Here is a 72,089-nt window from a genome sequence, read left to right on the forward strand (position 1 = left end):
TTGGGAGAAACAAATTATTGACAAAAAAAATTATTTTAAGAGAAGTTTTTGTAAATAATACCCTCTGCGTATATTCTAGAAATGCTTACACCGGTTGAGATAAAAAAAAAATAGATATTGAAAAACTTATGGGAAGTTTTGAAGCTAGTTATTATTGAAAACATTGTTTGGGACATGCCAGGAAAATGACATTTTGAAGTTCAATTGAATTTTTTAACTATACAAAACAGTCAATGCTAGTGCAAAGTCATTTTAAAATGCTAACAACTATTCAATTCATTAATTTTAAAAAAAAATTCTTTTAGTATTATAGTATTAGATCTTGGAGCAAGGGACAGTGAATTGTCATATTTCGTGAGAATCACCCATATGCATTACCGACGTCCCAATGCAAATAGAGCTTTTCTGGGAGTTGCTCTAAAATTGCAGCATGAGCACCCAGAATTTTTTCCCCCTTTTCTCAAAACGATATTGAATTAGAGATCTTAAATCATATTACATTTTTTTTATTTTTATGCTATTCTTTAGAGTAAAGAGAACTCATTTAGAAATAAATGTAAATTTAATATACATTTCGATATCTAATTCGCGACTGGGTCTTGCAATCTCTGCGTGGAAATGAAATTAAAATAACATGACATAAATCCGTTCAAGAACTTCTGTAAATTTACAGATAAATTTACAGTAAATTTACATTTAAAAAGGTTTAAGATCTATTTGTAGCTTATGCTTTTAGACATTGTTTCTGTGAATAAGTCAAACGAAAGAAAAAAAGTTATAAGAAAATTATTTCTAGTCTTCGTACGCGTATAATATAATGGATAAGGCTCTACAACAGTTAGTTCAATAACATCTCGCTACACCGTGACATTCTCTATCACGTGTCAGACGTGAATCGCATAATGTAATAAAGTTGAAGAAACGGAGTTACAAACCAGATTTGCTAAAAAAAAAGTAATAATCTAAATAGCTCTGAAATATAGTCATGAAACTATTTATATCTTACTTACTAGTGCCCTTTTTTCTACAATATAATTGTTAATTACTTTCGTGTTTCAAACGGTGTGATAAACTGAGTATGACAAAAATATAATATAGGAGCAAACATAACTGGGGAGCCTAGAATTGTGCTATCTTAACCTAAATACAGCAATTTACCCGGCAAAAATGGGATCAGTACAGATGCTTGGCTAGGGTTTACAACACCTTGAGACAGACTTAGATTTCGCGCTCTCTTGCATTACGTTGTAAGACTCATAAAGAGCTTTTCGTGACCATTTTAAAATGGTTGTGCAAAGCCCACTCCACTTTGCATTGATTCGTTAAATTTTACATAGAATAAATTTTTTAAACTTTAAATGAAACATTTTAAGACAACGTAACTCAATAACATAATTAATTTTCGATTCAGTTTAAAATTTAACAGTGTATGTTACTTATATAATTTCTGTTCCACTTAGATATGTTTTGATAGCGTTTACTGTGTTTTATTTAATAACAAACGCTTATTCTAAGGTTTTTTTTCATTTAATATATTAACAATTGGTTCTAAGTAATTTAAGCAAACCCTCGAATAAAACAAACTACAACTATGATTGGTTATTAAAACGGGCTGCAAGTAGGACATTGCAAAACTTTCAACTTTTACATGCTTTCACCATTAGTGCATGGATAGTCATATGAAGTGGACAAAAGTTAGTTTCCGTCTTGATTTTAATACAGAATAAACATTTTTAAGCGCGAAAACAGTATATTCAAAGAATAAACATTTTATTAGAAGCACGAGTCACGTGATTGACACTTTTACAATATTTTTTCTTCAGTATTGGTAAGGAAGCTTGGAACTCAAAGCTGCATTAAACATAATTCTAAAATAAAGCGAAAATTTTAGAAAATATTTTTGACAGTTAAAGGCGAAAAATATTTTGGAAGAGGAAAATATCATAGTACATTACCATACAACTGAACAGAAGGGGAGAGGGAAGAGGGATCAAGACATGGAACAGATCTTCTCCCCAGATGGCGTTTCTTGAGCGTTGCGATAGCGAATCTCATTCAATTTATAGGTAAATCAAATAAAAATTTGAGAGAGTTATGGTAGTTTCAGTTTTCATATGAAATTAAGGCATACAAAAAAGCAAAAAGGTTTATTCTGGATTTTTTTTTCAGTTATTTTTCATACATTTTGCACCCGGGAACAAATAACAAAAGGTTCCCTATTCTAGCTACGCCACTCAATCTGGATATAAGTTTCTTCATTATTTTTAAAAATCAAATAGAATGATGAATTGAACCTTTGAACCTGGTACGCAAAAAATTTTAATCAGCGTATTCTACTATAGATGGTATTTTCGATATAAATGTAAACAATAACAATCTCGAGCTCTATACCTGCTCTAGTTCCGGTTGGAAAGTTTGCAACTACTTACGACAGTTTATCCTGTGAGGCGATATTTTCAAACGGAAAATTTTGTTTTCAATAAAAGAAGTAAATTAGATAATATCTGAGTTCTAATCTGCCGTATTTCATAAGATTGTGGGGACAGTCACATCGACCACGCCAACCTTCATCTAGGAAAAGTAGATTGGAGTTAAATCTTTGTAGTGGTAGATACACTATGGTAATCCCCCACCAGAATTATATTTTTGATAGAATTCGATGACCGAATACCACTAGTTGATTCATTGCTGTTTTGTGCGAAGCCGGGAGAATTGCATTAAGATCACCGTACTTTTTGGGTGCTGACAGCAAGAGCTGTATTAAGTTCACTGTCATAGTAGCTCCTCTGTTGCTGTTAGCAGTCGAATGTATACGTCGTGTGTGATCGAGACTGAGAAGCAACAGCGTGAGGAGGACAATGTCACAGTCACTGTTGAGGAAAAACTGTAACCACACTTATTTGAAGCAGCTTTCTTCTACGTCAGCATGTTAGCAGAATGCTCTGATTGGCCGTTAAGTTTGAGCCCAAGAAGGCTATAAATACAAGTAACTCTGTTTATCAGATGTTCTTCTTCATTTCTCCTGTCCCAGTCTGCGTTCCAACTGTGTAACTCTCTGTGTAATGTTCTAATAAGCATGTCATTCTTGGATCCACTGATCTCTGAATTTTATTACAACAACAGTCACAAGTAGCAAGTCAACAGTTTCACGTGGACCATTCATCCAAGTAGACATGTCCAAGAGCGTATTTGCCAAGGTTATTTTTTCGCATGCAGTTGATAGTCAAGTTTTTTAGGGATAAATATTTTCCACCAATCATGATGTCACCAATTGGGTATAATATGAAAAAAGCTACTAGGAATAACTTACTAGGACCTTACCCACTACTTACCCACTTACTAGGAATAACATTTACCTTTTAGTTTAATTAATAAACTGAGTTTTAAATATGTTTACTAAATTCATAAACTTCGGTAAAGCAACAATATAAATTATTTCCAAAGGAACTAGACTAATACAATTCCAACCTGGCGAGTAGTGACTTATAAACAAGACAGTTCGTTTGATGCTTTTACTTGTTGCTAGAAATCAGGTTCGCAGAAAATGCTGTTTACTAGTTAAATTTAGTAGGAATAACACGATCTGTGACGTAGGCTATAGTATACCCAATTATTTGGTTTTCGTTCGCGTGCGAATTTATATGTGAAAAAAAAAATTGCGTCCCGTGAAATCGATTCCTCAAGCGTCATTTAACAGTACGAATGAGAACCTGATTGGTGAAATATATTTTACCATGGAAACTTTCTAATCTGGTTCTAGTTCGCATCTTCGAATTCGCAAAATCTATTATTTTTACAAGCAGTGAGAACGGCCCTTGAAATTACAATACCTGTTGAAATGTATAGCAAAATGGAAAACAGTTTATAAAGCGACATCTATACAACATTTGAAATGCTGATGAGTTTGAGATCTTGGCAAGTAACTGTAACTTTTATTTCAATCATTTTGATCAAGAGAAAAGGGTTTGTGTGGGGACGGGGGAGTTAAAAACAATAAAAAATTGTCAATAACATCCTATTTGGCGCGGGATGTTTTAAATTGATATTTATTTATTGTTTTTATAATATTTTTAGTAATATGTGATAAGTCTTGTGTGGTAAGTACATCTAAAAGCTTCAGGGTATTTCAGCTAAGCAAAATTGATTGTTTTTAAATTTCCTTACGGGGTTTTCTACGATGTCAACATCTTGCTTCAAAAATTGCAAACTCTTATTTTATTTTATCTTATATCAGCTGATAAGCTATTAAAAATAAAGGAAATTTTGATATCTATTTTTAATTGTTTTGTATTTCTGAAATTTTTCGAATTATTTTGAAAATATATTGTAGGTCAAGCTCTGTATATTTCTAGTACTGTATGAAACGCTCTGATTTAACATCGCTTTATTTGATGAGGTTTAGAAAAATTACAAGTATTTAAAGTTTTTCGATTGTAAGAGGATTTATTAGGATCCTTTACATTTTCATTCATAAATGACATCCCCACCTCCGAAGATTAAAATTGTGATGACATGCCACCAGATCTTCTTCAGGGATGTTTTCCAAACCGCCGCCAACAGGCCATTGTGCAGCTTTAGTGTGTTGTAAATAAAAGTACCTACATATATCTTCAGAAGTTGAACAAGTTTTTCCTAATTCTGTTGTAAAAGCCTGAATAATTACCAGCTAACTCCTGAATTAATTGAAAAACAATACAAGGAGATGTAAACATTACTTTAGGCTATAATGAGTACCTGTAAAAGGTGAAAGATTCAGTTAGAGGTTTATGAATTAAGTCAACAGGGTGCCTAAAAATTATAGCTAGTGTTCAGTAACCTTTAATCAATAAAAAAACCCAAAAATTTGAGGTTATGAAATTTATTTATTTTTTTCTCCTATGCATTGCTTGCATATATGAATTGCATATCTTAATGTATAATTAATTGTTTCTGTACTAAAATTGTGTACAATATTTCATACCTCTTTATTTTTAGATAGTATTAAACTAATTTTTACATTTGCAGTTGGACAAAAATTGACTTTTACAGTTTCATGTTTGTAAAAGATTGTTACCCATCGTTTTGTTCCTTAACATGGCAGTCTTAAAAATACTCATGGCTCTTGGGAATTTTAATATTTTTTAGAGTGAACAGCATGGGTTATTACCAATTTGTGCATGAAAAATGCCCTCAGAACAAATACGTTTATGTTCTGCCTCTGAAAAATGTAAATTTACAATTGTGACCTAAGTTAAATTCTTATCAAAAATATTTAAATTTTTTTCCTACCTAAAATTATTTAATTAAGGCTATGAGTCAAACAAACGTCTGGTTATAACATACATGTTCTTAATTAAATAACATTGAAATATAGTTAAAAAAAATTATAATTATTTGCATTAAATGAATAGATATAGTGAACATAAAGGCTATTGTGCAAGTTGCTAGTTAAATGGTATAAATAAAAATATTACATTCGTATTATTTGTTATTCATTCATTTACTCCACCATTTATGTTATAAATGTGACATTGTTGGCAGTGAAGTATTATTTTTTAGTAGATTGTCCCATGGAGTGATTTCCCTGGCTGAAAAAATTCATATTGTTTTAATTTCATTCCAGGTTGGTTAAAATTCATGTTGTCAATTATATAACATTGAATTATAATTTAAAAAAAACTATGGTTACTTGTACAGTAAAGGGAATAGGAAAACCAAAAAACCGAACGAAATTCTATAAATTTTACCGCCATTTTTTTAAAAAAAATGCTTTTTTCCTCATAAGATTTTAGGATTTTTCTTTGTTTCTTGAAAGATGTTAACCTTACCATCATTTTGGAAATAATCATTAGTGCAGTACTTCATCGTTTTTTCTTTTTAAGATTATTTCCAAATATTTTTTTTTAGTTGGGTTTAACAATTAAAAAAACAGCGATTCAGAAAATCGGAAAAATCAGTTATCCGGAATAGCGACAGTCCCGATCGTTCCGGATAATCAGTTCCCTACAATAATACGTGAAAAGATACAGTGTTACATTAGGAGCAGTTATGCAAGTTGCTAAGCGATTGCTGTAATTAAACATTGTATTACAGTGAAACCCCGATTTTACGTTTCTCAGGGGACTGGGTAAAAAAAACGTAAAATCCGGGAAAACGTAAAATACGGGAAATACTTAGATAGCAAAAAATCATATAATAATAATGGGAAAATAAAACAAACTAAAGGTAGTAAAGATGACTCTTTCAAAAGGTACTATTAAAATCTATATTTTACGAAAAGAATATTAGTATTTAAAGAAAAAAACATACCAGTTCAAGATCACTTTTACAATTTTTGTTAAGAATCATGTAATTTAGGTGCAAAATAGTGCGTAATAGTAGATTGTTTTTTAGACATTGAGTTCAAAGTAAATGCCTCATCTTCCAGGACTGAAATCTTTTGCAAATTTTTTTCCTGGTCTTTGTATGATAGAAAATAGTCTTTCACTATTAGCAAACTTCTCAATGCTGTGTTGAAAGAAGGAACGGGCTGTGCTTCTGTTTCTTCTTGTTCATCTTCATCGGCGGATGAAAAGTCCATAACATCGTCCACGGATGGAGCAGTGGTTCTCTCAGCTTCGCATGTTGCTAAGTTTTCTCGGATGTACTCGTCGAAGTCATAGCTAACTGTTTCATTGTCATTCTCCGAGTCTAGTCTATCTAATCCTGCATCTGTTAACGGTTCATTAGAAGCTACGATTCCGCTTTCTTCAAAACAGTGGGAAATGCACTTTTGTGTAACGCTTCTCCAAGCAGCAGAAATAAAATGCATAGCCTCCAGAACACTTAACTTTAGTTTGCAGGCGTCATTTAGGTTTCCGTTCTCTAGTTCAGCTACAGCTTTCCGGACAAGTTGCTTTCTGTAAAAAACCTTAAATATTGCTTATTAAAACGTTTTTTTATTTTTTCTTTCTACAAAAAAACGTAAAATGCGGGAAATTCCGTAAATTAAAAACTTACAATCCGGGTAAAATTAACATTGGAAGTGTACGGAAAAACTGGGTCCTGATGAAAAAAACGTAAAATGCGGGAAAAACGTAAATTCGGGGGACGTAAAATCGAGGTTTCACTGTATTAAAATATTTGTTATTCATTCATGAACTCCACTATTAATGTTGTTATAAATGGGCAAATAATTGATCACAGTGTATTATTGTATTGTCACATAGGACAATTTTCTATCTGAAACATTTCATATTACAATTCCATTCCAGGCTAATTAACAAAAACACTAGAATGTTAACCAAATTGATTAATATTAAGATTTTACTATAAATCTTTTTTGTATTTTAAATTTTCGTACTTTATTTTAGGGATTCTAACCTTTAGCAAAGCAGCAGAAAAGAAAACTTATGTTTTAATTTGTTGAAAATAAAATGCTTTGTTAAGATATTTTGTGTGGGAGCAGCTATTTGGTGATGTAGCATTGGTGAGTTTATTTAATTTCTTCTTTAAAGTTTTGTTTGAAACTTATAATTGAAGTGTATGTTTAGTATTAATAATTTTCAGAAATAATACATTGATATTTGTAAAGATAGATTGTTTGTCAACCTACTAACACCTTGAATTTGTTATTATGTGTACTTATTGTGTAACTAACTTTTCTTTGAACATAATAGTTATATTTTTAGAATAATTTTTAAAAATTAGTAGCAATAGATAACAAATTTATATTTTTGAGTGTTTAAAAGAAAGGAGCTAATATTTAAAAAAAAATATATATTTATAATATAATTCAGCCAGAAAATGTGGTAAATTTTATGTATTGTTTTATATTGATAATAGTCTTTAAATATTTTATTGAGTTGGCATTGGAATTTTTTATTTCTTTGTTGTACACAGGGTTGGAAAAAACCCGTGTAGGTAATACTGTGTTTTATTGAACTTTTCTGGGTTTTTCAAGTTTTATTGGAGTTTTTTTCAAAAGAGACGGCAGGGATAAGCACTTTATTTTAAAAAAGCTTATTTTAATATTAATAATTAAGTTTAATTTTATGAATTGGCTAAACATATAGTTAATTTAAGTGTAATTAATACAAATAAATTGGTGCAAAAGTCAGAAAGAAGTTTCTTCTTACATTACGATACACAATGTTGTATATACTTACTTACATCACGCGTTTGAAACTTAATTTATCACAGGTTTACTTTTTATTTATATTTTAATCTTAAAAAATATTTGAGGATTTTTTTTTTTTTTTTTAAATCTAGAATGCGAATCAAAGACACTGACTAATCAATGGCCAAATGCAGTCAAATCTTGCCAGCAAGGTGAGTCTCCAGTGTCCAAACACAGTTTTTTCACCAGAGGTTCATTTTTTTTAGACTAGACTACATATATATTTCAATAGGATAGCTCTTTAATATAACAGAGGATAAAAAAAAAATCAATTTTGGAAAAACCCACTTTGGGGTGAGTTTTTTAGAGTCCCAGGTTTTACTGGGTAGGTGGGTTTTTTGCAGTACAGCACCTAAACAGCTTTGAAATACCTAATATTTATATTGTACATTTATTTTAGACATTACTTAAGTATAATGCAGGGTAAATCTTAAGTGTTTTATTTTGAGTTCTGTTTATATAGATTTTAATAGATTTTTTATGCTCCTAATTTTTTTCTAATCTTAAATTGTATTTTGCTGTGACAAGTGCTAAACTTATAGAACTTCCTCTTTTTCTTTGGAAGATTTTAATTGAGTATGAAATGTTATATCTGTTATGTGATCATTTTATCTTATGTCAAATGTTAGTTGACGAAGTTCTAAATTATAAAGATGACTTCAGATTTACTACTATGCATGTAAATATTTTTTCTGTGCTTTTTGCTATGTTGTAATTGTTAAAATTTTTTTTTGTAAATCTTCAAGTGTTTTTCTTCATTTTAAAGTAATTCAGATTTTATGCTAAACTAAGGGGCGTGTTTTGCAGGGAGTGAAATAGCTCAGATATCCAGATGGCAACTAAGTAGTTCATCAAAACTTTAAATCTGTTTCTAGATCACTAATATTATTTTTATTAAGTAAATGCTTGGCTTCAGTGAAATACATTACAAATAGCAAAAATTTATTAATGATAATTTCAGGTCATTTAGATTTTAATACTTTTTAAAATTAAAAATAAAAATCAAGTATATTTTGCTTAAATTTATCCAAAAGATTAATTTCTGTAAATATTTACATGAGAATGAATTTAAAATATAGATATAAATTTTTAAGAATATTTATATTATATTATCTAGATTTACTTTGTTCCTCCTGAAATTGCACTTTTTTTTCTGCCAAAGGCAATTGTTTAATTTAGTTGCATAGCTTCCAACTCTACTGGATATTCCAGTAGACTACTGGATTTTGCCTGTTTCTTCTGGTCTACTGGTTTAAGTAAAATTCTGATTTTTGTGCATTTTAGAAAATTTCCTGACATTTAATAAGTTTCCTAAAAAAATCCCTATTCTAATAGAATTTTGTGCAGATTATTGCCTGCTTGCTTGAATATTTAAATAAGTATTACTAATACATAATGAAGCAAACCTCATTTATAGAAATTAGTTAAAAACTTTTTTTGTTATAAAATATTTATTTTTATTTGGAATTCTCTTTTTAAATTAATTAAAATCTTTTAACTATCTTTGAATTAAATGCCCATTGATATTAAAAATTATAAGTATACATAATTCAAGTATGTTTAATTTCAATCATAACTGGAAAATATTGCATCTTTTCGATTTTGAAGACTGGAAAATTCCCCATGTGTAAAATATTTAGTACATTCTGGAACAATTATCAAGATTTTATAAAATCTTCTGGATTTTTTCCAATCCATGTTTGCAACTATGTAGTTGTTTCAGTTAATTTTGAATCATTATTGCTATGGTCATTCTCTACAAATAGGCTATTTGCTGTTTATTTTAGTTTTATATTCAAGTAATTGTGCAAGAATTATAATTTTAGTTTAAAAAATAATAATTTTAATGAATATATGTCTGATTTAAAAATAGTCATGTGAAACAAATGTATAAGTTTTAACTAATAAAAATATTAAAATCAATCCTTAACTAAAGTGTCATTTTCTCACATTAAAGAAATAAAAAGAAAAATGTAATTTTGTTTCTTTTAAAGTTTATAGTGAAAAATAAAATTAAAAGATTATATATTCTTAAAGTATCCTATTTGAGGAAATTAGAACTCTTTTTAACACTAGAAAGACAGATGGGCCATTTTATTATTCAAAAAATAATTTACTGAAATCATTAAGTGTTTCAAGCGTTTCCTAATTTGATCCAATTGAAGTGATTATTTAATCATGCATTTGTTAGCCTTACAGGAACTTATGTATAGAACCTAATACCTGTACCCCATAACTCCAGGTAGTTGGGATATAAGGTTTCATTAAAAGAAACAAGATTATTTCAATGTCTCTATAATTTATTTTTATTGAGAAAAGTAAAGTCAATTATCTAAGAAACTAATGTACAAGTATAATAAAAAAGTCAGTGGTCAGTTTAATTAAATATTTTCATAGCTATTTCATTTCTAAATACCATAGAATTTTGATGATAGTCCAATGTATTTTAAATTAAATATGATTATATTTTAAGATTTTAGATTTCTAACTAATCAACACACAAACAATCTTTGAAAAGCCTCATTTGCCTTTCAGAATTTTAAGGTATACAGCAATTGTTCAGCCTTTCTAGTATTAAAAGTTTTAATAAATTTAATAATTAAACACATTAAAATAAATTAACTTTATAAATTATTAAGAGTGCCATTCTATCACAATGAAGTAATTAGAAAATAAGCATTATTTGCTTCTGAAAGTTATTCCTATAAATAAAATTATGACAACTGTATATGATTCTTCAACTATCCCATTATAGGAAATTAAAATGTTAATTAATACATTCATACACACAATAAATTTACTTGATAAATTTAAAAGGGAGAAGTAGAATGAAGAACGTCTTGACATTTATTTCGCAGTTTTATCAGATCATGATCTGATAAAACTGCGAAATACCTGAATCTCAAGCATTCTGAATCGCTAGGAAAGAGTGAATAATAAGAATTTTGAGTTTAAAACTTTTCTGATAAGTAAAACACTATTTCCAAAGCCAAAAAAATTAAATTAATGCATGGAAACAACTCTACAAGAGTTAATTTTAATAGATATATGTTGACCAAGAAAAATTTAGACCTTTCAGCTAGAAATTAATGCTTTTTGTATTTGTGGGAGGTAAGAGTTGTGAAATGAATGAGATTTCATAGATATAAAAATAATAAAAATTCATTTCAAATATTACTTCAAACTTATGAGATAATGTAATAAAGACTTTTTTAAACTATACATTAAACAAATATTTTTTTCTATATCATTTTGCTTAAGAAGAAATTGAAATATCTTTAATATATATCATATTAGCCTATTTGCAGAGTATTTCCTCTGTAATAATAAAAAAATTATTTGTTGCTATTTTAGATGGCTCGTGTGGATGTCAAATCTTCAATTGAAACCTTTGTTTCAAATTCACCTGATCTACCTGTATTGAAAAGTCCTTTACCTAAACGAAGTAAACTTTCACTAAGAAGGAATTCTTCGTTTTATAATGGCTCTCGAATGCAAGAAGATGGCCTCACATCACTTAAGGTGCCTAATCTCAATTCTGAGGTGTCAGGTGACATGACACCCAGCAAACCAGACATTGAGATGATTGATTTGACGTGTGATGGTCAAGAGGATGGAAATGCATCGCCAAATTGTAGCACGACCGAATCTAAATCATCCGTGTCTGAAACAGAAATGGAAGATGATAAAATTAAAGTGTGGACTATTGGATTACCCAATTGTGGAAACACATGTTTTGTTAACAGTATTTTGCAAGTTTTGCGATATTCTCCTAATTTTTTAAACTCTCTACATTCATTAGCTGTAAAATGTCAAATATTGAAGGTTAGCTATTTTATAATTAATCATTATTTGCTTTTATTAATTATATATATATATATATATATTTTAAATAAAGTTGAACCTTGATCCATCATTCGTTCCTGCTTGTTTCGTTTTTCCGTACATATCGTATTGTGTCAATTGTTTCATCACAAATGGTGTTCTTATAATGTTAAAATAATACCCATTTAGATAGCTTTTTGGAATTAGCAGATTCCCATGTCTATCGTTCAGGAATTCATTTGACATTTAAGAAAAATATTGAAGTTAATTAGTTTTTAAAATAAAAACTTAACTCCAGATCCTAATTGTTAAGAAAATGTACATTTTTTACAGTTTGGGTAAAATGCCTCAAACAACAGGTTTGATATTTATGCATCAATAGATGAAAATTTTAAAACTTTTGAATGTCATTGTTTGTATTGAGAAAAAAAAAGAGAACCGAATTTTCCAAATATTTTAAGTAAATAAATATATTTATTCATCCTTCTTTTACATTATAAATATTTCTTGCAGGAAGTACATAATATTTTTTCAATTAAAATTTTTCATATTTAATAATTTTCAAGTCATTATTTGATATTTCAAGTTGACCTGCATCTGTTGTTTTTCTGTATCGTTCAATTGTGGTTCTACTGTATTTACTTATACGTATATGTTAAATTTAGTGTTTTCTGCTTTTTTTCCTTTTATTTTTGCCATATTTTGTTATATTTCTGATTGTAGCGAAAAACAGCCACTCTGATTGTTTTCTATCATGCATTTTAAATTTAATAAAACTAATCAAAATGAACTTTGAATCCATTAATTGATGAAAATTGCGGCCAGCTGCTGGAAATTGCATTTTTCAGCCTGCTTTTTTAGGGGATCATTCACTTAATTAATTTAGATAAATTAGATTAAATTGAAGTTCTCATGGTTAGTTTACTGACTTATTTGTATTTATATTAAAGGAATCATCTTGTTAAACTTTTAAAAATCTTGTGTTAAATTATTATTATGGAGTATAAAATTTCCTGCATTGAGTGAAAGATGAATGAAGCAGCATTTAAATAGAAATTTTTTTTAGTTTGTAATTTGCTGGGTGGAGGTTCCTCTTTATAATGCTTTTTTATTCAAATTCTTTTAAGTTGACTTTACGAGGTAGAGTCAATAAATATGTTTTTTGGAGGTTGGCATAACTAATAAAAACACAGAGACTAATAAAAACACAGAGCCGACTGGAATTCATTTCCAAAACAGTTGGTGTTAGCTGCAGATCATTTCTGACAACGCGAAATATGCATTTGTCGGACTTTCAAACGTCGCCTTTAAAGCAGCGTTCAAACAAATTCTGCATTTTGCTCTAGAAATAACCTAAGATGCTCATTTTTCCTATTAATTTCCTAATATGAAGTTACTTTGCTAACATTAAAAAACATAGTTGCCTAACTAATATATCTTATAGTCATATATTTGAATTATTCAATGTTGTGACCAAAACGTTTTTGCAACAACCATACAAGTTGGCATCTTATGTACAAGGTTTGGAAAAGGTTTCACTTTGGTCCATTGGGCTTTTCATACAGTTTAGCCCAATATACCCCATATGGAGTGTAAGAGAAGAATATTTTATTTGTTTTATATATATATTTAAATTCACCTATTTCTTACAAATAAATGGCCAGTTTTTATCTTAAACTAATTTAAGAAGTAATATTTATGTGTGGCATAAAATATCGTAACTGTATATACTTTTGTATTTTTTATAAATTTTTTTTAGAGGAAATTACCTTGTTTTATTGATTCATATATTTTGTTTTAGGATTCATCTGATGATGAAGATGATTCTCATGAAGTAACTTTTTTTAGACATATGCACACTGTATGTATATGAATATAATTTCTGGTTAAATTATGCTAAATTTTTATTTTATGTTTTTGTATTTTGACATCATTAATATGATATTTTGTTTGACTGGAGTTGGTTCAATTTATGTAATTTTGTTTCTTAGAAAAAATCATTGATTTGAATATTTTTATATGGTAGCTCTTCAAGGTCCTGTGCCACAGGTCCAGAGCTCTGTTTTTGGACTAGGCAAGGTTCTGCCAACCTTTCATCTCTTCAGTGGGTCGATAAAATGAGTACCAAGCATGTTTGGTGACTAAACAATTTGGGTTCTGGGTTAGTCTGACCTGTGGTCACGAAAACTGGAATGGCACAGTAGACCTTGACCTTTGACGAGCTGTGTCACCACTGAGTTTAGTTAAGGCTATATATTTTGGATTGTAATTTTTAAGAGTTATATTGATTATTAAATGTACCTTACCTGTTCTTTTTACTGTGTCTCACCACTGAGTTTAGTTAAGGATATGTATTTTGGGTTGTAATCATTAAGAGTTTCATTGTTTATTAAACATACCTTACCCGTTCTTTTTACTGTGCTTTCTTACCCATTTTTTCTCACCCATTTGTGTTGTACTTATCTTACCCATTCTTTTCACGCCGATTTGTGCTGTGATTATCTCACCCATTCTTTTTACAGTGCTTATTAATTGTGCTGGTATATGTTTTTTAGTTCCATACAGAGTGGAGAAAAGTAAGTAATTGAATCAATATTTCAGTGCTGAACAATGCTACAAAATCCTGTGTGTAGCTGAAAGACATATACAAGCACTATTAATAATGCTAAAATAATTTAATTTTTAAAAAAATTTATTTTGTCCTTATTGGCTTTACAATATAAGATGAAGCTTAACCAGGATTCAAAATAAAGATTAACTGTATTCCAAATCATTTGGCATGATGCTGTTGCTAAAGAATAATTCATGATAGACAAAATTTACCACAATAATTTGATTTTCTTCGGTATTTATTCCTTTAGAGGGACTGTAAAAGTTTTTTTCACTGTGTGTAAGCTTCCTAGTATCGAAACAGATATTATATGTTTCAAATGTACTAATATAATACACTGCCTATATTTGTACATTTGGCACCTATTAAAACTGTGCCAATTACTGTAATAACTGTCTATTACTAAAATTAATTAAGCATCAATAGCATCCATAGTAGTTTGATTTTTTACATTTCTCTTAAACGAATTAGGACCTTTTCTCCATTATTTTTGCTTTATAGAATATAAATATTTTTTTAAATTAAATTATTACCTGATAACAAGTTTAAGCGGGCATTATTAGTCTCAATAAGAGTTCGTTTTAAATTATTTAGTTTTATTGATTCATGTTTTACTCACACTGTTCAACTTTTAGTTCTCTGGCTCATGTTTCTGGAGTTACAGGAGAGATGCACAGGCACAAACTTTTCATTTTTTTTATTATGGATAAAAGTTTTTATAAGAAACTAAGGTTTATAAAAACTTATATTGTTGGAAGCGTTAGTAATTGATAATGCTGAAAGTATGCACACTGCACTTACAAAATTAAAAAAAAAAGTTTGAGTGCTTAATAACAAAAATGCATAACAATTTTATGGTGGGAAGAAGTTTTTTTGTGTGGATAATTTTTTAATGCTGTCAAGTCTAGGTGAATTTTCAATTATACTTTTCTTACTTTTTTAAAAAATTAGCAATGCTCTCAAAAATTTATAAATATGAAGTTAGTTCTTTTAAATAAGGAAGAGAGACTTGCTCTTCCAAAAGACATTTAAAGTGATTGAGGCTATAATCTTTGTTAAACTCATATAAATTATCATCTCTGTCAAAAGAATAGCGGTCTGAAGGTTATGCGATTTCCCCACTTCTCTCACTTTCCCTCTCTCTGTTACCATAGTTTCAGTAAATAATTTGTTCAGTAGGTTAAATACATTCGGAATGTTATAGAAAGAATAAAAGAAAATTCAATTACTGTAATTAGTTGTCGAGCCACTTATTGTTGATTTTGTTGAAAATATTTTATAGCTGATATTGAATTGCAATCTAACTTATGCTTTTTTTCCCCTTAGCTGTATACAATTATGAAGAAAAAAGAGCTTTTAATGTCGAAAAATGTAGATAAAGACTACTCTAGTACACTCATTAGGCCTGTAAAACTTGTGATAAATAGCCTAAGGTTAGTATAGAATTTTTTAAGAATTCATTATGATTTTATTCTTGTAACTCTATGTTAAATAACTAAAAGTTGTCTCCTGTTATTAAGATATATACAATCTATGTTCACATTTACTGCTTATATTAGTTTCCAAATTTTGTCTTAATTATGAAGTATTGCTATTGTTGCATTATTTTCAGTCCGAAAAGTGATTAATTTTATTTAATATTATTTTGAAATTTTATTCTAGAACAGTCTTAAAACTATATTTGATAAATTATTTACTTAAAAGTTGCATTTTCTTAGTTCATTGTTTTTTTCCTTCAAAATAAAGCCTAAAAGCATCTTAAATGAATCACCCCATGATCAAACAGTTAATGAAAGACTTGAAATGACCAATATTACATTGCCATGCAGAAATCTGTGTCAAAAGGTAAAATAGATTTTATTTTCTTCGGTACTCAGCTGGCAATAAATTTACCAATAAATTTCTAAATTTGGTGTATAATAAATTTAGCATTCTAACATAGTTTCAGAGTTGCAATTCAGTAGTTTATCTTACATTACTTTTCTTTTTTTTCTTTTTTCCTAAAGGAAATAAAACCTTTATTTGTATTTAATTAAAAATTTTAAATAGTTGAATAGTTTAAAAAAAAATATTTTTTTTCTTTATTTTTTTTACTGTTTTAACTATTATGTTTCGGCTTTTTATTTTCTTATCTCTTTGTTTCTGTTTTGTAAACTTTACATATTTTTAGAATAAGAAATGCATATCAGGTATTACTAATTTATAAAATTAATTGTTTGTATAGGGTATTCACACTTTGAAGAATGGTATAATGAATCTCTATTTTCTACTAAGTTACAGTGGAGCATTGTTTATACGGCGATCACTTATACGACGTTTACATTTATACGACATTTAGTGTAGTCCCAAATCATTCCTATTCATTTTAATGTAAAAATATATCGTTTATACGACGCACCAAATCGGCTATACGTCGGTTTTTAGATTTTGTTCAAGTTTATTTAATTTTTAATTTTTTCTTGTGTATTTTAAAAAAGAGCGGAATTTGCCAACATGAATGATACTGAAAAGGGTGCCAACAAGAATGCTTGGATGACGACCATAGTTTTTACTAGATGACTGAAAAAACTAGACAATGTTATGAAGAGGCGATACTAATTATTTTGGAAAATGTAAAAGCTCTCTTTTTTTCCTGCAAATTGCACAAGTGCGCTTCAGCCATTAGATTTTACCGTGATTAGAAATCTAAAACTGCATCATAGAAAGCAGTAAGTTCAACTCGCTATTCAAAGCATTGTAGAGACTAATAGCNTAAAACCTTTATTTATATTTGATTCAAAATTTTAAATAGTTGAATAGTTAAAAAAAAAATTTTTTTTTTACTGTTTCAACTATTATGTTTCAGCTTTTTATTTTGCTTCTTATCTCTTTGCTTCTGTTTTGTTAACTTTACATATTTTTAGAATAAGAAATGCATATCAGGTATTACTAATTTATAAAATTAATTGTTTGTATAGGGTATTCACACTTTGAAGAATGGTATAATGAATCTCTATTTTCTACTAAGTTATATACACATATCTTGGTTATATATTCTGTTGTTACAAGCAACAAAACTTAGATGTCTTATTTATTTTAGATTTTATAGCCTTCTAAGTATTTAAGTTTTAGCCATCCTTTTTATTTTTAACCATCCTTTTATTTTTAACCATCCTATAAAAAATTCACCCTTATGAAAGACAGTAATTAACTTGATATATTAATAAATAATACTAATTATAACAATAATATTAGGAATTTGATAGTAATAGAAATGCAAAACTCACCCAAAAGGCTGTACATCTATCTTTATCGTATTAATTCCATCTTTGTTTCTCATTTTTAATTAAACTAATTCTTAAATTTATAACTATTTTAGGGAAGTGACCTCTTTATTTGAAGAGGGTGAGCAGCATGATGCCCATGAATTGTTTATCACTATCGTAGCCTCATATGAAAAAGCTTGTGAAATGTTCAAAAAACAATTACCGAGTGAAGATAATGCTGTAAATAAAGAAACAAATTGCCTTCAGAATTTGGAAATTAAACAAGCTGAACCACAAACTGTAGTTTCTCCTGTTGAACAGAGGGTCAAAAGATCTTTGCTGGCAGGGAAACGTCGCCGGACGAAAAGTTTGCCCGCTGACATGGCTTTTATAGAATCTCTAGTCTTAGGAATGGAAGGCAAAATTCGTCATGTTGTGAAATGTTTGGAGTGTGAAAAGCGATTAGAAAGAGAAGAAACTTTTGCTAATTTGGAAGTGACCATACCAGAGGAAGTTTCTAGTGGAGGTAACTTTACATTTTTGTTTTTATCTTTTTCCTTAAATAATTAATTTTCTTTTAATAATTAATAAATAATAATTTTAAGTAATTCTTCATAATTAATTTTCTTTTGTAATTTTACATATGAAACTTTTTTTTTTTAAATTATAATAAATTTTCATTCTTTAATCTAGTTTGATCATTTGAAATTTTTTCATTTTGATTAAAAAAAGTTATTAGCTTGTCTAAGTTTATTGTATGTTGTGTTAGAACTTCTTTCAAACTTTTAAGAATATGTTATGATTACAAAATCCTACTATGGGTCGTTTATAACTTTTTAGGTTGTTTTTGTGATAGTAATTTTTTTTCTGGTGTAATTCTAATATTATTTGCCATGTTCTCTTCAGTTCTATTATATTATTTAATTGTGATATTAATCAATTAAATTAGTTCGAGGTATGTGAATGAGATAGTATTACTTGTATACTTGCGATTATAGTATTACTTATAATGATTAAGTGTTAAACACTACAATCACCACAATCTTGCTTGGATATTATACATATTTTAGTAAATACAATGTTTAAAATTTTTTCACTGTTATAAAAGTACACAGTTGGCACATTATAATTCCAGTAATTACTATTCAAATTAAAAAAAATTCATATAATTTAATAGTAAAAGGTGAAAATAGTTCAATTTATACTTTGTATTTATTTGTGGATTCATTGATCAGTTTGAGTTGAATGCAGTTGTTTACTGGATTATAATAAAAGTTTAATAAGGCATATATTATTTATGTATTGATAAATGGATATTATGATGAATGTAGTTGTTTAAAAATATTTGGCTTTAAGTAATATATGTTAAAATAAGTGTGTGAGAGTAATTCACCTACATTTTTCTTTACTTTTGTTTTTAAATATATACTTATTTAATTTTGAATATAAATAAATGCCTAAATTGCATATTTAGTTGCTATCAATAATCTGTGGAACAATTTTTACCACTGTCTTTTTTTCTTTTACATCTCATCTTATAGAATGCTAGCATTGAATAAAGTATTTTATTAAGTTAAATGATTTGTATATTTAAATAATATTAGTATAATGTTTTTTTTAATTTTAGTCATTCATTAATTTTTCTGAGAAAATCAATTAATCAGATGTAATATAAAATAAGAATCATAATTTGATTACATTCAATATTTAAAATTAATTTATTATATTTTTATGCTTGTTTTTTTATTTTTAAATACAATAAAATCAGGAGACAACTTTATATTTGAATAAAATATACTTATAACTGTTTACAACTCTGTTTTTAATATTTTAGTTATGATAAATTCCTATTATTTTGACAATGTTTATCTTAAGTTTTTTTTTTATAGAATTTTAGTGATTATGATAATTCTCATACACTGACTCCTATAATTTGTGGACATTTAGTGTAGTATTAGTTATAAATTTTTGCGTATTTGTGGGTAATTATTTTTTGAATATTAAAATAAATGTTTGGTCTAATGATAACAAATAAGTTATGGTGAATGAGATTTGTAAGCGCAGAAATAACATTTTCCAAGAAATGGACTTCTGCATAAATTATCAAAATTTTGAACACCTTTTAAGAACTCTTCAAGAATAAAACTTCGAAAAACTTATATATTATTTGAATATTTTAATTATCATGAAATTTATTTAGGTGATGCATTTAGAGAGTTTCACTAAATTCATATGAAGGTTAATTTTGTACTTTGATCAAGTACTAGTGAACTTGATTTTAAATTTTATTTTTTTTAAAGATCTTTTTTCTCCGATAGTCTTGACTCAAATAGTCCTGACCAATAAGTTTACATATTCACATGAACTTTTTCAGAGAATGTGGGTGGGTATTTTTATGCAAGAAATAATCAAGTATGAAAAATCTTAAAGTAAAATATGATTATCTGAAAATAATTAATTTTTTAAAATAATTAATTTATCTGAAAATAATTAATTTTTAAGAATGTTTTTCTAATCTGTAAACATTTAAAAAAAAAAAAATCCGCAGAAATGGTATATCATTAAATATAATTAACTCATGACTTATCCTGAGATGCAATAGTATTGAACACAAATAAATATGCCTTATTGAAAAAGATTTGATCTTTGAATGTCTTGGAAAGATGTAACACTTAATGGGGCTTCAGCTCCAAGCTAAAAGAAAATGTATTTTGTAATTTCTCGTTAATATTATATATCTACTCTAAATTCCTTTTAATGCTATTAAAGCATTATATATATATATGTAATGTATGCATGTGTATAATATAAAATATTAATGATAACATTTGTAAAGAAGACAGGCAATCTCCATAAAATACATGTAATTCAGTGTCTTCTAAATTTGATTTTAATACAAAATTCATTTAGAAAATGTTTCTCCTGTGAGTCCATTTCGGATGCAATTATTCTATAAAATTATGACAAGCAAAAGCCATATATTTCTGCTTGTCATGATTTAAATACTGGGATTTTGATAGGGAGTTGGCTGTAAAATTTTTATTTATATAATTGAACACTATCCAAAAGGGAAATTTTTAACTTCTTGATTTGTTCTAAAACGTGACGCCATATAAACTATGGAAAACCTTTTTGATAATTTTCTTAATTACCTCTTGCTTCCAAGAATGATTGTGCATTAACTCTGAAAATAATTTTTTAATTGGAATATTGAATATTTATGGCTTTGTGAAAAAGCAGTTCTCTCCATCTTAGAATTAATAAGAAATATCTAACTTAAACTGTAATTTAATTTATCATGATTTGTATGAGGCATTCTATATTACATAAACATTCTGCTATAAAACTTCAATAGTTATATTCTGTTATGAAAATATAATGTTTAAGGTTTTTGGCAGATGAGTGTGACTGTTCTATGATGACTACATGATTATTTGATGTGACTAATTTTAAACCATGGTTAAGAACTTCAAACTGCCAACTCTTCCTTTCAAAATGCAACATATTTAAAAAAAAAAAAGCATTTAAAGTATTTTATTGACAAGAAAGAAATTTTGGGAACTTTCTTTTCATTTTAAAATATCAGATTTGGGAATCTGACTTTTACCTACGTTAATAATTTGGCATATTCTTTTCATTTTTGGAAAATTGTTAGAAGAAGGTGTTTAAAAGATAATTGTATAGGTTATTAGTTTTGCAAATTAGTTTAATTAAAAATCAAGATAAAAGTTAATTGAAACTGTTTGAATTTTTTTTTCAGAATCTGTTGATTTGCGTCAGTGTTTGTCACAGAAGACCAAATTGTGTGGTGAAAATAAATTTTACTGTGAGACATGCGAGCATCACAATGAAGCTGAAATGAGCTCTGAGATAGTGTCTGCCCCACCTATTCTTTTGCTTCATTTTGGTTGGATGGGAAGATTTAGGTAAATGAAAAAGAACATTCCTTTACTTATTTGTGTTGTAATTTGATTCTGCCAATTCCATTTTTTCTTCTATTTTATAGTTTTGTCTATTTTATAGTTTTGATTTTATAGTCGTAAAAAATCTATATGGGTTTAAAATACTTTTCTTTTATTAAAAATAACCTAAGTTCTTCGTTTCTGTAATATTTAGCATATCTATGGTGCAAAAAAATTTTATTTCTCAGGTTTTGCACCCAAGAAAATATTTATTCAAGAAAATGTTTATTATTATTTGTAATTCAATACTTTTGTTTTGTACAACTTGTCAAAAATATTTAATGACAGTAATATTTAATGTTCCTTCAAACATTAAAGAGTCCTATATAAAATTTTGATAAAGTTGCAGCCCGCCATTTGGCTGGTGTTTATAATTGGAAACCCTTGTTCTAGAAATTTGAACAGTATTGTTTATAGATATATAATATGATTTAATTTTAAATTGTTAGAGATATTATATGGGAAATCTCTTTGTCTAAAAATTTACTTTTAACATTAAAAAAAAAATGTATACATTTTTGTACAAAACAAAATTGGTATAAGTAAATAGATTAAATTGTTTCACAAAAAACTATGCAAAATTTTACCATTTTCAAATCTTGCTTAGGAGATTCATCTCCCGTTCAACAAATGTGCAAATTTCAATTGCTTTAAAAAGTATGCTTTTATAATTAAAGAAATCCTATTGAATAGTAAATACAAAGAGTTAAAAAAAATTTTATTGTGTCAATGCCTTTCAATGTAGATATTCACAATGCTTGTTTTCCTAGACTAAACCTTATCATTAGGTTTATGGAGGAAAAAAACTTCAAAAGAAATTTTTTTTTATAACTTTAAAATTTGCCTAATTTTCTAATGTAGAAATATTTTTATCTGGTAAACTTTTAAGTAAAACCAATTATATTAAAATTATTTAAAGTGTGATTAAAAAGTGAATTTTTTAAATCAAATATTTTTTATAAATTGTTCATTAACAAATTTATTTAAATTTTCAATGAAATGTAGTGTATCAAAATTTTTTAAGATTATAATATCATGGTATTTTATATTTTATAATGATGCAGCACTTTTAAAAATTATAAGTAATAGTTTAGTAAAATTCAAGAGCTTGTTTTTACATATTTGTAAATGTGGTTTTATTACTTGTACTTAAGTAATACAAAATATTAAACTATATTTCTAAGCAATATTTTATAAATTTAATTGAAAGCGATATGGGATGTAACAGAAATAAACAGTGTACAGTATTTAATAATCATATATGATACCAATTTAATTTGGAAGTTTTCAATGAATTTTCAAAGTTTTCCCTTTCCCAATTAACAACTTTTGATGAATGTCCCAATTTTTTATAAAAAAATTATTACTAACCTCTTTAGGTGACCAGCTGGGTTACTTTCAAATATACTTTTTGTTATTTACTATTGAGGCATCAAAATTGTGTTTTAGTAGTATCACTTTCTTAACACTTTTTGATCTATGGTATTAGTTCATATTCTGTCCAACTATTTCATTGCTCTGCAAGCTCAGCCATGAACAGTCTACATGTGATTGTCAGTGAGAGAATTGTCAGTGATAGAATACTCAGATCCACTTCGACTTGTTAAAATGATTTCCTGAGCCTTTTTAATTGTCATGGCAAAGCTTAATCTGACTAAAAACTGCAGCCTCTTAACTCTTTGAGATGGAATTTTTATAAAACATATTGATCAAACTTTTTCTTTCTTTTTTTTTTTTTTTTTTTTTTTTTTTTTNTTTTTTTTTTTTTTTTTGTATTCATTTATTTTAAAATAAGTGCAAAATATTATATTTATTATTTGATTAATTTATGATTTTGAAATATAGTTTGAAACATATTGATCAAACTTTTTTCTTTTTTTTTTTTTTTTTTTTTTTTTTTTTTTTTTTTTTTTTTNTTTTTTTTTTTTTTTTTTTTTTGTATTCATTTATTTTAAAATAAGTGCAAAATATTATATTTATTATCTGATTAATTTATGATTTTGAAATATAGTTTGAAACATTAGTAAAATCATCCAAACACAGCTCACTTCCAAATAATTTTTCAAATTTGCATTTATTTAGATTAAAGAGAAGTAGTTATTCATAATTTGAAATGTCTTTAATTTACAAAACTAATTAACGATGAATTTTTAAATAGAAGTGAGGAAGAAATTCAAATTTTTTTTTTTTAATATTTTAGCACAACTATAATTCCAATAATCTAATCTGATTTTTATAACTATTGCACCGTTTTTTGTAATACCAAAATATATTTTTACTTCTAATTAGAGCTTCAGGAAGAAATATATATAATTGTCTCCAGTGTGCCATTAACATCAAAGGGCAAGGAATAAAGAAAATATTAGAAATGAAAACTGTTTTTCCTTTTTTACAACTGTAAAATTTCAGCTCCAATTAAGAGTTTTTGAAGGGACATAATTCAAAGTTTAGTGCAGTTGCACAGTTTTGGCTTATTTAAATTTCTTAACAAAATAGTAGAATCAGATTATGTTATAGCACATCTAGTGGATTACGAGTGTAATTAAGAGTTTAATATTAAATGACTAAGTGAATATTGCTAGTATCGCATTTATTTATTTTTATTTCTTAATTGCATGTATTTCACTCGTGTGTTCTCATTGGTTGTTTGACGTAGGATTGAAATACTAACAAAGTATTTTTTTTCTGTTAACAATTGGAAGTTAAAGCTCCTAAAAAATGGATTTTACAGTCAACTTGTGTTCTGATGTTTAAACTTCATCCTTTGGACCATTTTGGTGTAACATACTACTTTCCTTACATGAAACATCTAAGTTTTTATTTTTTTAATGCAATCATTGTTACTGTTGCCACCAGCAAGAAACAAATTCTGCCCTACTCCGAGGTTACTTAAGAGGTTTATGTATGTAGATAATGAGAATCTATCTAGATTTGTGGATATTAATGTTTGTTGTGTAGAACTTTTATCCCTTTCCATCTTTCTAATATTGAATTTAATTTTACCTTTAACTTTCTAAATAGATAATTTTAATTTTCTAGTGTAATGTCAATGGAAAAGACAAGTGTCAAAGTGATTATTCCCCTTTCTCTGGACACATCTGAAAATAGAGAAATATTTACTTGTTCTAAAGGAGAGAATTATAAACTCTATGCCGTAGTTTTGCACATAGGTCGTTCAACATCAGGTGGCCATTACGTTTGTTTCATCAAGGATGCTTCTTCTCAAGAAAGTATGGATCAGACCAAAGAAGAAGTTGTTAAATCTCCTGCAAGGCAAAATAAACAAGTTGGGTCTTCCAAGTATTGTTGTGTCACTGATGAAATAATGAATTTTACTGGCGTAGAATCTTTTACGAAGTGGTTGTTGTTTGACGATGATATTGTTTCACCTGTTGTGATTGATGAAAATTCAGATTCATTTCCTTATTTTAACTTTTTAAGCATCACTGCCTCACCTTGTATGATTTTTTATCATAAAACATAACGGATTCATTTCTTAAACAAAGTTGATATTTTAAGCACAAATGTATTTGCATTAATATATTGATCTTTTTTAGCTATTTTGGTTTTATGTGCTTTTAAATTGTGTAAAATAAATATTTTTGTATTTTATCTCTGGTTTTATTTTTAAAATTTGTGATTTTCAGGAGTTACAATTACTGAAATTAAAGTTAAAATATTTCTAATGTCTCTTTACTTATAATTTTAAAGATATTTGGTATTTTAGAGAGGTTTTATGTGACATCTTTGTTTAGTGATATTTTTTTACTCACAAAACCTAATATTTGACTTATCAAAGAAAGAAGATAGTTTTTCAAAGGAAAAAAAAAAGAAGATAAAATATGATCTGGAATTATGAAGTGCCTGGAAGTGTCAGAAAATTTTATTTCTGAAATAAAGTGGGTTGGGTATCTAGCATTTAGATGGGACAGTGTTTTAGAATATTTGCCATTTGTTAAATTCCTTCTATTTCTTTTACATTCTTATAACACATCAGTACTTAATAATATTTTAATGTTAGATATTGTTATTAATTTTGATGCAGTGGAGCAAATATTAATTCATAATCTAGTAATATGATAATGTTAGAAAAATTCATCTTCCTACTAATTTTTTTTTCTTTCAACGAATAAACAACTTCATTCACTCACTTTTTATGTTTTTATTAATTCTTCTTTGCCTTTACAGATTTACAAACTATGCCCTCTAACATTTTACCCACTTAATGATCAAACAGTAAATAATTATAACTAATTATCCCAGGAACATTACCTTATTTGTCGTAATATAATAAGAATTCTGTAGTTCTGCTTCCCTGAATATCTGTACTTCTGCAACAAAACTTCTTACAGTTAAAAATATTTGTAGATATTCGACCACCTCTCACTCCTTAAATTATTACCATAGTTTTAAATAACATATTTTTCTTAAAAACAAAAGTGCTAATAAAAGAAAACTTAGTTTTGGAAATATCAAATTATTAAAAAATAAAGACTCTCCCCATTAGCTGGTTACCTACCAAGGGGAATCTAGAAGCTAGGGCTCTGAGTAGTGACATGATGGTGACAAAATCGTCAATGCCATCCGCCTTTATTTTCCTGATGAGCTGGTCACTCTTAAGCTAAGCTACTTTTTATAGATTTTTCAATATTTACGATGCTTGGCTAAACAATTTGCACGTAAACTGGATCTGCCATCATGTACTTGCACCATCTTAACATCAAAATTTGGCTTGAGAATATTAAATTATTTGAAATATATTTTTTTAAAGGATTATTAACGCTTTAGATCTGAGCGCCGTATTTAACCGACATCTACTCGATACCCTGAGAGTACGAGCACCATTTTTAGCCTTCATCCAAGCAATGACCTGACAGTATGAGTATTTATCTGGCATTTGGTACACACAGGACAGAAGTTTGTCTGCCTTGTCTTAATTTATTTAATTATCCTGAATTGCATTTTTGTTTATTATGTTTGCAAAATTACCATATAAATTGTAATGTAACTCTTAAATCAGAAAATATGAACAGCAGCTTACCTACGTGCACAGTTTGCAACTTGGTGCCAAGTTCTGTGGCGTCACTTCGGTGGAGCTGACTGCCGTAACAAAGGAGTTAAGGTAATTTAATTTTATTTACAAAGCATGATTATAACAAAAAAAGAGGCCTACGTTGGGACCTATAATCCACTTATTGTTCTAATTTTAATTGAGCAGGGAAAGAAAAAAAAACTTGAAAACATTTTTTTTCTACTTCGACTGTTTCTTTGGAACTAATTTCTCAGAAAAAGGTATTATGTTTTTGTATTATTAAAGTTTTATTGTTAAAAACCGTTAGCCGGTATATTTTACTTTGAAGTAGCTATAAATACATTTTGATTAAAGAGAGAAATGTATTTTTTAAATGAGCTAAGAAGGAGAAATATTTCTATAAATGCCTCTGAAACAAAAATCGTAAGACACACCATTTGCTACATACGTGTACGAATTTTCAGTGGTGATAGAAGTTTATTACAAATGTGAGTTATTTGTTTTAAGTGTGACAAAACTATAATTTTCTTCTTCATAGTATCCTCTTGTAAAAAAATTTTATTATTATTGTTTTCTACTCTTAAATTTTGTGTCTCTTAAGTTTTTTAAGGTCGGTAATTTATAGAAATTTTGATTGGCGGACAAAGGGAGATATACTTTGCTTGCAATACTTATGAGGCAATTGTAATTTTTTGTATTGTCATTTGGATCCAGTATAAATTTGAAAATTCTAGCTACCCTGTAAGAGGTTGAAATTTCAATTGACTATACATTCAATTTCAAAATAAAAAAGCGATTTATGCTTGTTTTGACAGCAAGTGCAATATTCCAGTGAGATTTGAGCACTCCAGTTAGCCTGGGGGGGGGTAATCAAATTTTCGATTGACCATAAATTCTATTTGGAAATAAAATGACAGTAACATTTGTTGAAAATTTGAAATTTATATTGTCATCAAGCACAGAGTTCGTGTTGATATTTAAGTACTAGCTTGGAAAGTAAATAAAAGTTTTACTGGTGATAAATTTTGCAGTAACTATCGTGAAACGGTATATTTAAAGTATACAGAGCTTCATTCAAAATAAAAAGTGGTCGAAGTAACGATAATTTTCCTTTGTCGATCAAATGATAATAAGTTCTACTTTAAATGGTTTGAAAACAAGTGAAACTTGTATTGTCATTCAGCACAGAACACCAGTTTAAATTTGAGTACTCTTAAGTCGGAAGTTTGATTGACAATATACTTGGCAATGAAGTCTTTTTTTTTTTATATTTTCATCATTTTATCTTCATATGTTGCATTTAAAAAAATAAAATCTATAGAAATTTAAAATTGCTAATGTTATTCAATAATCATTAATTTATAGGTACTACACCATATCTTTATAGATTCTATTAATTTATACATGCTATATATTTATACATACTATACTATTCAGTAATTCCTTAGTTAAAATTTATCCTATTTAAATTATCGTATTTAACATGTATGGAAATTTAAACCTTCAATTTTAAAATCCCTCTCAGAAGATTTTTCTGGCTGTGCTGCTGTCTGAAACCACGCGTTTATTTTTTATTTCGGTTTAGCTTTTGAATGGTGTTTCGATAAAAACAAATAATTTAAAATTATAGGTAACTCACATTTAAAAAAAAACGTTGTATACCAAAAGCAAAATTATGCACCTAAACGGGGGAAAATACTTATTAGTTTCGAAAGACCGTAAAAAAAGTGTATCTCATAATTTATGCAACGATGCTTACTTAATTTTGATAATAGGCACTATTGATATTGTGGTATCAGGTGCAGTTACAATCTTCACTAAATATACTGAAAAATAGATACTGGTTTTATGTGCCCCTTCCCCTTCGAGAGGGATAAATACCGCCAAAATTACTTGATTGTGGTAAATTTTGATTTCTATGCAACTTATATCAAACAATAACATATACCAAATGACACTGAATATCGTCAATCTTTAATTTGCTCTTACGAACTGGTAAAGAAATTTTTTTGTTTAATCTAATAACATAAAGTTACCGAGAAGAGCAACAAATAATAATAAATAAGCAAAAAATTATTTTCATTTTAACTTTATCTATTTTGCCGGCATATACCTTTCAGTTATGTGCATGATTTCATTATTCGTTAATTCCACTTTATTGATTTTACCTTTTTTTTTAACCTGTACGAAGAACAGGTATTCAGATAATTACAAAGATAATCGATTTGAAATGCTTCGAACTTTAAAATATGTTATCAAATAAAGAAAGAAATGTGCCTTAAAAAATTAAATGTGAAATATATTCTTCCAAATAAATATCCTATTTACTATATTACAGTCTTATAAATATTAATATAGCCAATCCGTTAAGGAGCTTAGAAACGGATATTATTATATTCATACATTATTATAAATTGAACAAATATTGACTGTTGTAATGAATTTTAGCACTTCAATTGTTGTCACAAATCATTCATTATCCGTATTCAATACAATAAGCTATGTATTATGCTTTGATATTGATTTTAAGAGTTGTCTCCTTTTAACTGTTTTCAAAATACTTCAATTTAAAATTCTTATGAACTTAAATGTCCAATCCAAACATGAGAAAGTTTAATAAGTTTTGCAATTAGCTTTTACAATAATCAAGCGAGTAAATAAAGAATTAAAATTATGTGTATGGATATAGTTTACAAGGTCGTGCGGTAAATTTGTTAATTTGAACATCAGAAACATGTTACTTTTGAAAACATGTAAGCCTTAAGGTTATTATAAAACTTTCTGTAGTCTAGAACTTTCTGTAAAAACTTTCTGTAAAACTTTCTGTATAAAACTTTCTGTAGTCTTTTTTCATTTCATAGTCTAGAGTAGACAATTCATAGAGCTCATGAAAATCGTATTATGTATTTTTCAGAAATGTCTTAATGAAACTATGTATTTTTCAGCTTATAAAATCATTTAGCATCTAAATAATTAAAATATAATGTTCAGAAATATCTTATAAGTTTCGTAAAATTTGTTCATTTCATACGACAGAAACATGTTCAGCCTGAAAACATGTAAAACAATATTTTTGAAGTTGTTTAATCAAGTAGTGTATAGTCATTTTATCAAACCTAGACAAAATATTTGATGACTATAATTGTTAAGTTTCAAATTTCTCCAAGGACGCTTAAGCTTGCTTACAGTATCACACATACTTATCTCCAAGTAATACTTTAATAGTTTACTTTTGTATATTTTAATTTAAAAAAATAACTATGAAGTTTTTTTTCTCTTTTTTTTATCAATTTACTCTCATTTTGTTGAAACCATAGTGAGCTTACAGTTATTTTAATTTCTAAACAATTAAATTTAATCTATCTTTCGTAAACTAATTACCTTAATTAAAATTTACTTTAAAATTAAGTTGATGTATACGTTATCGACAATGTGAGGAATTCCGGTATTGTATATAATGGCAAAAGTAGGTTTGATATTTTCTCTGTTTTGTATTGTATCAGGTGATTGTTAGTTTTTTCAGGTGATAAATACATTATATGAAATGCGTTGCACTTTAATTATTATTTTTTTTTTTACCAATTAAAATGCAACATATTTTCACACTGAAATATATTTATTCATCAATATTGCGTTTTAAATCAATTTATATAACCGTCATTCAACGTTTTACTCATTTAGAAAAAATGAAAGTGCGTATGTGTGAGCGAGAGGGAAGTTGTTGTAGTTCATTTACGTCGCACTTGCGCTGTACAATGGGCTATTGGCGACGGTCTGGTGAACATCCATGANGTTTTATAATAATCTTTCAAAATGGCTTACATGTTTTCAAAAGTAACATGTTTCTGAAGTTCAAATTATACCCCTTACAAACTATACCCATACACAATATTTTAATTCTTTATTTACTGGCTTGATAATTGTATAAGTTGTTTAATCAAGTAGTCTATAGTCATTTTATCAAACCTAGACAAAATATTTGATGATTATAATTGTTAAGTTTCAAATTCCTTCAAGGACGCTTAAACTTGCTTACAGTATCACACATAATTATCTCCAAGTAATATTTTGATAGTTTACTTTTGTATATTTGAATTTAAAAAAATAACTATGAAGTTTTTTTTATCTTTTTTTTTTATCAATTTACTCTCATTTTGTTGAAACCATAGTGAGCTTAAAATGAGAATTTTTTACAGTTATTTTAATTTCTAAACAATTAAATTTAATCTATCTTTCGTAAACTAATTACCTTAATTAAAATTGACTTTAAGATTAAGTTGATGTATACGTTATCGGCAATGTGAGGAATTCCGGTATTGTATATAATGGCAAAAGTAGGTTTGATATTTTCTCTGTTTTGTATTGTATCAGGTGATTGTTAGTTTTTTCAGGTGATAAATACATTATATGAAATGCGTTGCACTTTAATTTGTTTTTTTTTTTTACCAATTAAAATGCAACATATTTTCACACTGAAATATATTTATTCATCAATATTGCGTTTTAAATCAATTGCGTTTTACTCATTTAGAAAAAATGAAAGTGCGTATGTGTGAGCGAGAGAGAAGTTGTTGTAGTTCATTTACGTCGCACTTGAGCTGTACAATGGGCTATTGGCGACGATCTGGTAAACATCCATGAGGATGATTCGAAGACATGCCATCACAATTTTGATCTTCTGCTGAGGGAATGGCACACCCGCTTCGGTAGCCCGATGATCTGCACGCGAAGTCGAACACTTTACGGTAGAACAGTTTAACGAGGACCAATACCGCCCACCCTCGGTTCCTACGCAGACTGATCCAAGTGATCACCCACCCGCACACTGACCGCAGTCAGTAATGTTCGACTTCGGTGATCTGCTAACGATCAGTCCACTGCGGGACAGAAAGAAAGCCATATGAGTTATTCTTTTCATATACAGGCCATAAAATAAATCTGTCTGAATATACATGCTTGACGTAATATGGAAAAATTATCTTTTTAAAATCTTTAATTTTAGCCGTGCCTGCTGAGTAACATGAGGTGAAAATTATACCTTTTCGATATAGAAAATGTGAACATTCTGCTTAGACTTCAACTTTAATTTAAGTGAGTAGCCAACAGTACACCTCAATTATTTGTTATTAGCATTACTCTGCAATCTCACCGAATCCAATACTTTTTTTAGTGGTATAATTTAGATTGGACAATAGATTTTGCTGCCATATTATTTAAAAGAAAAAAATGATTTTAATTAATATTATTTAAACGACTATCTAATCTATTTTTTTAAAAAAGGGTATATAACAAAAACAATAATAAACTAGTATTACCAATCTTGAATAAACAAATTTCATTCTCGTCTTCAAATATTGAATTGCTAAACATTTTATTGATGCCTGTCAATTGTTGAATGCACTGACTGAAAAAAATTATGCTTAGAAACAGAATTTAAAAAGAAAATGTATTATGTTGTCCTTTATTCAGAAGTAACTGTAAGTTAAATGCCATTTAATTGAAGAGTTATTGCAATTATCACTGTTTGAGCTAATATTTTTATTGTACATTTAAAAAAATGTTTTGTACTTATCTCTGATGCTTTAGCGAAATTTATTTAATTATTTTGTATTAACAAAAACTTTCATTAATATTTATATTTGTCGTTTCAAAGCAACATATTTTACTTCAAGATTTTTTACTCTTTCTATCTTACACAGTTAAGAAAAAATATTTTTGCGAAATTGATTTGCACCATTCAATAATTAAAGCGAGAAAGAAACGAGAGATAATGACAATTAATTGAAAAGTAATGTTTTTTCCTAACCAAACATCAATTAACTTTGTATTATATTTTGAGTTTTTCATTAGTTGTATTCAAAAATTCAAAAGTGTAGCAGTAAAAAAATATAAATACAGTGCTTAAGTCATGGAATCTCGACACTAAAAAATACGAGGCAATAAAATTAATTTTAATGATAGTTGAAGTAATTAAGAGTTAAATATTTTTCAAAAGTGAACTTCGAGTTTTTTTTCAAAGCAGCGAGATTAAAGCAATTGGATTCATTCTGAAAAATAATGCTTCTTTTAATTAACTTTTTAAGGAAGTTTATTTTAATTAAAAAGTATGTGACGTTTTGAACGGACCGGAATATGTTAAGTAGGAAAAAGGATAGACGTTATAAAAAAAGCATGAACTATTTTTTAAACTGTGAAATTGAAAGTAATAAATATAATTGTCTAATTATTTATTATACTCCGAATTTTATCGAAATCAGAGATAAAGGTTTACTACAATGTTTTAAAATCACAACATAAAATGGAGATATTCATTAAATAAACATCAAGCACAAGTTTTTTTTTTTTTTTTTGTCAAGAGAAAAATAATTTTTAAATTCCTATTTTAACTAGAAGTTTACTTTTATTTCTTCAATTTTTTATTATTTTTTTTTTCTACTTTAAATATGTTGTTATGGCGAAAAAGAATTATTTTTTATTTATTCGAATATTGAACATGCTTTGCATTTATAAACATAAAAATGCTTCAAATTTAAATTAATAATGCTTAGTCGTTTCCATTTTTAGTATTTTTAATTCGGGAGTCATTTTTTGAGTTAAATCCGAAAGTTTTTCAATGTATATATATATATTTTCATTTAAATAAAAACATTCATATAAACCCAGGAAAAAATATAAATATGCATGAAATTTTCCATATTTGTTGAAATTTTTATGTTATTTAAGCATTAACGTCACTTAATTGTACTTGCTTTAAAATATCGAGGTCTATAAATTTTCAAGTAACGATTTATTTTGTTGTTAATTTCAGACTATTCTTGGAAGACTCTGCATCAGTATCATATATAATAGTACATAAATAAGCAAATTGTATGTAATTTTAGAACTGTTACGAGTGTGTAACAGTTATTAATGACTGTTGAGTACTTTCGATCTCTAATCAGAGTCTTTTTTGTAGATTATGATTTTTGTAGATTTGTAAATTGTGAAAAAGAAGAAAAAGCAACGTTCTTTGAAATCCGAGAGTGCGCGGTATCGGTCCTCCTTAAACTGTTCTACCGTAAAGCGCTCGACTTCTAGCAGGTTGCGGGCTACCAAAGCAGGGGAGCCAACCCCTCAGCAGAGGATCAAAATTGCGATAGCATGTCTTCGGAATATCCTGAGGGATGTTTCCCAGACGGTCGCCAATAGCCCATTGCGCAGCTCTAGTGTGACGTAAATAAAGTACCTACTATCTATCTTTAAAATTACATCGAGTGCTCGGAGATTGATCGTGCTCTGATTCAGATCAAAATTACGATCTGCGGATGGATGGATGGTGTATGAGTGTGTCCTCCCTGTGAAACGGGATGTGACGTATGTATGTTGTCTTCGGATCATCCTCAAGGATGTTTCCCAGACCGTCACCAATAGCTCAATGTGTAGCTCTAGTGCGACGTAAATAAAAATACTATACCGTATCCTTTCGCAAAAAAGTCCCGCAGTGGATTGATCGTTAAGACACGGTTCCCAGCAAATCACCGAAGTCAAGCATCACTGGCTGCGGTCAGTGTGCGGATGGGTGACCATTCGGATCAGTCTGCGTAAGAAGCGAGGGTGTGCGGTATTGGTCCTCGTTAAACTGTTCTGAGTTAAAGTGCTTGACTTCGCGTGCAAGTCGTCGGGCTACCGAAGCGGGGTTGCCATCCCCTTTACAGAGGATCAAAATTGTGATTTCATGTCTTCGGATCATCCTGAGGGATGTTTCCCAGACCGTCGCCAATAGCCTATAATGCAGTTCTAGTGCGACGTAAATAAACTACAACAACATTCTTTCGCAAAGAACTGTTTGATTGAAACTTGGCGCCGCCCTTGCCGAGCGGTATGTACGCTCGGTATCGTGGAGGTAGCGGGTCCAAATCCCATCGGAAACTTGAATGTTTATTCGAGCTGTCTTTCTCTGAATTGTACTATTTATCTTTCTACTAGGCAAAGACTTATAAGACATACTTATGTAATTGAGCACACAAGCCTACATGTATGTGTACCGGTTAATAAATAAATAAGATTGAAACTTGTAAAATTTTTTGATAGAAAATTACTCGTAATGGAAAAGGGAAACCAGAAGAATGAGAAGAAATAGAATCGCTTACGTCATTCAAACCAATCTAAACTAGCACTAAAAAATTTTTTTTTGTAGAGAACTTCTAGATTGAAATTCGAAAACTTTTTGATTGAAACTTACTCGTAATGTAAAGGGAAACTTACTAAGGGGGTGGGTTATAGAATCGTTTACGTCATTCAAACCAATACAGAGTAAGATTGTGAAAAACTTTCCTTCGTTGAGGATTTTTTGATTCTAACTAAATCGTTCTTGCCAAATAACTTAGAGTAATTCGAATGTATGAAAAAAATTTTACGAAAAACTCATCAAAATTAACAACTCATTTTTAGGATTTTAATGGAGCCATACAACTTTTGAGAAAGGTATATGCACTTGCTGAAGCCGTAAGTGTTAGCATTTGTATAAATCATCTTATTGAATTGTTTATGTTTGTCATATTTCTCATTATTATTTCTGTATGTGTCAGAAAAATGATAAATATTGCTCTTTTCATTTAAAAAATGACTTGTCATTTTAACTAAAATTCACATTTAGTGACGCGATAAAAATTGAAATACTTTAAAAAAGAATACTTAGTTTTTTTTATTGCGTATAAGTAGTTGAGCATTTCTAAGACAACTACTTTTTATATGCTTCCGGAAAAAAAGCCCACCTATTTAATACTTAATAAGAGTGATTTGAGAAAGAAAAAGAAAAATTGGAAATAAGACTTATTTTCTATGCATAAACATCGCCATTTCAAAGCTCTGTTTTAAATATGCATTAAAATCTGAATGTATTTTTCAAAGGATTTTTGAAATGAATGTTCAGTTGGAAACGTTGTCTGTATTCATGAGATCGGCTGACAGAAAAAAAAGTATGTTTCTCAATGTTGTCACATCAACTGAAAATAACTTATTCCTGTTTTTTTCTAAAAAAACAAACAAACAAAAACAATTTTTTTTAAAAACTTTTTGGTTAGCCTGAAAGAGTTAGAGCAGTTTCATCTCATTTGTTTCAAAATATGCATAAATGAAATGTGTTTGTCACAAAAATAAATTATGAGCGATATATTCATGTCCTAAAACGCGCTTCGCTGCTTCGTGTCTGTGACACAATTTGAATTTTTTTTCCCTTCTTGTCTTCCAAAAACAGTTCTCCATTTTTTCTCATCGCTTGAATGAATATATTTTTCTATAGTAATCATAAAATGACTTTTGAGTAGTCAAAACTAAGATTAGAATTACTTTATGAATAATTCATAATATTAAAAAAATATGAAAATAAAAACTAGAAATGTCGTTGATTAAGGCTGTGGTTCATTTTAGAATTTGAAATTGCATTTTGAGATATTTTCCAGAAACTATTTGTAACTTTAAGAATAGTTTCAATAGCAATTCTAGCAATTTTATAATATTAAAAATAATTTCTGCTAATATTTTTCTGTTTTCTGCATGGCATGTCTCTACAGGATTTGTATCCAGACACGTATAACCAATGTTCCTTAATGTTTAGTTTTCATTATACTTAGTATTAGTTTTAATTATTCTACTTCTTCCTGATTCTAAAATTAACTGAAATGTATCAAACTTCTTGAATAGCAAGTTTTATATATAAGGTGGCTTAACTAACAGTGCAAACTAGCAAGAGAAGTACGGGATAAATAAAAACGAAACATTGCTTCGCATGGTCCAAAATGTTAGGTATGTGAAAAACTATGTGGTACAATTCATTGGCCTGCCAGATCACCGAATCTACATGCCTGGATTTTTTCCTCTTTGGTTTGAATGAAGACCTTATTGACCTGAGTTGATTCAATCTAATATTTAATTGCTGGAATACTTGTTGCTCAGCGACGAACCAGAAATCTTCCAGAATGCCAAGAATGAAGCTTTGCCTCTGGTTTGAATTCCAAACATTTTCTGTAGCATGTAGCTACTAGCCATCGTCAAAACCATGTCGTTATCTTTATAACAGTAACGTGAACTACATCGTTTATCTGATGTCGAACTAATTTTGCACCTTGCAATTCTACTTCGTTCGCACCTTTTGTAATTTTGTCTCATTGGTAGTTTAAAACCCTGTTCTGAATAATTTTTGCTATGCATTGAAGAATAAATAACAAAACAGAATAGTGAAGAATAGTATAATTTTTATTGAATAAGTTTAAGCAAATATTACAAGTTCATCATGCAATGTGTTTAATATTTTAGCACTCGGTAGTCCATAAAAACAGCAGAGAAAGGACTGAGTGATTGTATTAGCAAAAATCAGAAGAGAGTGAGAAGTTTAAAGGGAATATGCTTGATGTAGTGCGAAGTTGAGAGAAAAGTATTACGATATCGTCCAAACCTCACAAATTTCTCTTAAAGACACAATTAATATTTATATATTTCCTTTCGCATTATAGCTCAATGAAATAAATGTATTGCGCGTATTTTTTCACAAAATTTAAAGTTAAACTTCAAACAGTAACTGATGGTTACGTAGTAGACGATCAATCCGAAGCCCAATATGGTTAGGTTTGTTGAGATTATAAGATAAGGCTTAAAATATCTTTGAATTCCGTAAATAAAACTTCTAAAACCAAATATTGATGGTTGGAATGAAATTGGTATTTTATTGCAAAATGTTAAAAATTTTGTTTTAAATCTATAGTGCGTTGATTTTTAAATTATTCTGAGTTTGAATGTGAAATCTAAATTTTCACATAAAACACATAAAGAATGGATTAATCTTTTCTATTTGACTTTGCAATACTATATTTGCAATAATGCCTAAAACTGACATTTTTTAAAATTAATAAGAATATTGCTGTTTATTACACACATTGATTGAATGTATTTAGAAATTATGCTGGATGATAGTGACATAAATTGTTGTGAAATTGTTCAGGAAATAAGGTTATTTATAAAATAAAATTCCCTTAAATAAAGAAGTGCGTTCTTTAGAATCAATTTTAAAGTTGCGTTGTATAAACTATGGATGTGTTGGTATTTCAAAAGTGTCTTACATAATGCCAAAATATCGACATTTACCTGCCTTTGAGTTAAAATATCATTTACATTATGTTTAACGAAACCACTTCTAAAAAAAAGTCTGATTAGTGTATGAAATCCAAGTTCTTTTGACATTATAGAAAAACATTCCCCGTCAATTAATTCTTAAACTCATTGCAACATTTATACTTTGATGGTCAAAGACATGGTAGTTTCTTAAATAACTTGGATATTATAAAAATGCAAACTTTTGTAGATATTTACAGATATCTTTAGCATGTTATGCTTTTTTAAATTCTTGAAGATGTTAAGTCAGTAAGCCTAGCTCCATAAATTACTTCGAAATAGCAAAATCTTAATTCAATGTTAAGATTAATTTTATTTACGACCATGACCTTCATTTTCTACCATCCTTTACCACAAGCTTCTTGTTCTGTTTCTTGCAAAGTTCTTGTGCTGATGCCTGCAATGTTCTTGTTCTGACGCTTGCAAAGAAGTTTGAATTTGAAAGCTCTATCAGTTGGCGTCGAAATTTACAATCTGTCAGCTGAAAGAATGCTGTGATTGTAAATGTTCCAAAACAGTTTTTTGATTTTGGCGAATGATATTTCTGACAATATCTAAGTGTTGGCTGATGTAAGATACGCCTGGATGCACAGAGAGCGCATGAGTTAAGCATATTTCGGCTGTTTCAAAATCCTGACGTTCAAAATGAAGAACACACAGATTGTGTAAAGCTTTTTGGTTTACTGGTTCCAATTCTAGAACTTTTCGGTAGCACTGGAAAAAAAGACAAAGTAATTTAAATAAAATATTTTTTATTCATAAAATATACGGATGTTGTAGTTCTTTTTTCTTTTTTTTTAAACAAAGACAAAATGAGAAAAAAGTGACTCCATTGTCAAAAATATGCAAAAATAAGGTTACTTTTTGATATAATTAACGTGAGGATTTAAGCTCTTTTTTTCGGAGAGGGGGGGGGGAAGAGGTTGCTTGACCAACTTTATTTTATAAGCATAATTAGAAGACGTAACATCGTTTACGTTTGGCGCATGATAAACTAGTGTTATAAATTAAACTCAATCATTGTAAAAGTGAGGTTAATGCGCAATTTAGAAAAGTATTCACAAATTTTGTGGATTTTAGAGAAATGCATGCTAGCTCTTGACTTTGATATAAGTTTAAAGTGTGCTCAATAAAGGGGGGGGGTGAATTTTTCTTATTTATAATATACTCCATTTTTATAATTAAATCTCACCGGGTAAGTTGTAGGAAGATTTTAAATCCCACCTATATAACTCAATACAATTATAAGCGTAAGATTTGCTTCCTTTAATCATTACAAAAATAAAATTAGCAAATATAAAAAAAAATTTTCCATTGATTTCTTTTGTAACTAATGAAGAACAAAATTTTTTTTTCTTTCCCAATGCAAACCTGTGTTAAGATTTTCCGTCAATTTAGGCATTTACAGAGCAGATTTGTTGGTCTCTCCTTCAGGGGCACCATATTAGGTGGGCCAACGTTGCTTCCAAAGTCAGGACATATAGTACAGAGAAGGAAAGAACATCCATGCCTTGTCCGGGATTCGAACCCAGAACCTTTCTGATGCAAGGGCAGTTTCCTAACCTCTATACAGGCCGGTCGGCATGAAGAATAAAGTAGGTATTTAAAATTAAGTGAAAAAAATATTTTCTAAATTTATAAATTTTTTTTTTTACGTGAAAAATCGTTACAAAATTTTTTCTTCATGAAATATTTGTAGCAAAAACAAAAAGGTTAGTTTTAGAAGAATCTAAAAACTAATTTTTGCTGCCTTTGATAGAATATATTAGAAAAATTGCAATAAGATATGCTTATTATTAGTTTCTGTTTAAAACCATTTCACTCATTCCTTCTTAACCAACATTTCCACTATTTTTTTTAACTTCTAACTTTTTAATTCCTGATTTTCTGAAGTACCTAATTGCTTTCTTAAAATACTTAATACTAACTGGGTCGATTTTAAGTATGAACTTGATGGTTAGTCTTAAATACAAACTTATAGTGAAAATTTTTAAGTACAACCTGGGTCAGTATTTTAAACTATATCACTAATTAGAAAAAAAGTAGTTATTTTAAAGTATAAAATTGGTCGCTATTGTAAAGTACGAACTTGGTTGTAATGCTTGAGTACAAACTTTGCCTTCATGCTGAAGTACAAACTTAGTTGTTAAGTTAAAGTACATACTAGGTTAGCATTATTACAAGGTACATACATACCCGGACGTATTTTTTCTCCACTATAAATATTAAAAAGAAAAAAAAAACTAAAAAAAACGAACTTAGTTGTTTTTTGAATTTGAAGTACAAATCTGATTTTTTGAAGTATGACTACACTAGACGCAAATCAAAACCATCCTTACAATTGGTAGACTTGAACTTAAAATTTATTTATTGAAATCTAGCTTAATAATTTAGCTTAAAACTGAAAGCTCAGAGTTTGATAGTTTATTGTTAACTAACTTACCGACGAAATGGTACACAAAGAAAAAAAATTCTGGTAAAATTACCGTACAGTATGGTAATGACATTTGAAATAAAGAATCATAATTCCGATTAATGCCGTTGATGTCGCAGGTCAATAAGGCAAGGCGTGTGACAGTTCTTGTTTTGCAATGGCGCCATCTATGGCGAAGAATTCGACTTCTGCCACACCCATGCGTCGCACTAGTTTATAGGGCGAACCCATTCATACATCTATCCACAGATCATAATTTTGACCTGAACCAGAAAATTATCAATCTCCAATTTAGCACCCACAGAGGTATACTTTGTTATGGAAATATGGAGGAGTTTGTGACCAGACATATTTAACGTGCGCCAGTCACTCCCGTTCTCGCGAACGTGAGTCCAGCGTCCTTCCTACCAGACTATACCGGCCTCGATTCTAATTAATGAAGCCAAAGTATATGGTACTTTAACCATTCATTTAGAAATTTTTCTGCTCATATGGTCATGGTTTACCGGAAACTCTGGTTTTGAAAATTAGTTTTTCTCACCATACATTTAGTCTGGAAAAGTAAATTTAAAATGGTTTTTGTACCATGATCTAAGGCATCATAATAAAATTACCAAATTTTAGGACATATTATAAAATCATATTTTATTGTTTACTTTATCAAAATCACTACAAATGCGGTTTGGTAAAAATTACAAAGCTTTTTCGGTTTTCCCATAGAACCAGGAACACTGTAAATTTTACCATATTCTGGTAGTTTTGATCTTTTTTCTCAGTGTACTAATGATGATTTTCAAGTACTAATTTTTTTTTTGCGAAGCTTTTTATAATCTTTAGAAAATTCGAGAGCGATGTTGCTTTAAAAAATAGATAACAAAATAAATAAGACCTAAATGAAATCGTTTATCAAAAACATTTATAAAAAATTTTATTAGGAAGAAAAAATAATCAAATTATTTTTGTCACAAACTCCTTTAAAACTACGACGTAGGTTGTCAATTTTAAATAAAGATAGAATTTCATTTATCTTACAAAAAATGGAATTTTAAATATGTTACTAATTATATATTCACTAGAAGTAAATACCGAAGATCAATTTAATTCAAATATCGTATCTTTTTCTCTTTGTTGACGATAATTAGCTCGTCATATTATATGATTTCCAAATATTCTGCGTAGATTCAATAATTGGATACGGTTTCCAAATCTTCGTCATATTAAATGAAATTAAAGATTGTAGATTATTTTTAATGAGACGGAATTAGCGAAAAATTGCAGATTGAATAAGCAATTTACCTTTTCCGCAATATCAAGATTGCGCAAATAATTGACATTGATGTCAGCCAGCAACAGTAAACCATTAATGTGACTTGGATAGTGCTGAAAAGAGAGTAAATTGAATGATCAAATTATGGAATTTGAAATATGCATTTTCATAATGAGGGTTAGATAGTCTTTGCAATTTTGGAATAATGAATATTTCGAAAACATTTTAAATGATTATGTTTTGCATTTTCAATTGCGTTCAGAAAATTTTGCAGTTAAGTTTATCTTTCTTATTTTTATTTAATTAGAACTAAATCGAAAATTCAATATTTTATTTAAGGTAATAATATTGTTGTGATGGCAAATTGCAATTGTCAGGGATAAGAGAAACTAATTTGTAATTAGACAGGTGAATTGTAATTACATTGCCTGAAACAGAATCTCATCTATATTATTCATTTTTTAAAATGGTCCATAGAAATTATTTTGCTACTTTATTACATTTATTTTTATGATAGAAATAGTTTTACTGTTTCTTTTACTGAACCGGAAAATTATACATTCATAATTTATAACTTTCAGACAGTGTTTAGAAATTCTTAATTTTACTAAATAATGCAAAGTTAAACTAGAAACTTGTGAAATGATTCCGAAAAGTTGATACACACAGAATAGTTGACTCAAATAACGTTTTTTTCCGTCCCTCACTGATGGATAAAAACACTTAAAGATGTCCAACTGTGACATCAGGGAAACGGATTTTGTAAAGTTTCTTCTGGTCGTAGCAGTAGAACCTGCTAACTTTGACGTGAATTGTTTAGTTTATGCTGCAAATTTAAGAAAGAAAGATTCTAGAATTTAAATTCTCTGCCATATTTTATTTTCGCCTGTTTACTCTATTTTTAGTTTTTTAGTTAGCTTTATTATGTGATAAATACTGTTATGAATTTAAATAATGTCTAATATAATTTACATAACTCAATGGTTCACTGTGATTTTCAACACCATTATTATTGGGAAATTGACACGTGCTTCAATTTTCATTTGCGCACATGAACTGATAATAAAGTAAGGAAATAAGTTGGAAAAAAACTGAATTAAAGTGGAAAAGAGAGGATGAATTTGTTAAATTTTTGGAGCAACGTAATGATTATTTAAATTTTTTTTTCTCTTTAAATTGTAAATAGTTTATATATTTCTTTTTACGTTATTTACGCACAGCTAAAATGCTATTAATTTAAACTTTAAGATAAAGAATTATTCTGCTTTTCGTTAGAAGTCAGACTTGGTTTCTTCATATAAACTTATGAACGTAGTTTATATGGAGCATTTGAAAAAAGCCGATATTTTTAACGAAATTATATTTATAAGCAATGAAGTATTTCAATTAGATTAAAAATACACACTAGAACAAAAAAAAGTAACAAAAGTTCAATGTATAATTTTTTTCTTCTGTAAAATTTCTGATAGGAGTTTTGAAAACAATGACCTTAATTGATTTGCATAACTTAAATTTTAATTTTTTTATTATATTAGTTCAACTTTAAAGCACCAGTCCATTAAAACACACATTGAACATTCGTAGCACAAAACTTAAAATTATCTTAAAATTCGTTCCAAAACACTAAAACAGTAATTTTTTTACCATGTAATTTAAAGGAGTATTATCACTTAATCAATCTTTTACAAATGGCTAAAGCATACAGGTCGACGAGGAGATAAGAAGTTATTGGAAAACAAAAGTCTTAAAGAATGGTGTGAAATTCCAGGAAACTTGTAACAAATCGTTTTCAAAAAGGCAAATGAAATAACAAAACAAGAATTTTTTCTATAAGCTTTCTGAAACGGATATCAAAATTAATCCTCTCAATTAATTTACACAACTTAAGCTTTCAATATATCATCTCCAAACCTTTACACAAGTCCTTCAAAACACACGTTTAGTGCTAAATAAATGTCTTTAGTACCCCAAAACAAGTTCTATCCTACATTTATTTTAATATAACCTGTGACAGACTATCTTCATTTTATGAAATGACTCCTATGGGAAACATCCTATAGCTCACTGCGGGATCTACAGTTTCATTACATCCATCGCCAAAAAAGGAAACCACATGCTGAGGATCTTTCTTTTGTTTTGTATGGTTGGCGATGAATAAAACAGGCCTAAACTTGATGCATCGTCCAAGAGACATGATCAGTGTAGTGTATCTATAATGGAAAACAGGCGGCCCATTACCTGGAGAAGCTGATCGAGAGAGAACACTGCCTCTGCTTGTCTGTGTTCTTCGGATAACAGCAGAGCCAGGTTGAAGAGTGCCTCTCGGGAAATAGGATCCTTCTGAAAAAGAAGAATAAATATGTATGGATGAGAGAAGGGAGAAGAAAAAAATGAGGGAGATTTTCTCCATATAGAAGAGAATATCTTCCTCTAAACATGGTTAAATCACCAACAGATCGTATTTTTTTAGATCAGATATTCTATACGGGTTTGGTATTTTTGTGGGATAAAATTTATAGAGGGATTTGTTTTTAAGTTTTATATGCAAAAATTGGTGCTTTGTATAATGTTTTGACATGATTGAGATGGATGGCTGTGTCGTAGTTTGATGGATTGTGTTATTTTAGCCCATGGTGTGATAGCATAAAATATTTCAAATTGTTTGAGTCCTTTGAAAGTTCTATTGAAGTAAAAATATTTGAATTTATTTGTGAGATTTTGAATATGATTTAGGGTTATTGTAGATATATGGTTTTTTATGCCATTTTTAAAAGAACACCATTTAAAAATTCGACATAAACTTTACAAATGTATAATTTTAACTATAAACTTTACAAACTTTAAAAAATAACATCTCTATAATATTTTAAAGAAATATGATATTTTAAATTTTTTTTTACTCACTTTGATATGAGCACTGTAGAACAATTTCTGTAGCTTTAGCTGAAACTGGCATAAATATAAAAAAGGTACAGCGTATATTATTTCAGTGTGATGGAATAACCTTTAGTTAATTTTAAATGAGATTTTTATTAAAATTATGTTTTTCATTATTTGCGTGTTCGATAATTTCCAACCAAATTATCACAAACATTTAAACAGCATGTTTACGCCCTTTTTTGATTGTGCTCTCTGTTTTTTAGTGAACTAAATTTAAAAATCAAACATTTTTAATTCAATATATCTTCCCTACATTGGTTTAATAATTTTAAAAATATCTAAGCAAAATGCAAACCGTACACTGTTGACTAATAAATTTAATCGGATTAAAATTGAAGTTATTGAGCTACGAAATAGGCACAAAGGATTCTTCGTGCTCAATTGCAGAAAAATGAATGACACGATATGCTTCCTTACAAAATCAGCACAATTGAAGCCACATTCACTTCTTGCGGCATATCCCTTACTCCAATCTCTTCGAATTTATTAATCATCCTTAGTTCTTTCCTATCAGTTCTTTCTTCTGAAAATCGCACGAGGAGAAATCTTTTGCGGTAGTGACTTCTAAATTACATTATCTTTTCTCTCGTACGTAAAAAGCCTCTTCTATGAATATTTAAAATGCATGAAATATTTTACTGAATTTTCTTTTCTCAAGATTTAAGTCATACATACCAAGTTTTATTGAAATTTTCCCACCAGGATGGACACTATGTTGGCCTAAAAAAGTGTAGCTTTAATTAATAGCACCCTGTCATAGGTAATATACTCTTGCTTTTGAGCTTACTGTAAAAGTTTTCGTGGTTTCCCCCGCCGAGTAGCGCACATATAGGTTGGTTTCATTTGAAAGAAATTTCATCGAAGGCACATTTGTCATAATGCGTGTTCCTTAAGTTCTTTGTCTTTTGGATTAGGTTCGTAAAGACGAGTTTACGGAATTAAACATGGGTGTCGGAAAATTCAATATGCTCTTTAAAAAAATTATATTGTCTGAATAACTGACATGATAAAATTTACCGAGGCGCTTCGGTAATGATTTTAGTAAAACTAACAATAAAATATGGTTTTATAATATATGCCCTAAAATTTGGAAAATGTGGTAAAATTTAATAATTTATCAGGATACGTTAGGAATACGGCATAAAAACCATTTATTTGATAAAATTTACTTTTTTGTATATTTAACTGAATTTGGGCAATAAAAACTGGAATTCTCTGTTAACCATTACCATGTGAACGAAATTAATGGTTTAATTACTAAACATTTTGGCTTTATTAACCAGAATTGCAGTTTTTTCCCAGAATAGTCACTACTATACAATACAGTAATTTTACCAGAATTTTTAATTCTCCTCGCATAGAGACAACTTTGGTGGACAAAGGCCGTGACAAAGGAAGCCATTGAACTTCAAACTGTTAGTCCAGTAATAAGAGAACTGTACCTCATGATTTGTCTAATAAGGATAATTTTTTGATAGTATTTGTGTTGCCGGCGCTAGTAACTATTTCCAGGGTTACTTTAAAAATTTCGAATTTCGGAATTAAAGAAAGTAATGAGTTTTAGAAGGCAAAATTTTACCTGAAGAGCTTTTCTGAACCATTTTTCTGCTATAGGAAAATTTTTATTGTGCACAGCCAACAATCCCAAATTTATGTACACTCGTTCCGTTTCTTTTCCTCGGTCTACAATTTTCTCCAAACTGAAAATAAAACATTAAGTAAAATAGAATAACCTTTATACTATAAGGGATTTTTTACTAAGTATACAAGGAAACAATCCTAAATTTAAAAAAAAAAATTCATTTCGTTTCTTTTCTTTGGGTCTATAATTTTCTTTAAACTGAAAAGAAAACAAAGTAAAATATAATAAATTTTCTGCTATAAGAAATTTTTTACTAAGCATAGAAAACGATCCTAAATTAAAATAAACGCCTTTCGTTTCTTTTATTGGGCCTATATTTTCTCCAAAATAAAACATTAAAGTAAAATACAATAACTTTTCTACTATATTGATTTTTATTTTACTGCGCACAGAAGGCAATTCTAAATTTAAATAAATGCTTTTAGTTTCCTTTTTTAGGTCGATAATTCTCTCCAAACTGAAAATGAAACAGTACGGTAAAATAAACTAGCTTCTCTGTTATAGGGAAATTTCTACTATGCATAGAAAGCAATCCTAAATCTAAATAAACGCGTTTCGTTTCCTTTCTAGGATATACAATTTTCTCCAAACTGAAAATAAAACATTAAGGCAAAATACAATAACTTTTCTACAATATTGATTTATTTTACTGTGCACAGAAAGCAATCCTAAATTTAAATAAACGCGTTTCGCTTCTTTTCTTGGATCGATAATTTTCTCTAAACAAAACAAAATAAAACAAAGTAAAATACAATAAATTTTCTGGTATAGGGAAATTTCTACTGAGCGCAGAAAGCAATCCTAAATTTAAATAAACGCATTAGGTTTCCATTTTTGGGTCTATAATTTTCTTCAAACTGAAAACAAAACATAAAATAAAACATTAATAGCTTTTGTACTATTGAAATTTTTTTTATTGTTCACAGAAAGCAATCCTAAATTTTAATAAACGCGTTCCGTTTTCTTCCATTTGGTCTACAATTTTCACAAAACATAAAATAAAACATTAAAGTAAAATAAAATAAACTACGCTTATTATTTGGTAGAGAAAAATAATTTATACTTATGGAGTTAATTTTGTTTCCTCCAGTATATTGATTTCTAACTAAAAAACAAGAAGCAATAAAAAATTAAGTTTAATTAAAATTGAGCTGGAATGTTTAGATAAATGTATATTATTTGAAAAGTTTTCATCCTAAATATAATTAAACAATTTAATCTTAGGGGAAAATAGCACTTTAATTTATTTGAAGTAACCAAGCGTGAATGTTTATTAAAGTTCTGTCACCACAATTATTTCATTTCTTTTGGAAAAGATAATTAAGATTTATTAATTAAGGTATAGTATAAATGTCATTTTTAAACGGAAATGCGATATAGTTTTTTAAACTTTAAGGAAAGTTTTTATTTCAGTTATTTCTATGATATGCCGTTGTCATTTGTTTTAAATCCAGCTCTCTCGAATTCGTTTTCGAAAAGTTTTTTTGTTCACATTTGGCAAGTTTTGGCGTATTTTTGGACCGATTAAATTTATTTTGGTAAAAAACAGAATTTTAAAGTTGATGATTTTAAACTCACTATGAAAACAATATTTTTTTAAAATTTAATAAAAAATATTTAAAAAAAATAAATGTTTAAAAACTAAAGTAAAAATGTTAAAATTATTTAAAAATGTGTTTATGTGTGGTTAAATTTCTCAATTGCTATATCAATTATTTAGGTGAAGAACACTAGCACATCGGATTAAGATTTAAAAAAAAAGATATTAATGAACATGAAAGTTAGTAAGAACATTATTTTTTTTCTATTTTCTTTTTTAAGAACCATTTTTTTTCGCACCAATTATAATCGGTTTAACTGTCGCATTCATTTTTAGTTTGAGACCTAAAAAATTAAAAGCTTGCGAAGATTGAAACTTTCTTGAAATAACCATAGATTTTAGGTTTTAGGAAATAAGTTAAGTTAGAAAATGAGTTGTATTGTTTTTGAAGTCAGTTCTCAAGTATATGCCCGATTTTAGTGCATTTAGAGCATTATTTATTCAGTTTTTTAAGGAATTTAAAAAAAATTCCTAAATCAAAAGAATGGTTAAAGTTTTATTCGACATATATATGTTACAGGATTCAAACGAAACTTAAAATTGTAGTTGGAAGAAATTTTATCCAAACAAAATAATTTCTTAATTAAAACAGTTAAACAACCTGTTAGTAAGCACAGAATAAACACATCATGATTCATTCTTTTCTGGATTTTTTGTCGCTACTATTATTATAAAGATAACTATAAGTTTAAACCAGCTAATAATTATTTAATGAGTCAATCATTATTTTTTTTTTTACAAAATTCATCTTAAATAAGCCTTAATACCAACATTCATATATTTTTTGTTAAAAAAATTCCATTAAAAGTTAGCGTAAATATCTATTTTTGAATAATTTTTTCATTGTCCAAATATAACGCTAATAACCACAGTACACAACAGCAACCCAATACACAAATAACACAACAATGCAGTAAGACAACACAGTAACTTAGTAATATAGCACAGCAGAAATCAGTCTAAATGCAAGTTTCACTGATTTCGAAATAAAAAATATATAATACCACAAAAATTGAACAATAATCCTTAAATAATTCATAGTATTTTGTTAAATAAATATTAAAGCATGATTTCGAGCTGAGTTTCCAAAAAGTTAAATAGATTAAAACAAAATAATTGAAACCTGGATAAAATGATGCTTGTTATTTTATAAAACCAATTAGAGAACATTTTAAGTTTTTTCTCTTTTTTTGCACTTAAAATTCAATGCAAAACACTTTTCTTCCTTTTTCACTAAAAAAATTTTAATTTTCAGTAAAGAAAGCGTAAAGAAATATGATTTAAAATATTGCTTCTTTTAACAGACATCACTTCAAAAGTAGCACCAGAGTTTATTTTGAATTCTTTGCAAAAAATGTTTCCCTTTTTTTCCAGAAATAATTCCAGTTCTCAGTTAAACATCAAACTTAAGCACGATAAATCCTGACAAATGATTCTTTAAAGCTATTTTATGCTTGGGGAACATTAAGAATTGCGTTTAATGTTAATGATTTTTAGCATGCAGTTAAGATGTTGATTTCATTTGTTGGAAATAGCTTCTCAACATATTAAAGTTTTTTCTATTGATTGCTTTTATTATACTTTTTATTCAAAATTTCAAATTCATTTGTCATTTAAAATTTATATCCCACCCTCACAACAATAAAAAAAGTAATAACTCAGGAATTTCGTTTTTCTATTAAAATTATTATTAGATGAAGCATAGTAAGCTCCATCAATCACGTAAACTGTTTTAACCACATGACGTGAATTAAATCTGATGACATTTGAAACACGAGGAATCATTAATCATGATCACTTCATGATAAAATCAATAGCAGTAACGGGTTTTTTTCTTGTGCTACACCTGGAAAATTTCCTTTTTTGAAGTGCGACGTGGGTTTGTATATCGAAAAAAACTTATCATAGTTTAAAAATTCATCTTTCTTTTGCTAGGAAAATGTTGAAGAATTAAGTAGAGCGTTTAGAAAGCTGACCAAAAATGTTACTAAATTGAATCAGAACTTGAATGTGATATTATATGTCTTATTCCAGAGAAGACTAATGATGAACAAGTTAGCCTTTTTTGGACAAAAAAGCTAACTAATAAAAGCTAACTAAAGCTAACTTCATAGTTTATTGAAGATATAATTTTATTTTTCAAGAAAATGACCAATATATTTCTTTAAACGCTTGGCAGATTTTAGTTACATAAAATTCTGCTAATTTCAAATATTTTTTATTATTGTTTCTAAAAAAATAATAAATTTCGAAATTGTACTATGGCTTTTAAATCAATAAATAATTTTTGAATTAATAATTAGCTTTTAAATAAATAATAGTTTTTGAATAAATAAATAATTTTTAAAAAAATTAATTAATAAAGTTTTCATTGTTTATGGAGGATATAATTTTATTTTTCAAGAAAATGTCCTACATATTTCTTTGAATATTATTCATTAATATGTATTTAGAGTAATTGATAAAGTAATTTTGTTAAGTAATTAATTAGTAAAATAATTAATAAAGTAATTATATTAAGTTATTAATTAGCAAAGTAATTAATAAAGTAATTAAGTAATTAATTAATATCAATTATTAATTATAAATTGATATTTAATAAATGAAAATGATTTAGAATAAAGAAAGTTTAAAATGTTTTTCGAAATTTTTAATTTTTATTCAATAATTAATTAATTAGCACTCATATAGCTTTGAATATGAATAGTTTTATTTTAGATATATTATTAACTATCATCTGGATATCTAAACTAGTAATTCTGCACTTACCGAACTCTAGCTAAATTTCTTTCGTTCGGAAGTCCTGAACCATGCATTAAAATAGCTGAGAGTTCTAAAGATTTCTGAGGAAAGAAAACAAAGCATACTTATAATTATAAAAATAATTTATCAGTTTCAATTCTAGTTAATTTTTTAAAATTGTTTTTGAAATTCGTTTACATTATTGTATAAAACTTTTCAATTTGATAAATCCTATGATTAAATACTTAAATATTTATAAATAATATTGACCAATATAATATACAGAGGTTGAAAGTTAGATTCTTTCGCAATACTAAACAACTTTAAATCGAATGTTTTTATGACAATTTTCACTTCTAACTATGATTTTTTAAAAATTTGAAATTTTATAAAAGCAGCATGTATAAAGAATTAAGCACATAATATGCATTAAATATAAAACATTAAATATATTTTATATTACGTAATCGTTCAATCTGTAAAAATATTAATTGGGGGCAAAATTTGGAATTTTTCTTTAGAAAAGACATTTCAAGAAAAATGAGTCATAAAAATATAGATATCGACATAAGTTACTGAGATAACTTAATATACTGAGATATCTAGATAAGTTACTGAGATAACTTAATTGTTCAATCTGTAAAAATATTCATTGGGGGCAAAATTTAGAATTTTTCTTTAGAAAAGACATTTCAAGAAAAATAAGTCATAAAAATATAAAGATATCGACATAAGTTACTGAGATAACTTAATATCCGGTTTTTTTCCTGTTAAATTAGATGCTTTATTTTTATGTATACATACCTCATGATCTGGCTCCAGTTCTAAAGCTTTATTAAATAATTCCAAAGCCTCAGAATTTCTACCTTGGTCCATTAAGACAATTCCCAACTGAAATATATATAAAAAATTATTTCTGAAAGCGGTAAATCTTTAGTTTGCTCATCCATTAAAATAGAATTTAATGACGTTTTGACAGTACTTGTTTCTTCCATATAACGATATAATTACCACATATTATCGTAAGCGTTAGTTGTTAGAGCGGCATTCCCACATTTACATACATTACATTACATTCCCCCTAGACAGTCTACCTAACCTAGTGGTTTCAAGCAAAAAATCTAATCTCTGGATGGTATGATTTTCAAGGTAAAACGTAGAAACTCTGTCATAGGGGGCTAAGACTAATTTTACTTTTTAACCAGCGTTGAAAAACTGACCCAATTCTGAGTTTACGACTACCAATGTTCAATTCCGCAGCAATCTAATATTGAACCTGTCCCAGAAAACAAGAGAACTCCTAGATCAAGCATTGGGACAAACTGGCTTAACTTTTTTAAAAACTAAAATGTATCTGCATTACACGGAGAGGAAAACCCCCAAAACCTTTCACGGTTAGTCCGACGGCAAGAGAATTCTAACTCATGATCCGTCCATCATTGAGGATATTTTATGTCAGCACTGTGGTCGGTGCGAGCCGGGAGCAGAATTCATACCTATCATTCACAGCTGGGATTCGAACCGGGGGCCCTCATTGGGAGGCGAAGGCTCCATCCTTTGAGCCACTTCGGCTTCCTAATACTAATTGGTTTTTGATGAGAACTATTTTTGTGAAATTAACTCTAAAAATTCTTTACCAACTGAGAAAAGTCTTGAAAAACCTACCACGATAACTTCAGATCTGTTTTGTATATCTATTGATCTCTGCTCATATTGTGGTTTATAAGACGCTGTTATATTTCGAAAAAAAGTAAATAAAATTGATTTTTTAGACACAACAAACTAAATTGGATTCCTAATTTACTAATTATTGAGCACGGATTCAAAGAATAGCTAGAAGTATTTCATTTTTCACAAAAAAATTTAAACGCTAAAAAAAAAGAAAGAAAAAAAAAGCAGAGGAGCGTAAAATTAGATCTGCAATAAACAGTTACAATAATGCCGATCAATACAATTTGCAATGCTGAAGCGTCAATCTCGAATAAACCGAAATTTTAAAAAGTTTTTAGGCTCAAAAATATATAAACTTTCTTTTGCCCGTTTTGGTTTTAGATTTCTCAGATATAGATTACTGAAGATGTAAAATTTAGTAGAAGAAATTCAGAAAAAATACCAGAAATTTTGCCAAATGCACGATGAAATATGCAGTTACGTGTTTGACTGCACGTTTACACTCATATTACAATACACTTTAGAAAATACTTAAAATATTATGAATTTTATACTGCTTTTTATAAGAGTATTAATCAGTGTATGAATTGTTAGTTTAAAATTATGCTTGTTTAATGGAAAGTTGTACGGAGGCTTTGGAATTAATTAAAAACCAGCTGAATTCTTATGCAAGATCTTAAATTCAATATATATTGAAATATTTAAGAAAATATTGTAATTTTTTGCAATTAATAATTTAATAATTAATTTGAAATGAACAAAATAAATTTAATATGCTCTTTGCTAACCTGAAAAACTATCCAACATTTTCCATTATATTAAATGAATGAATCAAATTAAGTGAAATTTATTTAATTATTTTTGACTTAATTTTATTCATCTAGTCAAATGCATTATAACAATAAAATAGTAATATAAATTAGAATATGTCCTTTTAAAATTAACGAATGTAACTGCTTAACGGTTGCCATGACGACTACTTGATTGGATTATACTAATTAAATGTACGCTTAGAAGACTTCGTTGTAATAAGATTACTTTTAGAATATAAATCACTATTGCAGGGTATTATTAACAAAAATATTATAATTAACCCTCTTTTACGAAGTACAAATCTTTATTTCGGGTCGATTATTATCATTTGAAATCCAATTAAACAGCGTGATTAAGAGATTTTGAAATTGCTTTTGTGTTAGTTTTATTTCAGTAAATTGCTTTTATTCTAAGTATTTCAAATAAATTGTTATAGTGTTTTCTAAAAGAGACGCAAGAGATAATTTCCTTTTTTTTTCTTAGTATTTGATGATTTTTAAAATATTTCTATCTTGTTCACAAAGCAGCTTTCCAATATGAAACTCCTCATATTCTAGTATAACTTTTTAATGCTATTCTTTAAAAAACTTAAAATTTCTGTTTATTAAGCGAAATAAGAATTCTTTTATTCGAAATGTAAAGTTTCTTAAATATTTTCCTAATTGAAAGATTTTTCTCCATTCAATTTGTATTCATTTATGAATCAAATTGCATTCAATGACACTTTTTAGGTTTTGATATAACTGACTCTTATATATTTAGCGTCCGAAATAAAATGTTTAAATCATGTATTTATTCTAGAAAAATGCATTAAAAAATAGAAATGATTAATTACTTTGTTGTAATATTTAGCTAAATTCATTATATTGTGCATAATTGTTTTATTTAATCACATTTCAATTTAACTTTTCATTATTCGCACAAAAAACTAATATCTTGAAAACAAATTTCCTTGCATTAAAAAAATTTATTCCCTTGTAATAATAGACAATGCAAAAATGCAAAAGTTATTAAGAATTTTATTTTATGAAATTATTACTTTTATATGCTACCGTATGTTAAACTCAAAAAATCGTATGTATGTGTTAAAATCGTATGTTAAATACAAAATGAATTTAAAGAATAAATCAGTTAATGATTGTTTTGAAAATACAAGGATAAACCATCAATATTCTAAAATTGTTTTTAAGTATTTTGACACAATTTAAAAAAATAATTAACATTCACAAATGCGTGAGCCCAATAAAAAACTAACTATCACGAAATTAATAAAAAATTTAAATTAATAAGTTAGGAACTGCATTTAAATAAATAAAACATATAAAAAGCTAAATAGCTTTAGTGGAGAAACTTTCTTAATCTTAATTTATTATTCAAACTGTAAAGAACGCCCTTAATATATATTTTCAGAATCCTCATAACAAATGAAGACTAAAGTTCGTACATTTGGAATTGCAAATTAATATTTAAGCGAAGAATTAACGAAAATGCTTTCAAAATGTTGTTGTTAATTTACGTCGCACTAGAGCTGCACAATGGGCTATTGGCGACGGTCTGGGAAACATCCCGGAGGATGATCCGAAGACATGCCATCACAATTTTGATCCTCTGCGGAAGGGATGGCACCCCCGCTTCGGTAGCCCGACGACTTGCGCGCGAAGTCGAGCACTTTACGGTAGCACAGTTTAACGAGGACCAATACCGCACACCCTCGATCCCTACGCAGACTGATCCAAGTGGGTCACCCACCCGCAGCTTTCAAAATGTATGGGGACTTGTGATGAATCACAACATAAGAGAGCAATAAGACAGGATAGATGACGGAAAGAGATAGGAGTTGAAAGACTATTAAAAAACACTTTCAAATTTGAACCATCAATTGAACCTGATGTTTATTGCACTCATCGTCCTCTACTGTAATTTGTCAGGTTTTGGTAGCGTTTTTGTGTTTTCTACGCTTAAATATTTACATGCAACTTATGTGTATACTTTTTTTGTTTTCATTTTCATTCTAAAAGTGCATATTAAGTTCGACCTTTACAGAACACCCTTTATATATGTTTCAATAAAAGGATAGTCAGTATCAATATTTTGGATGTTATATATCTTTAAAGCGATTGTTTCTTTATTCTTTTACTGTTGAAAATGAAAACTTTTCATATTATTTAATATTTACATAATCTCTTTTCAAATAATGCCATTAATTTTACTTGAACTAAATCGTAGACAGAATGAAACAGATGTACATTCTTATGTTCTAAGTAGTAAATATTTATTTTTATGCTTAAATTTACCGGTATTTAATCTGAATAAATTAGATACTTCATTCTCAAATTTAAAGTAAACATTTTTTATGAAGTTAAAGTTTTACAAAGACGTGAATGTATCTAATGTAACTAATCAAATATAATAAATTTGTATCGATTAATTTTAAACGCAATCTTTTGAAATCTTTTAAAGAAACAAAAAGTTAAAAGGAAATTTGTCGAGATTATTTAATAAAATAGAATTATTAAAAAGGTAAATCGAAAATAAAACTCACATTAAAGTAGAGATCAGGATTATTGTCTTCGTATTCCAAAGCTCGGTGGTACATAGCTTCAGCTTCTTTAGTTCTGAAATAAAAGAAGCACTTACGAATGAAAAAGATGAAGAAAAAAAAAATTTTTTTAAATGGAAGAAATCTCCGAATATTCAGCAGAAGTCTAAATGTCGGCGAATGGAAGTTGAATTATGAAAAGATTGATGGATCGAATTTGAATGGTTTACTTTAGATTTATATTGAATGTGAATAAATCAATAAGATCATTTCTTTTTACCATCAGTAGTATTTCAGTCTGTCGCTGGTATTTGATAAGCTCTGAACATCCGTTCGAATTTAAAAGGACTTAAAGAATCTAGAAGCATGATAGATGCTGGATGTGTTGCATACGTACTCCAAAGTTACTTCTCTATATTTTTTAATCGCGTACAAAATGCAATGCACTGCTCGCTATCGTTCACCATCCCCCAAAATCACCAACGCAGTTCCATTTCTGAACTAGCTTCTATCACTCTTTTCCCCCTTAGTTTTATTCAATCCTTCAGCCTTTATACCTTGATATCCTTTATAGTTTATTTTGTTAAAGACCAAGTCCTTTGCTTTTAATAATTAATTATAAATATTGAAGTAGATTCGGAGAAATGATTAAGCCTATTGATAGTTTCATAAAAAAAGTAAACTATAATGCGGAAAAGATAGTTATTCAATCACCCTTATTGGTCGCACGTAACTATTCGTCTGAAAACCAATTATGTAAAAATTGAAATGTATATTATTTTTGAAGGATGGAAGAAAAAACACTAATTTGTTTACAGTCAAGTTAAAAATATTGCCGAAAATAATGAAAAAAAGTAATATCTATAGATTATTTTTAGAAAGTTTAGACTTGGATTGTACAAAAAAAAAGAAGTTTTTTCTTAAACCGTTATTGAAGTTTAATACGAATTCCTTTAAGGCATCACTTCCTCGGTAATTGTATTCAGACACCCTTCGTTACAGCATGGTGTGGTTTGTTTATAGTTTGGACTGGGTATCTTAGTTTCTGTGGATGGAAGCATGAAATCTGACACTAAAGCTGACAATCTGGCATATTTCAGGTGTGTTCCATAAAATGCCTATTTCTCGTCCAGAAGGATGAAGGCAATATAGATGTCATAGCGACTTATGGGTTGGTGTAGTGGGTGCTCAAAAACTGAACTGGATTTTTTGAAGTCCGGATATAAACCCTATCAGCAACCTTTGGAATGAATTATAAATTTAAGTAGCCAACCAAATCGATCATCTTCACCACTGGCACTAAGTTCAGTTGTGATGGACGCTGTCCGCACCCTTATTGGCTTTAATTGGCGAGATTATAGATAGCCAAGCTTAGCTTCCCAGCATTCTTTACATGCAATAAAATATTGTAAAACGATACAGTCCACTTTGTTCTTTTTGCTCCGACCGACGCCTCGGAAGTCAATTCGTATGACCCAGGGCTAACGTATGACGAATTATCAAAAACTAGAGAAAAGTCTAACCAGTGGTACGTTGGCTGTTATTGATGCACAAGGGGGATCAACATGATATTAATTGATCTTTACTTTCGGACCGATAGTTCATCTTTCATTTGGAAATTATTTAACATTTTCACAACTCTAGCTGATTAGCCAACTCAATTCTGAGATTATGATTGTCCAGGTTAAATTCCGAAGCCTTGTAATTTTAAACCCAATAAATAAGGATAATAAACTCCTGAATCAAGTAAAGGAAGAAATTCGCCTTCGTGGAAGATTTTTTGATGGAACTAACCCGGGAAGGAGAGGACATTACATGGAGAAGAAAACCATGAAAATCTCCCACAGTCAGCCCGATGGCGAGAGGATTCTAACCAATGATGATTACTCTGAGGATATTTTTACGTCAGCACTGTGGTCAGTGGAAGCTGATTGTGGAATTTCGTATCGACCAGCCATTGCTGTTATTCGAACTGGGTCACCTCATTGAAAGGCGATCACTGTCTTCTGAGCCACCATGACTCTTGGGAATCGCTTGAAAAATAGTGGCAGGTTAAGATAAGAACTAGAGATATCAGTAAAAAAACGAATCTTTTTGTAATTTTTACTAAAGTCGCAGAAATATATGAATAAGATTTATTAATTTTTTTCGGTTAAGCTTTAATAAACTATTCAAACTAAAAACGTTATGTTTTCTGTAACAAACCATAATTTACTGTTTGAAATGAATTAGTTTTAGTGGAATTATTGAATTTGAAAAAATAGTTCACAATTAAGCAGGTGGAGAATTTAATGTTAGCGTAAGTTTTTAGCATGGATTTTCGTAACTGAATCTCCAAGCAATACTTTTGTTATCGAAAATGTGATCAAATGAAGCCAAAGTTTTCGATCTTTCAGAATATTCATGGCAAGACTAGCAGAATTGAGACCTTTTTTTCTCTTTTTTTCTCTTTTAAACCTCTGAATATTTCATGCTGTATGGTGAATTCATGAAAGGTTAATGAAGACAACGCAGCTGAACGAAACCCTTTCTTTCATCCTTCACAATGAGAATGTGACATTCATTGGAAGTGAGAAAATTCTTAAAAAGAAAAATACAGTAGATGGAGCTTTGCATGTAAAAATGTCAGCCACGTATCCCTGGCAAGAGAGAGTTGGAAGCTAGCGGGGTATGAGGAAGAAAAAAAACACTCTTGGCGAAAGTAAATAGTCTTTTAAATGGTGGATAAACTTTAAAAATAGTGGTTTAAAATGTTCTTTTGGAAAATGCGCATTTTAAAACAGATTTCGCCATTCATTCGAGTGAAATTTTTATTTAAAAATGAAAGAGATCTATTTTATTGGCTTATATTTATTCGAAAAAAATTGACAAATAATGCCTCATTTCTATCTGTTATAGGCAAGTGTTTCAATAAAGCAACGTATCTAAAGTCTAAAGCAGATAAATACGTCTCCCACAAAACAGTGTTAAACTAGTGATCCCCATTTACATTTTGTTTATGATAACAATAACATATAAACAATGTTCAAAATATGCAGAACTAACTTGTTTTTGAAAATTAAAACCTTAAAATTATATACTAGTGCAACCAGCTTTTTTTTTTAAAAAAAAAGAGGAACATTTCTTTTAAAAGAACGCAAGACTCAAATAGGCTAATTAAACCTTTATTGAACTGTTTATTAAGGGCATAAAATGTATGAAATTTTGCATGTTTGGAAATAATTTTAAAATTAACTTACCTATTTAATTTAAGTAGGAAGTCACCTCGACTTAGGTAAGCTTTTGTGAAATCGGATCTCAAACTTAGAGCTTCTTTATACAGCTAAAAGAAAAGAAAAACAGCTTCGGTCAAGGAAAAGTTATCTTGATAATTTATTAAGAAAGTTTGTTAGGTAATTAAAATTAAACACGAAGAAAAAGTAAAAGTATCAAATTAAAAGAGAGTTTATTTTTTTAAAAATTAGCATTTAAGGGAAAATGTTGAATAAAAATACATCATAATTTAAAAAATTAAAATCAGTTTTCGAACGTTGGGATTTGTGTTTCTTTAAAAAAGCTCTTTTAATCGTTTTTAAAGTTTTTTTTTTAAAATTACATATATTTCATGCAAACCTTGAATTTTTTATTTATAATTAACTTTAATGCTTCTAAAATACGAATGAGAACAATTTTTTGAAATAACTATTTTTGTTTAATCTCATCGAAATAATTTTTTTCGTATAATTAAGCCTACGTCTTATGGGAAAACATCAAATAAGCATTTTATAATAAAAATGAAGGCATTTTTTAAAAACTAATTCTTAAAGGATTTAATTTATTTTTTCAAACATTTTTACAGTACGGATTACCATAATTTTGGTGAAAATCTTTTAACGATTATTTATTTTAATATCCTGAATTTAAAAACATATTTTATGAATTAACTGTCTTTCATCTTAATAACGATATCATAAAAAAGTAAACTCTACTATACAAATAAATGTAACAACCTAAAGTAATAGGTAATATGTTTAAGAGTGTATTGAAATTAGTTATTGTTAATAAGTTGAGATTTTTTGCAATCTCGACCTTTGATGAAAGAATCGCTATTTCTTTTCATTACTTTCAATTTTAATAATAAAATTAAATTTAATGTTTCTTCTTACTCGAAAAAATCGGTTAATAAGCAGTCGGTTAATAAGCATAATTAACATCGAACCATTATTCGTACTTTAAACCGTAATATAGTGCCTACAGTGTTAGCAAATTAAACCATGTATCAGTTAAATTTGTACAATAGTATGTTAATAAAATTTAAAACTGGTGAAACAGCACGATAACAGCTTTCTACCATATTCAGGTTGATACAAATTTGCACTATAATATGATACATTATGCTACAATATTAAGGAAACTACAAATTTGCACTATAATAAGGTATAACATGTCATCATATTCAGTTTGTTAAAAATTTGTATTATAATATGGTACATCATACTATCATATTAAGGTTTCCGCAAATTGATACAATAATATGGTATAACGTGCTTCAAATTTTCTGACAATGTGCAAGTACAAATACAAAATGCTTGAAAATTGATCTTAATTTGATATGCATTTTGGTAATGATCGGTAATATGTGTTTGTGTTCAATTATTATGGATCGAAACTTGTTCACAATGTCAAGTTTATGTCAATAGAACGTTTTTGTACTGTAACTAAGTAAACTAAATTGTAAATACCTAATCAGATTTTGAAATATAAACTTATGGATAATTATTGATAATGTAATTGACATTGATATGAAATATGATTGATAATGTGTAATGATGTATACTTGTGATAAATTATTGCTACATAGTTGATAATTTTACTTAACGAACTGTCACTAATGATTTGCAAACCAATTAAAGAATGTTATAATTAATTTAGATTTATAACCTATCACGTCAAAAATGAGACCAATTGACTTAGATTGATACACCTCAAACATAATTTAATTTCATCTTGTTAAATGTTACGAGCACACTTACTTCATCTGCTTCCATAATACGACTGTTATTTTGTGATATAAGAAATGCTAAACTGAGAAACAGTTGCAAGTGGCTTGGTGTTACGTATGTTTCTTCTGAATTGGGCTCCAAATGAGGCATTAAAGATTGTGCCTAAAATAACCAAAAGGAAAATTTAATACGTAGATCTGAAGCTTCTATATGATATTACTTCAAATATTTTATAGCATGGAACAGAAGAGGCATCTAAAGTTTGTAGAAAATTTTGGCACCATGCCAGCGCTGGAAGTAAGGTGGAAAAGTTTCTCTGTCATTCCTTACCGGCACATGCGCTGTGTGTTGAGCGTAAGAAATGACTTGCATTATTTAAAGATGGGAGAGAAAAATGCTGATTTAAAAAAAAATTGACAGCTATCTAGAACGACTTAGTGGGCAATCTGCAATATTTTTCTGCCGATTTTGTTTCCATTCCCTCTTTTGATAACGATTGAAATAAGGAAATAAAATTTGAAAACATGTATAAATAACAATTGTACTTTAGTAAATGAGTGGAGAAGAAGGAACTCTTAATTTTCCATTAACTGAAACAGATTTGTATTTTTTATTGCAAATTATGAATATTCATTAATAGAATTAATGTGAAATAAAAATAAATTATAAAAAGTAAGTTTTAAAACTTAAAATAAATTAAAAAAAGTAATTTTTAATATTTAAAATAAATTATAAAAAGTAAGTTTTAATATTTAAAATAAATTATAAAAAGTAAGTTTTAATATTTAAAATAAATTATAAAAAGTAAGTTTTAATATTTAAAATAAATTATAAAAAGTAAGTTTTAATATTTAAAATAAATTATAAAAAGTAAGTTTTAATATTTAAAATAAATTATAAAAAGTAAGTTTTAATATTTAAAATAAATTATAAAAAGTAAGTTTTAATATTTAAAATAAATTATAAAAAGTAAGTTTTAATATTCAAAATAAATTATAATAAAAAAAACTATAAAGTTAGCTAAATTAAATTATTTTAAAGAAAAATTAAAGGATTAAAAAAAGAAATACAAGTGCATTGCGTGAAAGTTTTTATCAAAACAGATGTATACGTACTCTACTTTGCACTCGGACTTGGCGGTGGTTTTCCTGCACTACACCAATAACGCCATAAGTGAAATAGTATCTGTCATGTTTTAGAACATATCCTATGATAAATTCCCTTCTTTACTGCAGGATATATGCATTTTTTGCCTCACTGTATCACATTTAAATATTTACTTAGACTATAAAAGTATTATGTATGAAAAAATATGATCTAATTCGTCTTAATTTTGGATATATTTGCTATTAAAATGCATATTTTGGTGAACGACGTTAGAAGTTTCTTTTGAAACACGCGAAAATGCAATTAGTGAGTTCAAATTTGTTTATCTGTTTGACAACTGATGCGTCTAATATTCTTTGGAACATTATACTCTTTCTCTATTCAGCGCGAATAAATTATTTTTAGATTAGAGGGAGTTCAGTTATAAATTTTAAGTAATTTAATAAAAACTTAGCAAAAAAAACAAATATTTCCAAAACTAAAACTATAAAAAAATTTTGATATCATAATGCTAAAATTTATGAATACGGTAATCTAAAGAATATTTATGTACAAAACTTTTCTTGTTTTTTTACAAGCACGCTGTAACAATTCCAGATTAAATTACTGTAAAAAGTACTGACACACTGAGTGCCTGTACTCTTACCTTAAAATCAATTTTTAACGAAACATGTTACGGAACAAGAAATCTGTTACACCTTAATTTTCATTGTTATATTACCGTAAAATCACGGAATCACTCATATTAAATAAAAATTAATGTAAAAGTTACGATGTAATATTTTGCAGCAAAAATGGATTTTACGGATGATGCACCCAAATTGCCGGTAATTTATACCGTTATTTCATTCAGAATTTTTACAGTGAAATTTTTGTATACTTTTCCTTGATAGGTTGAAAAACATTTCGATCAACAAATAAATGCATTAATCATAAAAAATGTTTTCTCAAAAATCATCTGTAGATCTCCATTGAAAAGAAACCCATAAATCCTTTTCATTGCATGTTAACAGCTCACGATTATCAAAGTTTAGCACGATTACCTTAAAACACTTTGCAGCCTACATGCAAATTACATACCTCATATGAATAATCCATAAATAAGAGCACGTGAAAAATTTATACATAAAAGTCATTTCATCACATTTTATTTAGTACACAAATATAATTACGTTTTGAAGTAAATACTTTAATTTTCCTTTTTACTTACTTTACGATAGATTTCTTCTGCTTCACGATATCGATGTAGATTTGTGAGCACTCGTCCAATATTTAAATAACTTCTGATGTCATCAGGTTCGATTCTGCGTAAAAATAAAACACGTTGAAACTAATCAGCGTAATTTTGCATAGTTTCGTAATGATATATTTGCTCAAAAAAATAATACGAAAAAAATTATGTCCGTTCCAATTACTTGAATGGGAAATTGAAAATTTTCTTAAACGAGAAATTATATTAGACAAAAAATTCGAAATACTCTTCAACTATTTAAATTTCTTTTAAGAAACTTTATTATAAGGTAAGTTGAAGTAAATACTGCAACTCAAAATTGTTTAATTTATTTTTATTTTTAAATTGTTATTCACGCAAATAAGTTTACTGGAAAGGATATATATATATATTTGTAAATATATTTTTGTCTGAAAGTTTTATTTATTTGTGCAAATAAGACTTTCACAACTCCTAGTTTACCTAGTGGCCTTTCCTTTATTCATTTTTGCTTCAGATATAGTTTATATAATTGTTTGATCTTGTTACATACAGTACTCAATAGCTTTTGTTTTAGATTTAGTTTACAGTTATGTTTGATTGCGTTTCATCAAGCACGTAATAGCTGTTTTGTATAGCACAGAGTAGCCCCCTTTTTTTTAAAATAAGAAACTGTAAGTTTAGATTTTTATTTTATGATAAAAAATGCAATTATTTGGAGAGAATCTTTTTTAGATTTATGGTGAAGTTTTATTAAAAAATTTTTTTTTTGACATTTATTATTAAATTAAAATCTTGTTTTACATTTCCAATAAGCGTTTTTTTTACCTTAATTCAGTATCATCAGCTGCAATAGTATTTTTGATGGTAATTTAGCTTTATAATTACATATTTTTTTTATATCTTTTCAAAGGGAAGGTAGCAGTTTTACTGTTTTGTAAACTTAAGCAATTTTTTTTAACTATAGAAGATTCGAGAAGATGATTTTTATTATTGTTGAATCAAAAATCTGAAAATTTATAGACACTGAAGTTAAAATATCACCTTTTAGCTGTTTCATAATGCTGTAGAGCTTCTTCATGTCTGTTCATTGATTCTAATACTTGACCCATATTGTTGTAAAGTTTGCCATTTCTCTGGTTTACGGCAAGAGATGATTTATATAGTGTGTATTCAGTTTGCCTATAAAACAGCAAATGAGGACCATTAAAATGCACTTATTTCTTTAATATTTTCTTCAATTTTAATGAAACCTGTTCAAAATTGCAGAGACTAGTGGTTGAAATATTAAATTTCCTTCAGAAAAATCTTATTTTAGAAATAAACTATGCCCATTTATTTATCCCAAGGTCTTATAAATTTTACAGGTTTTGGTAAATGAAGGAAAAATTAGACTATCTGTAAGTATGTATTTGGAAACAAACAGTTGACTAGTAACCTTAAAAAACTTCTCTTTTAGCAACAAATCAAAACGTTAAGGCTGCGAATGGCTGAGGGAGCGAGAAGCATGATGCATACGGGAGGTGAATCTTTATACATTAACATTAACATGAGCAGAGATGATGCACGCATGCCAATAATCATATCCTAAAAAGCTCCTGTTTCTGCGATGAGCACCCATAGTGTTTGTTGTATAAATCTTTAATTTTCACATGTGATAGCTAAATTTTGTAACATTATCTTTTTTGATTAAAAAAATAACGACAGAATCTGGAATTAAATAATAAATTAAATTACTAAGGTTAAAAAATTAAATTTGGACAATCTAGAATATTTTTAACAACTAGGGAGATGCAAGAATATAATATTTCTTATGATAAATATGTTACGACGAATACAAATAATTTGCTTAGCCAAGAGAAATGCAAATTAAAAAAATATGTTATAACCAATATATATCTTTTTCCTGAAATTTATGAATTTGGCGCTATGGAATGTCTTTCTTTAGCATTACTCATACGCCTCCTTCCATTTATAAGTAACAATAAACAAAATTCAAAACCTTCCCTTTTTAGGTGCTTTCATAACTTTTGAATGCCAACAAATTAAATATTTAATTTGCTTTTGTAGACAATGCGAGAATTTTGTCTTCCTAAATAGATGTATAACATCGTAGCCGTAAGAAATTGTGCTTGAGATGAATTGAGCTCGCCGGCGTGTTGAAACTAAGATAAATTGTGCTCTATACGAACTGTACTATCGGCGTATTGGGCCTTCAACGAACTGTGCTTGCAACGAATTGTGCCTTCGACGAACTGGGGCTTGCAGCGAATTGTGAGCGACGAATTGACGCGATACCGGTGATATTGTAAGTATTGCTCATGAAAAAGCAATAAGTCCTTATAGGGCCGGGATAGCCTGGTTGGTAGGGTACTGGACCAACACCTCCTAGAAGAAGGAAGGCCTCAGCTTGGATCAATTTAGTAGTCCGATCTAATGAAGTTAACTGCGCAGTAGATAAAAAATAAGAAAGATGTCATTTTGTTAGGGGTACTAAGCTGCGTAGTGGTTGAAAATAAGAAATATGTCATTACGTTTGGACTACTAAAGGATATTTATGGTAACCCGTACTGAGGCCTGCTCTTATCTAGGAGGTGTTGACTGGACCCATGTCCAAGAGTTTGTGGGTTCTATCCTTGCCGGCCGAAAACTCCCCGTGTAGTAAATGGTGACTGATGCACGTTCATTCTGTCAAGTCGCAAAGTCCTCCATGTTCCCACAGCAAATCAATACCTCTGGGGGTACTGATCCAGGAGTTTCCTTCTTCTGGATTGGTTCAAAAATTACAAGGTTACGGAATTGAACATTAGTAGTCGTCATTAGTAGTCGGAATTGAACATTAGTAGTAGTAACATAACAAATCTGCAAGTTTCTTACAGTATACGATGACTCGTATATTGAGATGCTATAATCATTATTTTATGATATTTAAGCAGATAAATATTGGGCCAGTATAGAAATAGTAAGTAGGCATAAGTTGCAAAATTAATTTAAAAATTATTTAATTCAATTATTAAGTTTATAAAGATTTATTTTTCGATAACGGCTGACGTCTAAAAGGTTTTTTTTTAAAATTTCTCCAAATAATATTTCTTATTAAAGGCAGCACAAATACCAATCAAATATAAAAATAAATAATGCATGAAGTAAAAGTTACATTTAGAGGAACAAATTACATTTATTATTTCCCCAAAGAATTTTCTAAATACTATAAATATTATTGAAATTAAATATTAAAACTTGGTGTGAATTCAAAAATTTAATTAAAATCAAGACTCACGTCTTGTGAAAAAAAAGTAAAAACTTAATTTAAAGAATGCTTTCCTTTCACAACAACCAGAAAAATACTTCCTTACACACCCGGGATAGAATTACTTCGAAATAATTACTTCTTTTCCATTAACGCTATATTTCTTCGAGCGCTTGCAGTTATCTTGGTCAAGGGAAGAAAAATGGCTTTCATTTAGCTTTTCCAACCCAAAACAAACCACAAGAAAACTACCATTTAGGAATTCATTATGATTTAGGGTTCATTCACTTAAAAGATGTGAAAGGGGCATTTTTCTTGTTTTCCTGTCTTTTATATCTTACCTGGAATGGGAGGTTACACAAGGGAGATATACTTATCTCTTTCTTACACGACTGCGGTTTGGGGACAAGGAGAGAAATAATGTTTGTGATTTTTGCTTTTCTTTGATGCAGAAAAGGCGAGAAAAGCAACAATACTTCAAAGAAAGTAGGATGATTTTCTTCTGATACACTTTATGGTAACTCTCTGGGTAATAAAGTTTTGGAGTTGTTTAAAAATGCTGCTGTGTAATTAAAGAAGTCCTTGCGGCTGTTTGTGTGAAGAGGAGTTTTTATTTAAAAGACTTTTTTCTTTATTGTTTGGAATTCTAAAATATGACTTAAACCGCTGAGGATATTGGTAATTTGATGTTTCTGAAGTTTTTATTAAAGATTGGAGGAATAATTATAAAATGTACAAAGCAAGTGGAATCTACTAAGAAGTTTAATTTGTTTTTATTTTTTTAAATTAGAAGATAAAATTTAAATAGTAGTCTGAAGTTGTATAGTTAAAAGTGTAATAGTTAGAAGAGTATAAATTTAAGACTTTGTGCAGATTAGAAGAAGAAAAAAAATTCGTTGTAACAGAATGATGAAACTAAATTTTAATTTCAATTAAAATAATAAAAATAACATAGAAAATAGTAAAGAAAAAAAAGTTGTGTTTATTATTCAAAAAAAGTGGTAAAAAGTTTTGCGAAATACAAGGGGGCATTAAAATAATGGTTTTATTAAAGAGAAGCGAAGATATTCATGAAAAGTAAAAGGATGAAGTTGAATTTTAACTTAAAACAAAAGGAGATTAATTTTTAATTTAAATATTAAGATATAAAGATTTTTAGTTTTGCGACAATTGGAAGTATGGATTTTTTAATTTTTAAGATAGAAAAATGAAGTTGATTTCTGCGTAATTTTGCAAAACTGGTTTGAAGGTATGAGAAAAATAACGTTCTTGATTTTCTTCGTCTTAGATGAAAAAAACGCGTAAAAAGCAGCAACACTTCTTTTTCTTCACATGTGATTTTTAATAATTTTCTGTATAATTAAGTTGGAAGTTGTTTAAAAGTCTATAAATGCAATTAAGAAAAACCTAGAGGAGTTTTCTTTTTTTTTTATTGCGGAAATTTTATATCTAAAATAGACACGTTGGTATTATTTTGTTTAAAATTCTAAGTGTAATCAGAGATTTCACAAGAAATAGTTTATCAAATGGTTATTAAGTAACAAAATAATTAAATTTTTTTTTATTGGGTAAGTTTATTTCTATTACTTTCTCTACAGAAAGGGCAATCTCGTGCTTTCTCTATATTTTCTAAAATATTGTCTAAAAAACCCTTTGTTTTTACTAATAGCGACATTACTACACGGCCCTATTTTTAAAGTAGCTTTTGCAAAGTCAGTCATTTAACATTGTAAAGGACATTTTAAATTAAATTTTTTAAAAAAAATAGTCAAATTAGTAGAGAAAAATAGTTCTTAACAATTTGGAAAGTTTTAAATCATATTTTAAGTGAGTGTTTAGTAAATTATGATAATTTAATCATAGAAACAGATTATTTGGAAAATACATAAACCAAAGAAAATATTTTATCAAATAAAGGTAATAGTCATTATTTATAATATACGTGCTTTATTTTATTAGTCTTGAAAAACATGTCTTTTTCCTGTCTTTTACACTTATAAGTTTGCTAAGTTCACTTATAAATAACTGAATAAACTATTTTGAAGTTTTTGAAAAAATAGTCATTTTCTACAATTGTGGAGAGAAATTGTTAAAAAATTTAGTTTTTTTCCATGAATTTTGAAGTGTTTAAAGAAGTGAAACTTAAAGTAATGAAAGTAATTGAATTAAAAACTAAAATTTTATTAGATGTTGCTTTTGTCGTATGCCATTAAGGTAAAGGGGGTATGCTTCTTCTCGTTTCCCAGTGGCACCATCTATGGCCAAGAATTTGACTTCTGCCACACACATGAGCCTCAACCCGTTTATAGGGTGAATCCATTCATACATCCATTCATTCATCCACAGATCGTAATTTAGACCTGAATTAGGGAACTATCTATCCTCAAATCAGTACCCCCGGAGGTATGATTTGTTGTGGGAGAATGGAGTACTTTGTGACCCGACGGATTTAACGTGTACTAGTAATCATTTACTACACGGAGTCTTCTGCAGACGGGGATCGAACTTGCCACTTCTTAGACATAGGCTCAACGCCATGCCAACCAGGCCTATCCGGCCCCTTTTAATAGATCATAAGATCGTAATCTTTTTAATTAGATCATTAGATGTTTAATATATAATTCCTTATTTACATCACTCTAGAATAGAATAGTGGACAATTAAAAAAAAATCAATCAACATCTTCAATCGACGAACCTTTTCTTCATAGTTGAAATTAATAAAGAAGCATTTTCGTGTTTACCAATATTTAAAACGAGGTAAAAAAAATGTTTTATTCCAAATATCAAAGTCAAAATAATTAAAACAATTAGCTTAAAGAAATTAATTTCGCTGGATTATAACTATAACTTCTCATATGTCTCTTAACGTAGCATAGGTCTTAATACTATTTTAATAACATACCTGTATTCAATGCACTTATACAACATTTTTATACGATATATATATATATTTTTTTTATTTCATTTAAATTGAAATGAGGGAGGAAAAAACTAATCATCAGAAAACATTTCTTTTCCTTTTATAAATGGCAACAAGTCACGGAAACAATTTATTAAAGACTTTCAACCAAAAAAAGCGTGAAAGAGAAGAAAAAAAAATATGCCTTCTTTGCTTAAAATATTCCATAATATTGTGCGACATTACGTAATTTAAGAGCGACAGTTCTTGCGTGAATACCTGTAATTACCTTCCAAGTACTACTAACCTTCGCTTCGTGACAAAGTGTGAAAGACTTTTGCCGTCGAAGGGAAAACAAGGTGGAAAAAAAAATTCATTTTGATTTACAGCAATGGGAGTTTGGCAACATGGTCCATAAGTAGATCTTGGAATGAGGTGGGTTGTTTCACATTTATAGTATTTTCTGAAATAAGACATTCGTGATAGAAGACATCACATGCCTAAATAGTCCATTCTGGGGCTAAGAAAGAAAATAATTCTTACACAAGAGCAGTTTTTGGAAAATTTGTTGAAGGCAATTTATAAAATTCGAAACGACCTTAAAAGGATTACGAAGCATTACTTTGTGATTTTCTGCAATAGATTTGGATTTAGTATGATATTATGCTCGTTTATTTTTGGTGGTTATTGGACTCCGAGGCTAATTTATGGTTGTTCTTATAAAGTTATGGCAATAAAATTCCCATTCAATGTTACGGATCTAATTGAGGTGCCATAATATAAGATTGAAATTGGATAAAGGTAAGCTAAATACTGTTAAAACAAATAATGAAGAAAATAATAATGTAAGGCATAAAATATAGAGTGAAGCTAAATACAATCATAAGAACAATAATAAGAAAAAAAATGAAGAAAATAAAATTAAGACAACGAACGAAAATAGGAATGTTAATTGGATTGGAAACGTGGAAAAGCCTCTATTTGTGACAAAGTGAGAAAATGTTTGCTTTCGAAGGAAAATAAGTTGAGAAAAAATGTCATTTTGATTTACAGTAAAGGGAGTTTGACAACATGGTCCATTAGTGGATCTTGAAATAAGGTGGGTTGTTTCAAATTTATAGTATTTTCTAAAGTAAAACACTCTTGATTAAAAATCATTACATGTTTAAATAGTGGATTCTGAGCTAAGAAGGAAAATAGTTCTTATATTAAAAGCAGTTTCAGAAACATTTTTGAAGGAAATTTATGAAATAAGAAATGACTTAAAAGTGGTTGCTGTAATAGGGTTGAATTTGTTATAATACGAAAAAAGGGGGACAATATTGTATATTTCAATTAGGTATTAGTCAAAAACTATCCCAATGGACTTAGTTATGGTCTCTTTCGATTCAACGTTAAAAAATAGACAGGAAATAATACATAACTGCTCTGTATAGAAAATTTCAAGTTTATTCCCATTTTGAATCCTTTTCCCTTAAATGCAACGTGGCAGTAAAAGTTTATTTTCGGGAAAGGCCAAACGTCAGGTTTCTGTTTAGAACCGGAGTTTAAACTTTCAATGCAATTTCCAGCTATTCCCCTATTAATTCCGTTTTTAGCAGTTTTTTAGCACTTGAACAGGTAGGTTATCAAAACAAAATAGAATTGTTGGATTGCAGGAATCAGAATATATGAATAGTTAAACATAGAATAAATCACTTACCAGTCCGAGTTTCTAATGATTGTTTTGCAGATTCCAGTGACTATTACTAAGACGATGCCAATAATTGCGAAAGGACGATAAGATCTGTAATTTAAGAAAAAAAAGCCTAATTTCTATGTGATCTTCTGATTTTAATTGAATTAACAATTACTTGTATTTTGTTCCTATTTAAAGATAATTCGATTTTTTTATTTCAAATAAGTGAAATATTTTAGGTACAATAATTATTGGAATTGGAATCGATGATATTTTTTATTTGAGAAAAGATCATTTGCTTCTTTACAAAGAAGTAAATAATTTAATAGAAAAAAAGACAGAAGGAAAGGCAACGGTCTCGTAAACGAGTAAGCAATATAATTACACAGAAGGGCCATTACATTATGACCATCCTCCATCTATAACAATGGGCTCGCCCATGTTTTCATGGTTTCTCGCCCAGGGACAATGTTTTCATGGGGCACATTAGGACCCATAATCCACATAGAACAATCTCTGACATCTGTAAGCTACTTGAACCTAGTTGCAGACCAGATTCACCCATTCATGGCAACAGTTTCTCCTGCGAGGGATGGTGTTTACCAACAGGATAATGCACCTTGTCATAAGGATCGAATCGTCATGGATTGGTTCGAGGAACATTCCAGTGACTTTCAAGTCATGTTCTTGGCCCCCAAATTCACCTGACCTTAATCCAATAGAGCATTTGTGATCCTACTTGGAAAACCAAATTCGTGCTGCCACGCTACCCTCTCGCAATCTGGGGGAATTGCAGGACCAGTTGGTGAGCGCTTGGTACCAGATACCTCAGACTATCTATCAACACCTTGTGGAATCAATGCTACGGCGGGTGCAAGCAGTTTTGAGGGCTAAGGATGGTCCTACATGTTATTAGCAGGGTGGTCATAATGTAATGGCTCTTCGGTGTACATACCCTCCAACTGCTACGGAATTTCCGTAGTTTCAGAAATCTTCTTTTCAGACGGTAGCAAAATTAATGTCTTAATATTTAAAAAAAATTAATTTTAGCATAACTTCTCCACTATTACTTATAAAAGTGCAGGCCATATGGCTAGATTCTTAAGTTCTGATAAAAGTTTTATGAGAGATCCATTTGCTTCAAAAATTTCTACTTTGGTTCGCTACCACTAGAAAGAATTATTTTCAAAATCTTCATAAGTTGGAGGGTATGGGTGTATATAAAGATACAATTGCATAATAATCGGTCAAAACAAATATTTAGATTTTTTTGTTTAACTCATGAAAATTTAAGATTAATTTTTGTGGAATGATTTAAGTTGTATGTTTCCAAATATAAGCCAATCCGCTTTTCTT

General features: G+C 28.5%; 2 protein-coding genes across 4 annotated transcripts in view; one reads left to right on the forward strand and one right to left on the reverse strand.

The window, feature by feature from the left end:
- Window positions 1-3,933: 3,933 nt before the first annotated feature.
- LOC107449277 (uncharacterized) lies at window positions 3,934-25,392 on the forward strand. Its single transcript, XM_043040422.2, has 8 exons — window positions 3,934-4,097; window positions 7,332-7,447; window positions 11,492-11,962; window positions 13,764-13,823; window positions 15,900-16,006; window positions 17,932-18,344; window positions 21,579-21,744; window positions 24,820-25,392. Exons 3-8 carry the CDS (start codon window positions 11,492-11,494, stop codon window positions 25,262-25,264), a joined length of 1,662 nt encoding a protein of 553 aa, XP_042896356.1. The 5' UTR covers window positions 3,934-4,097; window positions 7,332-7,447; the 3' UTR covers window positions 25,265-25,392.
- An 11,632-nt stretch (window positions 25,393-37,024) lies between these two features.
- The window catches only part of LOC107450353 (protein O-mannosyl-transferase Tmtc3), a 133,651-nt gene continuing 98,586 nt past the window's right edge, over window positions 37,025-72,089 (reverse strand). For all 3 annotated transcript variants that reach the window (XM_043040419.2, XM_071178411.1, XM_071178412.1), the window contains exons 10-21: window positions 70,758-70,841; window positions 63,949-64,086; window positions 62,905-62,998; window positions 60,618-60,749; window positions 58,845-58,927; window positions 55,609-55,681; window positions 51,387-51,473; window positions 50,610-50,683; window positions 46,178-46,298; window positions 43,897-43,998; window positions 41,688-41,771; window positions 37,025-38,671 (exon numbers count right to left, since the gene is read on the reverse strand). In XM_043040419.2, coding sequence (XP_042896353.1) covers window positions 38,435-38,671; window positions 41,688-41,771; window positions 43,897-43,998; window positions 46,178-46,298; window positions 50,610-50,683; window positions 51,387-51,473; window positions 55,609-55,681; window positions 58,845-58,927; window positions 60,618-60,749; window positions 62,905-62,998; window positions 63,949-64,086; window positions 70,758-70,841 — 1,309 coding nt within the window. In that variant the 3' untranslated portion in view covers window positions 37,025-38,434. The remainder of the gene's footprint in view (window positions 38,672-41,687; window positions 41,772-43,896; window positions 43,999-46,177; window positions 46,299-50,609; window positions 50,684-51,386; window positions 51,474-55,608; window positions 55,682-58,844; window positions 58,928-60,617; window positions 60,750-62,904; window positions 62,999-63,948; window positions 64,087-70,757; window positions 70,842-72,089) is intronic.

Source organism: Parasteatoda tepidariorum, chromosome 3, assembly GCF_043381705.1.
Source record: "Parasteatoda tepidariorum isolate YZ-2023 chromosome 3, CAS_Ptep_4.0, whole genome shotgun sequence".
In the NCBI taxonomy this organism is placed as follows: domain Eukaryota; kingdom Metazoa; phylum Arthropoda; class Arachnida; order Araneae; family Theridiidae; genus Parasteatoda; species Parasteatoda tepidariorum.

Excerpts from the sequence above, each read along its gene's own strand:
- LOC107449277 (XM_043040422.2), top strand. The coding sequence starts at position 11,492 with ATGGCTCGTGTGGATGTCAAATCTTCAATTGAAACCTTTGTTTCAAAT. Across the intron at positions 13,824-15,899 it reads TTTTTAGACATATGCACACT|CTGTATACAATTATGAAGAA; the intron begins GTATGTATATGA and ends TTTTCCCCTTAG. Across the intron at positions 18,345-21,578 it reads AGAGGAAGTTTCTAGTGGAG|AATCTGTTGATTTGCGTCAG; the intron begins GTAACTTTACAT and ends TTTTTTTTTCAG.